Source organism: Pteropus medius, unplaced genomic scaffold, assembly GCF_902729225.1.
Source record: "Pteropus medius unplaced genomic scaffold, Ma_sr-lr_union100, whole genome shotgun sequence".
Classification (NCBI taxonomy): Eukaryota; Metazoa; Chordata; class Mammalia; order Chiroptera; family Pteropodidae; genus Pteropus; species Pteropus medius.
Window position 1 is genome coordinate 19,503 of NW_024356036.1, and position 65,508 is coordinate 85,010.

At 46.7% G+C, this 65,508-nt stretch overlaps 1 protein-coding gene and 1 long non-coding RNA gene across 5 annotated transcripts; one reads left to right on the top strand and one right to left on the bottom strand.

The window, feature by feature from the left end:
- Nucleotides 1–12,332: 12,332 nt before the first annotated feature.
- On the bottom strand, nucleotides 12,333–59,694 carry LOC120600542 (acyl-coenzyme A synthetase ACSM4, mitochondrial-like). 4 transcript variants are annotated; one of them, XM_039859956.1, is made up of 15 exons: nucleotides 35,415–35,544; nucleotides 33,161–33,504; nucleotides 29,679–29,930; nucleotides 27,655–27,865; nucleotides 24,590–24,797; nucleotides 21,666–21,809; nucleotides 20,820–20,976; nucleotides 18,918–18,997; nucleotides 17,345–17,468; nucleotides 16,600–16,680; nucleotides 16,362–16,463; nucleotides 15,791–15,918; nucleotides 15,598–15,697; nucleotides 13,885–14,004; nucleotides 12,333–12,747 (listed from the first exon to the last, which is right to left on the bottom strand). In XM_039859956.1, exons 3-15 carry the CDS (start codon nucleotides 29,877–29,879, stop codon nucleotides 12,661–12,663), a joined length of 1,743 nt encoding a protein of 580 aa, XP_039715890.1. In that variant the 5' UTR covers nucleotides 29,880–29,930; nucleotides 33,161–33,504; nucleotides 35,415–35,544; the 3' UTR covers nucleotides 12,333–12,660. The 4 variants fall into 4 exon arrangements, with proteins under 4 accessions (XP_039715890.1, XP_039715889.1, XP_039715888.1 ...); XM_039859955.1 differs by lacking the exon at nucleotides 33,161–33,504 and having other exon boundaries at nucleotides 15,839–15,918; nucleotides 35,415–35,592; XM_039859954.1 differs by lacking the exon at nucleotides 33,161–33,504 and having other exon boundaries at nucleotides 35,415–35,587.
- LOC120600545 (uncharacterized) lies at nucleotides 50,582–55,954 on the top strand. The gene is made up of 4 exons (XR_005652217.1): nucleotides 50,582–50,975; nucleotides 53,650–54,220; nucleotides 55,488–55,635; nucleotides 55,720–55,954. It is a non-coding gene; the product is annotated as an uncharacterized LOC120600545 (long non-coding RNA).
- Nucleotides 59,695–65,508: the final 5,814 nt, after the last annotated feature.

Here is a 65,508-nt window from a genome sequence, read left to right on the forward strand (position 1 = left end):
TGCCTTTGCAACGGCACATGTACATGGAGCCCTGTACAAGGAAAGAGGACTAATGACATCAGGGGGAAAGGAAATTAAGAACAAGGAGCAGATTTTGGCTCTTTTGGAGGCTATCTGGCTACCTAAGAAAGTGGCTATTATCCATTGCCCCGGCCATCAAAAAGGGGAAGGAGCGGTAGAAAAAGGAAACCGCTTGGCAGATAAAACAGCAAAGGAAGTAGCCAGAAAACCAGTGGGGACTAACGTCATAATTGGTCCCCTTCTTGTGCCCCCCTTGGTACAGGCTCCAAACTATAGCCCCCAAGATATAGAGTTGGGGAAGCAACTGCACGGGAAGTTTGAACATGGGTGGCTTTGGATTCCAGATGGAAGGCCGGTCCTCCCTGCTGCGCTCGGTAACACCTTAATTAGCCAGATGCATAATGCTACCCATCTTGGAGGAACTAAGTTAATTGAACTGCTAAAAGAGACTATTATATTCCTGGACTAACCTCAAAGGCTCGGGATGTGAGTGCACGATGCCCAATATGTGCACAGGTCAACTCTCGCCCCATCCCAAAGGAAAATATTGGCACTCGATTAAGAGGACAAGCTCCTGGAAAGCATTGGGAAGTGGACTTTACAGAAGTTGCTCCTGGCACTTTTGGATTTAAATATCTTCTGGTATTCATTGACACCTATTCTGGATGGACTGAGGCCTTCCCCACAAAGAAGGAAACTGCACAAGTAGTAGCTAAGAAATTAATTACAGAAATAGTGCCTCGATTTGGCTTGCCCTTATCATTGGGGTCCGACAATGGCCCGGCATTCATTGCCCAAACAAGTCAAATGTTAGCTAAGGTATTAGGGATTAATTGGAAATTACATTGTATTTACAGACCTCAGAGTTCAGGACAAGTAGAAAGGATGAATAGAACACTTAAGGAAACTTTAACTAAATTTAAGCTGGAAACTGGGGAGAATTGGGTGAGCCTTCTTCCTTTTGCTTTGTTATGGGCCCAGTGTACTCCATATATTATGGGAATTTCCCCTTATGAAATAATGTTTGGGAGACATCCCCCTTTACTCCCTAAAATTAGAATTGAAAAGGTTACAATGAGTAATAATACAAGTCTCCTTAAGTCTCTACAGGCCTTGCAACAAACCCAAAATCAAGTCAAGGGCTTAATTAAAGCTGCTAGACCGACTCCGGGGACATCACAGCCTCACCCACATCATCCAGGTGATTGGGTGTGGATAAAGAAGATCCAGCCTGCTAGCTTAGAGCCCCGGTGGGATGGTCCGTTTCCAGTAACTCTAACCACACCAACAGCTGTCGAGGTTGCAGGAAAAAGACATTGGATTCACCATACCCGCCTTAAGACAGCTCAACCTCCCCCGGAGACAGAGAAATGGAAGGCAACACTCACAGAGGATCCACTCAAGATAAGACTCTCACGGGGTTAATTATAATTGGGTTAATTGTTATCAATAATGTTTATAAGTTTGCTAATGACAGTAACTCAAATGCTACAAAGGATTGTTGGTTTTGTCTGAACCCTGCCCCACCTTATTATGTAGGACTTGGTGTCATTGCTAACCTTGGCACAGATCAAACTGCTATTAGGAATGTAACATCCCCGAATGTTACTATTTGCCCTTGGGGAACCAAAAACCCATCTGTAACATTGGGAGATTTACAAGGAAAGGGAACTTGTGTGAATACTAACACTTATAGAGTTGATAAATCTAGGTATAAAAAAATTGTAAATCATCTATTTTAGTAAATAGCACCTCTTCTACTTATTTAGCAGCCCCTAGTGGCACTTGGTTTGCTTGTAATACTGGTTTAACTCCCTGTATTAATCTTAACTATTGGAAAAATAATACTGGATTTTGTGTGCTGGTTCATGTTATACCTCAGGTGTATATGATGAGCGGACAAGAAGGGAGACCAGCAATGGATTTGGGGGGAGGATATAACTATCCTCGGCGTAAGCGAGCAGTTCCACTACGTGTGCCGCTCCTAGTTGGCCTAGGAGTGGCAGGATCAGCTGCAATTGGGACTGCTGCTTTGGTTACAGGGAACCAAGGTATAGCCTGGCTCACAAAGCAGATTAATGACGATTTAAACACTCTAGAGAAATCAATTAATCATCTTGAAACATCTCTTAATTCTTTAGCTGAAGTAGTACTGCAGAATAGAAGAGGTTTAGACCTCTTATTTCTTAAGCAAGGAGGTTTGTGTGTAGCACTAGGAGAAACTTGCTGCTTTTATGTTAATCATTCTGGAATTATTAGGGATAGTTTAGCATTAATTAGACAAAGAGTAAAAGACAGAAATGAGAAGTTAAAACAAGGAAACAACTGGTATGAATCTTGGTTTAATGGAAACTCTTGGTTAACCACGTTATTGTCGGCTATAGCAGGACCATTGATAATTCTGCTGTTATTACTGACCTTTGGGCCATGCTTGATCAAATGGGTTAAGAGTTTAATCCAATCCAATATAACTGGGGCAAAGATTTTAATTTTAGGAGCGTCAGCCCCGACCCATTGGCCAGAAATCCCGACTTCTGACTCGAAGATTGAGTCATTCTAAAGAAAACCAGTGGGGAATGTAATGGCCTGCTGAAATGTGAAAGGGTTAAAGAATAATTAAAACCTGAAACTGGACAAAGGAAGTCCATAACTTAGGCCTAGTTTCTGGAACCCCCTAACCACACTCTGTTAATCATGAAACTTGTAATAATGAACTCATACGCTAACTGCCAATTTTAGCCTGTGTAACCCTGCTTGCTTGCGTGGCATGAAAAATAATCAATTGTATATAAGCTGAAAATTACTATTTGGCCATCGCCCATGGGAACACCGACTATTGTCCATGGGAACATAGGCGGTCACCCATAGGAACATAACATTCTGACACAAGCTTTCTGCTTCTGTACTTCCCGCTTGCACACCTGACCAGTGGGTTGACAGGTAGTGAATAGGAGAAAGATGGACCTTTGTGTTTAAGACAGAATGAAGAATAGGATTTAGGGCTTAAAAACCTTGTATCTTGGCATTTCGTGGCTGCTCCTTTGCAAGGACAGCCGCCGGCTAATAAACTGTCTCCTGGTTAAGAGCACTCAAGTTGGGTCTGGTTATTCTGGACACAACACTCGCCACTGAAAGTAGGGGTTTTCCCTGGAGATGTGGTCTGCGGGAGGAGCCGGCCTGCAAACTTAGATGCCGGTCGCCAACTGGACGTAGCCTGTGTTTGCAATAGATCATTTCACTTATCCACGTTCATTGATTCACCAGTTAATATTTATTAAGCACCCATGCGCTGGGGATTGTCCCAAGTATTGAGATGGTGACCGTTGGCAAAGCCAGACACACTGCAAACTCATGTTGCCTTTACCGGCCAATGTTGCTCCCAACCATCCCTCTTAGTTTTTGGTTCCTACGGGAATGTGCATAATCAGTGGACTTTCCTGTAGTACTCCTGTTGCAAGACTCCAGAGGTAACAAGTAGAACAGGACACAAGGACAAAGAACTCAACGAAGTCAGAAATCTGATGATCAGAACGAGAAATACAAACTACAAGGAAACTTAGCCAGACTTCTTAACTTTAAGTTGTCTCTATGGGAACGTTTTTATTTGTAAAATATATTTCTATTACTATCAAAAATATTGTCTGTCTCCACTTCTTCACATTTGTTTCGGAGCGATGTCACAACAAGCGACAGTGACATTTCGGTGAATTATTGTTCCAAGGGCACTTGGTTTATACAGGCCGTCACATTCCTCCCTTTTGGTCCTAACCTCAGATCTGTCAAAAGAATGGGTGGCTGAGGCTGGGTGGAACAAGGTCATTGGCAGACAGGCGATCAAGGAATGAAACGCCAGGCTATTGAATGGATCATTCACATGGAGACCAAAGTCACCAGAAATGAAGGCAGAAATTATCACAGAGAAAGACCATAAAGTAACATAACAGAAGAAAGACTGTAGAATCGGCCATATTCTGTTCCAGGTAAGGTCTGATATAGAACTAACAACATCACAGTGTCGCTAACTGAAGTTAATTAATTTTACGAATAAAGCATTACATAAGCCCCTGGGCAGAATAAGGAAGGCAATACGATGCTGCATTTCAACACAGTCTGACACTGGGCTTAGCATCAGACCCCAGAGCGTTAAGGACACAGCCCCCTGCAAGACTGCAGATGCTAGCTGTGAGTTTGAGGGTTGCCGGGCCACCCACATCCCTGACCCACAGACTACAAAACCAGGGGGTCCCCCAAAACCCTGGTGTATGTTAATTCACTAGTACAACTCACAGAACTCAGAAAAGTGCTATGCTTAGGATTTCAGTTTTATTATAGAAGAGATGATTCAGGACCAGCCAGATGACGCCAGGATTCGACAAGTGCCACACGATAAATATCAAACGTCAGTACTCTGTATGGCAGGGGCTTTAACTGCTCGACCTGCGAGCAGCTACACAAGGCGTTGGATTGGAGCCGCTACCATCTTGGCGACGCATCTCATCCCTGCCACTTTTAACACCCTGTCCGTGTGCTCCAGGCTCTTGGGGCTGCACTGAGCCCCCATCGGTCTGACGCATTCTAGCCCTCATTTCCATCATTTCGATCTCTCTTGGTGCAGGCTTAATGATGAATTGTCAAGACTCTCAAGATCTGGGACACCTAGGACATTCTTGCTTCCGGAGGAGCACAGTGCAGACAACATAGCAGGTACTTTGAAATGTAAATCTCCATCTTCTCCAAAAACGACAATGTTTTTCTTGAATCGTTCTTACTTCCCATACCTCCATGGACAAACTTTCCATTTCTTAACAAATCATCAGATCAACATACCGACATATCCAAAACTAAGTTTCATAAACTGATCTGAGCTGAATATACATTCCAGCATTTCCAACAGGAAAAGAGGTCTTACAAACACAATCATTGGTAACAACATACAAATCAAGATATCACAGAGTAGGATCTTTCAGTGAAACTGAAAATGTTCCTGCCGGCAACTTTTCCTTCTGTCTCTCTCTGTGGCATGCATGGGTAAGGTCACACGACTCTGAGGAGCCGCCGGTGTGCCCTGACCCGCCGTTCCCCATCCCGGGATTCCGTGGGAAGTTCGGGCGATACCAGAGTCAAATCTCAGGGTTACGACATTACCTTTGTAGAAATCTCTCTATACGTGCGTTCAACAAAACATCCCCAAACCTGAGCCCCGATAGAGGGTGATTCCTGAAGTCTCGGTGACCCAGAGCTGACGTGGAGGGAAATCGCCACAGTGAAAAGAGGTTCGAGCGTTTGGCGCTCACCCCGTGTGAGATGGGGCCTGCGAGTGCTTTCTGCCCTGTTCTGCTTGAATGTCTTCTTCCTTCTGAATCACCCGCTTCCTGCCACGTTCTCCATCTCCTCTGCAGCCAGAAGCTGAGTTCTGTCGCGTACACCCTCCACGACACAGGTGATCAGAGAGAACAGAATGTGCAAAGTTGTGTTTTCTATAGCAGTCCAAGAACCTCTTACCAGCCTGTCCCTCAGCCGGTACCAGGTAAGATGGGGGTGAAGGGCCGGCAAGCGACAGCTTCTGCGTGTGTGTGTGCGTGTGTGTACATGTGCATGTGTGTGTTGGGGGCAGAAAAGTATGTACAGAGTTCCGAATTTAAAATCAGAAAGCCCAGTTTCAAGTCCTGGCAATGCCACTTAGAGGTTGGGTGACCTTGGGCAAGTCTCTTAACTTCTCTGAAACTTGATTTTCTTAACCGCCAAAATGATATTGAGTGAGGGGGATAAACGGGAATATATATATATATATGAATTGCTTAGCACAGTGACTGGCACCTAGTAGGTGGTCAGTTTTACGATCGCCATCTGTGCAGGGGGCGGGCTGTGGGAGGACCATGCAGAAGGGAGTAAACCAGAGCCCGAAGGTGAACACTTGAAAGAAAACTGTAGAATCAGGTTCGCATTATACAAGGGGAATGGCTTTCATTAAAAAAAAAAAAAAAATTTTTTTTTTCTTCGAAATCTCTAACTGGAGGATTGGTGTCCGAATTCTCTGGGTGTGAGAGGGCATCACAACATTTATTGAGTCCTACCCTTATGGGACACCGAGTTGGCAAAGTGATATATGAGGACGATGTCGCCAAATCTGGTGGGAAGCAAGATTGTTATTACTGGGCCTTCAAGGTCGGACACAAACCGTGGCCAAGACCACCTAGCTGGTAGGCGGCAGGGCCAACCCTGGCTCTGTACCTCTACATTTTTCTAGGACTTGATAAATGCGTTACCTCACAAAATAAATCGTTTTTTTTTTTAATATATTTTTCAGTCCCAAGGCTAGTGCAATCAGACATCTATTGCAGGAACTCTCCTCTAGCATAACTGCCTCTCAGAGCCGCCATGCCAAATCGTCTTCAAATGACACTTGAAAGCACTTGAGAAGACCGTTCTCAAAACGATTTCGTAGGATGTCTTCAGACTATACACCCCGAGAGGGCAGGAGCTCCCGCGGCCTAATTCACCTCGGATGGCATCTAAAACCGTACGTGGCACAGGATAGACCCACGATAAATATTTGAGGAGTGAAAAATATATTTATCTATTATTCGGATAATCTGTAGGCACGCTGGGTTTTCTCTCCCCAATTTTCATCTTCTGCTTTTCTGAATTATGTCCAAAAGGAAAGAATCTAACATTACTTGAGCACCTATGGGTGGAGTGTTGTGAGGAATATATATACATATAGCACTAGTTAGAGGTGCAGATGCAGTTAGATTGATGTTATAATTATCAGTGTCATTATATATGTTGATAGAAATATAGATATCGATCTAGTTATAACTACAGACATAGTATATAATATAGTTAGAGATCGTGATATTGATATAGTTATAATAATTGGCATTATTATAGATACAGAAATTGATTGTCATGAAGAGAGATACACATCCTGATAGAAACATCTGGATAGAGAGAGAGAAGACATATAAACACAGATGTCTCTGATTCTCGACCCTTTTAACACACGGTGAGATAAGTTTCTTTCTTATTAGGACAGAGGCTGGACCCTGCCGTGTCCCCATTTTTAAATGCAGTTGGCTAACTTAGAAATATCAGAAACACTGAGCAGCCCTGCACAGACTCGTATGCGATCAGGCGTACTGCATCATGGTCTTGTCAAATCGAGGCTCCCCAGGTGTGAGGTTAGGACTCCGTGCAGACTTGCCTAATGGAGCAAGTCAGTCTTTTTCAGTGACTTGCAGATTTTTGTCTTGTTTTTGTAAAAAGTGTAGACTCTTTAACGTTTCTTAATCTGATAGTTGCTATGATAGGAAAACAGTATGGTTTTGTCATTGGACGAATCAGACATCACAAAACTGGTAACTCCTGTGTCTTCAGGAACAGATGTTTCTAGTGAAAGCAGCAGGAACGCTGAAGAGCTAAAACGTTAGACGCAGTATTAAAACATAGTAGGCGTCGAAGAAACATTAATTGGAAAACATGGTTGGTTAGACTTACTTCAAACTCATCATGATCATTTCCTCTATTCTACTGTCAACTTATGTCACGGCCAGTGAAAATTCATTTTAGAGAGTTTGAAGAGTCTTTAAAAAATGTCTGAGAACTTATATTCTTATTTGTTTGTCGTGAGCTGTTTTTTTTGTCTTCTCCTCTTAGAACCGGAGAAATTGGTGCATCATATTCTCCAGGATATGTACAAAACCAAGAAGAAGAAGACTCGGGTTATTCTGCGAATGCTACCCGTCTCAGGCTCGTGCAAGGCTTTCTTAGAAGATATGAAAAAATATGCAGAAACCTTTTTGGAAGCCTGGTCTAAGGCACCAAAGAAAGGGCCATTTCAGATTGTGTACAAATCTCAAAATAACAGCCACGTGAGTAGAGGAGAAGTTATCAAAGAATAGGCAGCTATGTTTCTCTTCGCGATTTTACGTCGGTCTTCGATGAAAAATACTTGTTCTCTTTAAGAATTATTTTTAAAGCTGTAAGACTTACCTTTCTGAGCGTAGAGCATGTATATTGAGATGTCCTTAAGCTAATATTAAACATCACTGATTTCAAGATGCTGGATGGGGGGTTTTCTGATAGGTAGACATTAATAAGTCTTCCAAATCAAGATTGAAATTTCTGAGGGAAGGAAAAATGCTCTCGTTAAATGTCCCGGGATTTCATTTACTTTACGTTTTGAAAGAGTTCAGGGAATTCGACGAGGTCCGTGTGGAAGAATGGACTTGTGTGTGTTTAGCTTCAACGAGTCCCAAACGGAGGGAGATGAAAGATGGTTTTTGTATCCATCGAGCTTCCCGTGTCCTTCTCCGCCTAAGTGTCTCCCTGTCCTTTTCGTTACAGGAATAGTTGGAAGCCTCAATTCGGAAAACAGAGTGGATCTTACCAACCCGCAGTACACAGTGGTGGAGGAAATCCTTAAAGCCGTCCGTTGGCTGAGCGTCGTGAAGGATTACATGTTGTTCAGAAAATACAATCTCCAGGAGGTGCTGAAAGGTGCTGGGGACCCGGCCCAGCGTAACCCGAAGCCGGCAGCACACGCCGGAAACGGGAAAGCAGCTCACGTGCAGCCTGGGGACACGTCACATCCAAATGACGCAGCAGAAGGAGAAAACCAGCAGCAGCCCGTACCCGAGGATAGTGAGGAGCTGGGCCAGGAGCAGAGGAAACCCGGCTCTGAGACACAGGTGGTGAAGGAGGGAGGAGCTAAACCTGAACTTGCAAGTCAAGTCCCAGAAGGCTCTAAGTCAAATAAAAATGACCTCTCGTAGGAAAAAAAAATCATTCGGTGTTGGAGGTGAGTTTCTGTGAGGTGTTGCTGGGATTCCCTGTGAAATTGTGACTGCAAATAGTGTTTTTGAACTTCTGTGCTGCATAATACTGTGCTCAACGGTGGTGAGCAGTGACTGGGCAGCCCTGTGGGAGGCTGTTTAGTTAGCGATGTTTTCAGCCCGTGTGCAGTGCGCAGTAGCCCCACGGACATTGGGTTGAGCTAGGGGACGCCGTGGGTGATCGGTGAACACACACAGGGGAGTGTGCTAGCAGTGTGACGTTGGCCTCCTCCAGCCTCCCCTTCACTGCCAACTTGCTTATGAGGCGGACAAGCTCCGTAGAATAGAAACTTAGGGGGAAATTTCCATTCTAAGCAGGGGATTTTTATGTGTTGCAACTCAGTTGTCCCCTGCCACTTTGACGTAAATGTTGCAAAAACGTGCATCGTGTAGGTTAGAAGGAAATTGCTTTGTGACGGTTTTGTACTTTTTGGGATTTCTTGTTTAGCGATGATGCCCACTTTCACACTTTGTTAATGTTTGTTCCAAACAAATCTGACGGTCCAGTGCTGTGGTTTTGGAAGGCTGGTGTTAGCCAGAGGAGGACCGTGTTAGGCATCGAGTACAGAAGTTTCTGATAAGGCTAGTGATAGAGAATCAGTCTTCTGACTGACTTCAGTACGCCAGTGCAGCAAGGGACACACGTTCTTTCTTTACACCGAAAGCAGTTTCTCAGTGGTTTTACGTGGACTCGTAATCCAGGCCGTCCTAGTCCGTTGTACGTGGTGTATGGAATGCAATTTGCAAACTTAGCATTTGCTCCAGCAATTGTAACTATGAATCAGAGCCGTTTGATAAGTCAAGATGTCGATTATTTTAAACGGCTTTTGGAATATCAAAGTAGTAAAGCATTTTGTTCAAAAAGTCATATTTAGTGAAAGGTTTAGGAAACAAAACCTCTAGTAGCAGACCTCATTCCATAAAAGAAGATTTTTCATTGTTGATAAGTATCTAATAACACCAACATTAAAATGCTAGGGCATGAAGTACAGGATATCAAAAAGACTTTACTCCGATTTGATGAATTGACTTATTTCACACGAGGACATCATTCACCTTTAGTTTTTGTGTAATTAACTGAAAAGCGGCAGCTTTTCTATGTGGGTTGATGAGTGGACAGATCTCACGAATATTTGACCTGGCGTAGCATTTGCAAGATTTATAAATGACAGTGAAATCCAAGAAAACATTTCTGCTGCTAGGAGCCTCCCAAAACAAAGGCCAGTATAAATTTAATATCTGAAAACCGAAGGTCTGTCATCTATACTCCTGGTTGTCTTCACGACAAGTTTCGCTTCATTTTAATACAAAGACCCTGGCGTGGATATTACAGCACACTGCTTCTTCACAGAGAGGTGCTGATGGAAACAACCGCCTGGATGAAATGAAAGTTCTGGGTAATGCTACAATAATGGTTAACTTTAGGAAAGACTGGTTTATGAAAGAATGTCTTTTTTTAAACCCCAAACTAAATCCTGAGCAAAGCACATAGCTCTTCTACACACGGCAACTCAGTGGCCGGTCAGAGGACGAGTTCTCGACAAAATATTTGAGTTGAAAGGAGAATGGCCAGAGTAACTGTAAGAAACTCCGAGGCCAGATTTTGCTGAATGCTTTAAGGATGAGGCGTGGCTACAGAAACTAGTCTGCCTAGCACACATTTTTCATTGTGTGCGCAAGTGAAAACTTTCTGCAAGGTCCCGGAGAAAACGTGTTTTTCTTAACAGTGACAAGATTCTTCGATGAAAAAGAAATGGACTCTTTGGCACATTCACATTGTCAAAAGAGTTCTTAAATCGTTTCCACAGCCACGTGGATATGAAAAGGAAGAGAGAGTAACAAGTGCCAAGCCACGCGTACTCTCCTGGAAGAACTGCAAAATGAAGTTAAATAGCATTTGCCCTCCTTGTCCTAAGACGTGTTTCTGACCGGGAGAGGAACCCCTTCTGTCAGTCCTCAGCCTGACATTTTGTCTGAGAAGCCGGCAAACTCTGAATCCTAATCGGGAGGTACCTGGATTCTTGTGAAATAAGATTATCTTTCAACCTCAGTGCTCACCCTCACAAACCGTGAGAGGTCCCTTAACTTGAGGGTGTTTTCAAAGGGGCCTCCAGGGCAAAACTGAAAAAAGCCGGAAGAGAAAGAGGGTTGCAAAGTAACACGTCCAGATGGAGAATCTTAAGGGGGTGGGAAACGAGTTTTTGGGGATGGGTTTATTCGTAAAGGTTAAGAAGTTTGAGAGTGTTATAGATGTTAAGTCTTACTGTACCAATGGCTAACGGACGTGGAATGCATTTTCATCCTCGTAGCTAGAGGTCCTGCTTGGAAAATCAATCTGGAAGGGTTTAGATGGGACAAAGGGAAGATGGGTCCTTGCTAATTCCCATGAGCCTGGGACTTCCTTACGTAGCTTCCCACATTTAGAATGTTTACTCTCGATAGGTGGCAGTGATCTTGAAAGGACATGAGCATTGTGAGTGTCATTCGGGCGAACACGGAGGAGCGGATTCGGGTGACTTTATCAGACGTGCTTGCTCCTAGACAAACATGACATTTGTTTCCATAGTTTGGGACTCTGGGAATAAAATGGGCCATGTGCTTACAGAACACACGACTGTGCGGAACCAGGTTCCTTTTGCTTTATGAAAGCTGCTACTCTACAAAAAGATTTGGGTTTAGTAGTTTGTTTTAACCCCCTTTTGTATTTGTCTGTCTTTGTAAGACCTGAGTGTGACGAGCTGTTCTCCCCTGGCTGGAAAGTACTGTATTCTGTCGGACTGCATTTGTTCATTGAATGAGTTGTTTTCAGGTTTACAAATGTTTATGTTCACCGACATTTGAGCATGTTACTTACAGATGATGAGATTTCAGGGGTGGAATTCAGTGCTTTTTGTTGTTAAATTTTGTTTAAAAACATTGTGTCAGTTTCAAAAAAAAGTCCAGTTCAGTGTTATGGTTCAGTAAATTTGCTTCGCTTCATGGAAGAAAAGTGTTAAACTTGGTATTACAAAATATATTTCTCTAAAGTTAAACATACCTTCTAAATGTTATTTTTACTTGTATTTTGCTTTTGCTATGGCCAAATATTGAGCTTGTTTCTCAGAGTTTCTGATTTTTTTCATTAGAATCAAAATAAATTTGTTTCTTAAAGATTGGTGTTCTGTACTCTCTTCCTGCCTCTTGGTAATACAATCTCTTGCTTGATAGTGAATACATGTATCCTAAAAATGTTTAAATATCAAGTGATGCATGAAAGTCATGACATTATCCTAAAAAGTAAATACACAAAAATTTAACTGCTCTCGAATAATTACTCAAAGTGGCCCAAGCTTTAGATATTTTACAGTGAATTTGCTTCAAAATGAGTGAAAGGACTTAATTAAATTCACTTAATGGCTTTTGAGTTGTTTCTCATTTTAACATTAATATTTGATCCCACCTTAAAGAATTAGTAATATATAAAAATGTTCAGCAGAATTCTCTCTTGAACATTTCTCAGTTTCAATCTTTATTTTGAGTTAATCACACACAAGAGAAATGTGTTGTCCACTGTGCATTTCCAAACTTATTTGACCCCTGCAATTTTAAACGCTACAAGTCACAATCATTTCCTTTGTCGGTTTGGACATTGACAATTCTCTTCTCAAAGATTTTAGATTTCTGTTTACTTGTGGCTAAGTACAGAACACAAACTTAGTTTTCAGCCAGGAATCATCTTAAGCCTTTTAAAGAGTCGTTGCCGAATTACGAGAAAGCAAGGACTAAGAGCAAGTGCAGCGACTTGATGCCTCAGGTTCCCATCACGCTAAATTCTTCCCCATTCACGGTCCCTTAAAACGTTGCGTTTGATCTTCCCAGTGACTGTCTTTGGGAGCTGCTCAACAAATTCCACCTAAGCAACAAAAACATATGACGAGACAGTCAATTCTGTTTCGATTACCCCAACTGTCAGTACAATAGGAGAGCGCTTTCCTGAGACTCAGGCGTTGAGTTTCGGTCCGGGGTTACCTTAGCCTAAGCTCACTGAATGTTTTTGGACAGCAGAGACTTGCGTTTGTACAGATGACAGCGGGGCTTCCTCATCCTGCTTTTTAGTGCCGATCCACCTGTATGCTTTCTTAGAAGACGAATCCATTGCTTCCCCCCATTTCAAACTAGACCTTGGCCTCTAATCCCCCCAGGGAAATAGCCACATGTAAATGCCCAGAGAATGGTAATTCTTGGGTTTTGAGCTTCTAAGAGCTGGGTCCTGGAGGTTCTGTGGAGGATTTTTTGGAGGTGATTTTGAGTATACGTAATTTTCTCCTTATGCTTTGACTTGATGGTAAAAGACCGTTTCCTCAAGATGAGACTTAACTGTATTTTAAAACATCCTCCACCCTTTTTGAAAGTCACCTGGTCACTGATTCAGAGAATTTAAGGGAGAAAATTTAACTAGTTAGGTTGAAATTAACCATCTTTTAGCCGATGATACCACTTGAAATGGAATTCTTATTTCACCAACCAGCAGGATTCCTGGGTAGAAGGACATGCAGTACTGTTCGTGTCTTATAAAGAGTTTTTCTTAAATCCTCCCTTGAAGTTCGCAAGAAAGATTCCACAGTTTGCATAAATTATCAAGTGACCAAATTTAAGTCACTCGATAATTTGGTTACTTGATAATTAAAGGCATGTGCTTTGAATGAATAAGGGCCCAAGAGTGCTATGGTAGATGAATCAGGTACGGTCTTTTTACTAGAAACGGTCTGCCACCATTTTTTTTTTTCACAGAATGGGACTGATTAGTCCTATAAGGATCTTTAGTTATTCAGTTTTGCAGAGCTAATCAAAACTTGTGGTTTATCAAGCAATCGTACTGTCCCGATATAAAATATTTTAACGCAGAATTCTTAGGGCTAAACAAGTTGAAATAGGTGTCTTCTACTTATATAATAAGCTACCCTGAAGTCACAAGCTAATGACACTTATACGCTTCCTAGCTTAGACCCTTCTCGGTAACATACACTTAACTTTTGGGCGAAATACTTGCCTTTCTTGGGTACTTGTAAGGTGCAGTTGATTCTTTCACATGAGCCTGAAGTTCAGGAATTAATTTCTCTGGGTTGGATGATTTAAAAGACGCAGATAAGACAACAAAAGCTTTCACCACCTGCAGGAGGAAAGTCAGTTCACATGGAGGTTTGTTTTTCAGACCCAGCAGGAGTTTGGAAGGAAATGCTGAACCCGGGTACTTATTTCTTAACAGCAGCTTGAGTGATGAATGCAAATGCCACAGATCACCTCTGAACAACGCTTGGATCCAGCAAATGAGGTTTTGAGACCTAACTCCAGGTCAGTTGCTTGTGGTGTGAAGGGTGCAGGTGGCCACTTCCTCCAACAAACCCAGACTCTTAGAAGCTTACAGTAAGGGTACAAACAGAGGTTGTAGAGAGTGCTGGTTTGGAAGGGGCTTGGGGAGCACTAAGGAGGGCTCGTGTGCCCCGGGAGATGGAATCTCGGGAAGGATCGATCTAAGTCGGAAAGGTCTTTCTTGCCTGATAGTTTTTGCTTGTCTTCGTAATTGTATTTAAAACCCACCACTGAGATAATTACTGAGTTTGTAAGTGTAGATTTAAGTAGTAATCACTCATACATTGATTCTAATTGGTGTTCCCTTCTGCTGATCGGCCGAAATCAATTATATTGAGAGAAGGAGAATATGGTGTCAGGGGCAAAATACTTTGGAGGCTGGGATCGTTGAGTGTGGCATTGGAACGGGAAGGATGAGTACGGGACCCAGAGTGTCACTGCAGAGGGTCCCTGGTGTGTGAGCACGGGGCAGAGACAGAGATGTGGGACGCCGCCGTCAGGTGAAGTGTTTTGAAATTTCGCCTCTTCGTGAGTCTGCAGGAAACGTCCACGGGGAAAGGAGTCTCCTCCCCGCAAATGACACGGCTTCCCCCGGAGCTCCTGCTCCTGCTGCCGTTCCCCTTCCACTGTGTCCTGAGTAGGCTTGGGGCTTGTTTGGGACCCCGGACGCAGTCTCCTGTTTGCCTCGTGTCTGTGAGGACATTGACTGAGTTCCGTGCCAATCGTGCACAGAGTGCAGTCTGCAGCTCTTTGCTTGGGCGGAATCGATTGCCCCTTTCGAGTCACAGCACCGCGATTTTCCTGTGGGGAGGACCCTAACTTCTCTCTGGTGGGGTGACCGCTAACTCCTACCTCCCGTGACCGGCATGGGCCCCAGGGCTGGCCCGTCGGCCTGCACCGGACCATCGTGGTTAAGGTGTGGTCCGTGATCAGCACAGGCCATTGTGGGAGTGGCTGGAAGCTGCTGGAAAGCTTGCCGTGTCCTTCCCTGGGGCCCGTAAGCTCTGCAGGTCCACAGTTGGTGCCTGTCAAGTAGGAAGAACCTGCCCACGTGGAGGTGACATAAGGAACGACTGCGCCCAGAAATGGAGAGAGACTTTGCCGACTTCACGCGAACCCGTGGACGGAGCTGTACCCAAAGTCCTCACTTACGTGTGAGCCAATATGGTCATTTGTGTTTGACCCTAAGTCACTTTGGGTTGAATTTTTGTCACTTGTGACCCCTAGGACCCTAACATCCCCTCTGGGACACGATGCCTTTGTGAAGTCGAAGCCTCGTGCACATCTCGGCCACACGTGTGCCTCACGGGAATTGCAGGACGCTTTAGAGTGGTCGAGGGGACAGAACGTGAACACGCGAAGTCGCCACGTTAGTCGGGGGCATGGGCCGTACCTCTCCTCTGACCGGGTCTGGGCTGCTGACGACGGCCGTTTCGACGACCGCCGGGTGCTCCATGAGCGCGTTCTCCACCTCGAACGGCCCGATGCGGTACCTGGAGGGCGACAGCGGGCCTCGGGTCACGACGCCGCCTGAGGACCTCTCCCCCCGGCCAAGGGTCACCTCCCAGCAGGGCAAACGTGCGGACCCGGAGGTTATGATGACGTCATCCGCGCGGCCGACAAACCAGAAGTACCCGTCGCTGTCCATCCTGCCTCTGTCCCCGGTGAGATAAAAGTTTCCTCTCATCGTGGCGGCAGTTTTCTCCGGATTGTCCTAGGGATCGAAGATGGCGTGGGGGATTAATTTGGTCGAAACGGCAACGGGGGTTGTGGCACCCAGGGACGGACTGGTACACTGCACATTCTATTTCTAACTGAATTTTTATAGCAGGTAGTTCCTGGGACAGAATACAAAAGGCCTGGGAGGATAATAAAAAGCAGGACCTATACAACTCCCTCTCCCTGGTGGCTTGTCCAGTCGTGCTCCCTGGGGACGAGCCCTGCAATCGCTTTCATGCACATAGAAATTTATCGTCACAAGGTGTAAGGGACAGATGATCTCGCCCCTTTACTGTTGAGGAACCAGAGTGAAATTTTGTGACTTGTCCCAGGGCACGTCGCCAAACATGGCGCATGTGAGATTCACCCCGAGCCCGTGTGACTCCCTGCACCCCCTTTTCTGTGAGATTGTGAATAGCGTGTTCTCCACTCCCGTACCTCGTATTTAGAGAAGAGGTAGAAGGGCCGTGGAGACGTCAGTCTGATGGCAATCTCTCCCTCTTTGCCAGGTGGCAAGGTGTCGCCATTCTCATCTATAATCTAGAATGAAAGAAACAATCCGGTTCTTCAAGTTTTCTTTTCACAAAACGAACGTGGGTCGGGAAGGGTTGTATCATGAACAGCAGAAAAGCCCCAAACTCTGTCTTCTTCAGTGAGGCGATCAGACGTAACCCACCTGGACGTCGTGGGGTGGAAGTCTCTTCCCCATCGAGCCAGGTTTAATCTTTTGTCCTCTGCGGTTGGCACAAATTATTCCCTATTGGGAAGACATGTTTTCTGTGAGTGTGTAAAAATTCATTTTCAGTAGCTATGTATATCATGACAGTGAAACTTAGGACGCAGTTTTGACTGATTTTCCCAGTCTGCAAGCTCATACTCTGAAATCTATTATTTTAGACCAGTGATTCTCACACTTGAGGGTTCTCAGAATCACCTGGAGCGTTGTTAAACCCACATGCTGGGCCCCAGCCCGGAATTTCTAATTCAGTAGGTCTCGGGGAGTTGGGGAGGGGTGAGGGTCTGAGAATTGGTATTTCTACCGAATTCCCAGGTGCTGCCGATACTGCTGGTTCCAGGACACGCTTTGAAACCCACCCCTTTAGACTAAGGGGTCCATTAAGAGCAGCTTGGAGTGAGTGTAATACAGGGGCCTCTCAATCCCGAGCACCTCCGAAATGTCCCCCGTGTGGGGAGAAGACAGGAAGACTACGGAATGACCATCGTTCCCCTTTGGCCACACCTAACGGTGACTCAGAGGTTTTGGTAACTGCTGGCAAGGTGAGGTGCCCTGGGACGCTCCCTAAAGCTTCAGAGCACAACAGGGACTCTCCTGGGGTGCAGTTGACAGTCCCAGTGTCGTGTGACAGTCCGGGGTTGAGGGCTGCCGGCCTGATCAACTTCAACGCCGCCGTTAAACCCACCGACTCGGTCTGTCCGTAGCCCTCGTACAGCTCCAGGCCCGTCTGCGTCTTCCACTTTTCGCGCACCTCGGGGTTCAGGCCCTCCGATCCTGCCGTGCAGTGCTGCAGCTTCTTGAATTTGTATCTGGAGAGACAGATGTGTGGGGGTTTTGGGGGGAAAAGTCTGAGAAGATAATCAGGGTGCCCTGGCAACAAGCGGACGAGCGGGAGAGCCAGGTCTCGGGTTTATCCAGGGAGTGTTTGTCACGCACCCCCCGTCCTGTCAGACGGTGTTCTAGGCATGTGGACGCGTTGGCGATTAAAACCAAGCGTCCTGACCAATCCGACATTTTATCAGATTTTTAAGGAGGAGAAAGGTAGGGGAAAGGCTAGTGATGAAATCAGGCACTTCTGCGAGCCAAGTGATGTCACGGTGGCATTCGATGAGCATTGACTGTGTCGTGAGGGCTTCTGGGGTGTTGTACAGTCCTCGCAGCCCCTAATTTACAGATGAGGAGACGGAGGCTGAGGGAAGTTCAAGAACTTGCCCAGGGCCTCGCAGAGGACACAGGGCCGCGTTCGGCAGCCCGCGCTCTGCACCCACCGGCCGTCAGGTTCCCAGCACTGTTTATGCTGCGTTCCCACCGCAGCCCCACGAGGCGGCCCTCCATCCTCTCTCGTGCTGGGACTTCAGAGGACTTGTCGGGGTCACCTGAGTGCCTGAGGTCACACTGTCAGTAAGGAGCAGGCCCCACCCGTTCGACTCTGAAGCTTGAGCTTTCAGCCACTGGCCTTCCCACTCAGCCGCCCCCAGGACTGGGGCGAGAGAGTCTGCGACAGCCCGACTCTGACACCGCGAGGTCCTAAATGGGCGGGAGGGCACGGTGGGACAGGAGTCGTGCCCACTCAAGTGACCTTTGAATGGTCCTTGAATTACTCCTGAAAGGTGAGCAAGACACTCACGCTGGAGGGCCACCAAGGATCTGGCACTAACGAGGAAGAGGGAAGATTCGCGTCCACTTATCGCGTCTCTCGAGGTACCGTCCCTCCCGGGCGTCCACACCTGGCGGGGCCAGGCCGGGCCAGCCCGCACTACCTCAGTGTTTCTCTCTTCCTTTGTCTCTCCTCAGGGATCAAATTCCTATTACTTAAATAAAGATGCATTGCAACTCCACTGGATGTTCAGGTGATTCGGCCAAATTCAATATTATCCTCAAGTCATAGACTTCATTAGGTCCTCTTCAAGGCAGTGTGAATGTAGTTGTGGTGGGGTTTTCAGGAGGGGGCATGGATGTTCTGAGACAGTGGGCTCTGGTTATTCCTGCAAATTGCTCCGTTGCCCCTGGAGGGTCCCCCTGTTGATCTCAATCTGGGGGGCAATTTTTCTCCCCCAAGGGACTTTTGATAATATCCAGAGACATTCTCGCCCCTCACAACTGGTGGAGAGAGAGGTTCTATTGACACGTAGTAGAAAGAGGCCAGAGTGGAATGCTGGCCGACATCCTACGACGCACAGGACAGGCCCCGAGGGTAGATTCTCTGGTCCCATTATTGCTTTTGTTTGGCATTCAAAGGGAGGGTTCCGCCCAGGTACCTCTTGAGATCTTTCTGCACGAGCATCCGGTACACAGTGGGAGCACAGCACAGGGTCGTGATGGGGTACGTGCTAAGCGTCTGGATGATGGAGAAAGACACGGATGTCAGAAGCGGTTCATTACAGGCCACGGTGAGAGCTGATGTCTGCGACCCCTCACTGTCTCATTTTCACGTGAGCCCATCTCATAGGAATAAGAAAGCAAATATTTATTAGTTGTCGCCAGTGACTGTAAGTCCATTGGGAATTTTCAATTATTGGGAAGAATAAGTGTATGTGATAGTCATAGACATGCACAGTCAAATTCAACAAAAAGCGAATTTCAATTTGAGAACCACTCCAAAGTATGAACCGGTTCATTCTACCCTGAGGCGGCAGAATACCTTTCGTGATGGAGTTTTAAGTAGTGACTACTGGGTAGTTAGTACCAGCTCTGCACCTGTAAGACAGCCCACCAAAGCCTTTCCATCACCGTTTCTGTAAAAGATATCAGTCCTTTTGAGGGAATTGATGACGTGCATCAGAAAAGCATTTTTTCCAGGCCTTTTCTTAATTGTTTAAGATTTACCAGGCTCATTACACTTCTAGTTCCTTAAAGTCGAAGGTGTCTGAAATCTGGAGAAATGCTGATGTTTTACAGATCCTCTTTCTGAGAGGTCCCACTGTGTCACGTAATGAACTGACAATTTGTGTTAAATTTAAGCATTTGAGAGAACACACTCCAGATGTGTGTCTAGGCGTCTGGATCATCATAAAGCAAGAGTGACTTTTGATCCTTAAGTGCGCATTGCTGCTGTGTGTGCTTCTGACCGTTTTTATTAAGTGTAGTGCTTGTCACTAAGATTAGTGTAAATCCAGAAATGTTTTTACAGCCCTGAAAATACACACATTGTCTCTGTAAAATAAGGATGTTCCTAATTAATATTACAGTTAGTAAGATATATATCATTGTATTAATATATCAATCATATTAATGATTACTATATTATTAGCATTAATGTATCTTAATATAGTATTAAATAAGAATTCTTGATATTAATAATCTTGATATAACATTAAGTAAGAATATTAAAATAAGGATATATGTTAAATGTTTTATTTAACTATTATAAGGTATTTAATATTTTATAAAAAAGGATAATTTTCTGTTACAGATGTAAGTTTTGAAACTGCCAAGTCATCTTATCTACCGCAGGCCACTTTGTAACCCGTTGTAGAGATTCCAGTTCTTATGTCACCCTACATTTCTGTTCAGATCTCAAGCCATCTCGTCAGACCTGTTCGCACAATCACAGGGTGTGTATAGCTTTTCCCCCCACACAGGTGTGCTGTGTATTTAATAATGTGCGCTTCTGTAAACTTCATAGATTTTTCATGCTTGAAAGATAATTACCCAAGCACGCTTTTCTAAATGCTAAAGCAATACGATACCTCCGTCTAGCTGTCTCTGGCAGAGATGGAGGGACATGCCTGGTTTCGAGAAGAGTGTTGGGTTCTGAGAATTAATGGTGAGAAGCTTGGGGTTGGGGGCAAAGGGGGACCCCGCGTTCGGTCCCCACACAGGGGTTCAGATCTGACAGTGATTGTCTTTGTTTCACTAATCAGAAACCATAGCTTTGTCTAGACTTGAGACTTCTAATTCGTTTTTGAGAATCGGAATTTTAAATGGCCACAGAGTTAGTGACATTAGCAAATCTTGAACAACAGAGGATGTCGCGCTGGAGTGTGACAGGTGTTCCCTCTCCACTCAGTCAAATAAACGGAAAAACCAAGTCCCCAGAGGCTTTGCCTCTTGAAAAGGAGTGATTTCTGTAAGGCCAAGAAGCCCTGTATTCTAAGGAGTCCTTTTTCTGTGGTTTTGGGGGTGACGAGTTAGAGATGTAGTTAGACATCACAACTTACGTCTAGGAAGGTGTCAGCGTCAAACTGGGCCATCTCATGCACAAAGATACAGGCTCCATAAAGCCAGGGAGCGAACAAGCTGCCGATGGCGGCCTTGATCCAGCCAGTGTCGGACAGGTTCCATACGATGTCTGAGGACTTCAGGTCTAGCCAATACCTGAATGATGCGGAGAAGTGACAAGACAGACCAAAACAGAACGGGAAAGCGAACAAGCTGGTATCTTTGAGGACTGGCCCGGGAGCCCAATGGCTACAGGGAGGGGCCAAAAGAAACCGCAAGGCAGGATAAGGGGTTCTCCCTTCCACTTTCGTAGAGGACTTTTTTCTAATTTCTAGGTAGTCTGGGAGTAGAGTGGGAGGCTGGGTTTGGCATAGTTTCCGGAATTTTTCCATCGATGCGACAAATATTTATTGAGCAAATGTTATATGCTAGGCACGGTGAGCAAAAGAACAGAGTTCTGCTCTTTTTAGGGAGCTAAATGGCGCATAAGCTCACATTAAAATGAGGAAATGCACAAATCAGTGTCGTAATTTCAAATAGCCGTACGTGCTCTAAGGACAATGAAACAGTGATGCGCTCGTTTTCGGATGTCTAGGAGGGCCTTTCCGGGTGGGTGAGTCTCCCTGGCGGTGAGGACAAGGAGTCAGATGTGCTCCTGTGGGGATCGAATGAAGTTCTTGCTGCATCAGTCAGCGAGACGGTGCCGTCTCCTGAGCGGGGGTTGGGCAGGGGCGTCAGAGCTCTGTTCTGGAGATGTCACATGGGCGATACCCAACAGCCATCCGTGTAGAGGCGTTGACTAGGCACAGAGAGGCATTTAGCAAAGACAGGGTTCTTCTCCCTACCTTCCAGAGATGGTATACCCAATCCCGAGGCTGCTCTGTGAGTGCAAGGCCATCTTGGGAGAGCCGGTGGTCCCGCTGGTGAAATAAATGGCCATCGGTTCTTGACTTGTGGTCTCCACACAGCTGTGCTCTTCAGAGGCGGCTCTGGAAAACAGGACCCCCGAGGTGGTGGCCGCAGATGGCAGACAAGTTTAACTCTGATATTCCTCCCTTAGCTCTGCATGTCCACACTCTTCATACTAGAAGGTCATTAATAGTGAACCTAATCCAGAGCCTGCCTGAGAGGCATTTTTCACGAGCTCCTAAAGGAACTGGCAGGGCATTGCTAAGATTTAAGGGTTCGTCTGTCTGCCTGCCTGTCTGTCTGTCTGTCTGTCTCTTTAAAGTCCATCTCTCTGTAGGCCAAATGGCACAATCTCTTTCAATAATAGATGGATGTGTATTTTATTTAATCTATGAATTTTTAAAAATTAGTATTGAATTTTTATAAGTGGTTATGAACATCTCAGGAGCTTTTTATGATTTAAAGAAAGGTCTTTTGGCATTTGAATCAAACTTTGGAATACTCTTTATTCAGTATCTTCACTATCGCTGGCAGACACAGTCCCTTAGCAGAGAGCATCCCTTTCGTCCTCCTTGCACTGATAAAACTGATTTTGTTCAGGTGTCAGGCAGCGACGTGCGTCATAGTAGACCATTCCCTGTATAGCTCGGGAGGTCGGGGGGCGGGGGGTGGAAAAGTGAAGGGAAGACAAGGGAAGGGTTCATTTTACCAGGATAAAAAAGAGAAACATCAGTCTGGTCCATGATTTTGACCTTTCCTCCATCCTGTTACGAGTATTCTGGAGTGTGTTCATGGACTTCTATCCTTGGGAGGCAGAAGGAGGGTGAGAAGCCTTAAAATGAACTCCCTGGATAGAGACAGACTCTAACGATGTGACGCGAGCCCTCATTCCTCCTGCGTGTGGTTTTCTCAAAGACTGGCCATCTGTTGGCAGCGATCGCTCTGCTTGCCTTCGTTTTCAGAGGAGCGCTCCGTGCGTTTGTGGAGTCAGACACTCCAAAGTTGATCGTTTGAAGTAGGGACTCCCCTTATCTTGAAAAATACACCCCCCTCCCCAACAAATGTTTAAATTTCATTTTGAAATTCACGTTGAGTTCAAGGTCCATCCTGTCACTTTTGTGGTACCTTTAAGGTTTCTTGGGGACTCAGCAGAATGTGGTAGTTGTTTATGACAGGGGGCCTCTGAAGTGGGGGTGCGTATTGCCCAGGGGGTTTGCAAGACAACTTGGAAGAGGAAGAAAATAGAACCTCAAGTTACATGTATGCTTTTATTCATCCTTCAAAATGCCTATTTCTTATATTTGCGTAATGTTCAAAAGTACATGTATGTAATTTATAAAGAAATATATGTATCTGAGGAGTGTGTTAAAAAATATTTTACCGATGGAGGAGCTTATTCAAATAACCTGGGAATCACCGCACTGCTGAATGACTGTATCTACTTGATAATAATAATGGCCATAATTATCATTACTGAAATATATATGGAGCAATTACTCTGCCAGGCATTATACTAAACATTTCACATTTGATTCTTCTCCAACTACACTATCCTTATCCCCATTTGAAGGAGAAGATACAGAGTTTCAGAGATGTCACTTGACCTACCCAAAGTTGCACAGTCTATAAAAGGCAAGATGCACATGGGCCTTGGGAGAGAATTTGGGGATTGATCGACAGGATTTGGTTTACACTAATTAGTCGGATAAAATTTCATTCCAACAAAAAGAGAAAAACTGGTCTATTATTCAACAGGCTTTTCGTGTCCCCTTTCTATAAGCTTCTCTGGAAGAAGTTTTTCTTAAGACATAAGCTATTTAACAGCTGTATGAACAATAAAACCATTCATTACCATTTTTCTTCCCCTTTTATTTAGACTGCGGAAAGTACTTTCTCCCATATTAGCTTATTTTGTCATTAAATAACACTTGAGATATGCACAGTATAATGATCCCCATTTCACATATGAGGAAAGCTGAGGCTAACCGATCTGTTTTGTTCGTTCGTTCATTCGGTAAATATTTCTTAAACACCAGCTATATGGTAGCAACTGCAGATGGAGTGATCAGCTACACAAACAGTGCCTCTGCCTTCTTGGAGCTTACCTGTTGGCAATCTTTTTCTGTAAAAGGCCAGATAATAAATATCTGAGGCTTTGTGTGCCTTCAGGTGTCTGCTGCATCTACTCAACTCTGCTCTTATAAGAGGAAAGCAGCCATAGACAGTATGTAAACAAAGGGGTGTGGCTGTGTTCCACTAAAACTTGATTTACAAAAACAGATGTCTAGCCAGAACTGGCCCATGGACCCTAATATGCCAATGACAGGTACGGGAGAGAAAGAGACGGTAAATGACTGGTCGTGACATTCAGCTAGCGTCAGGGACTGTGAAGAACACAAGAGCTGACCGAGTAGCTTGAAATTCTACTCTACGTAGGGTGGTCAGGGACAGCCTCGCTGACGATGAAACATCCGAGCTGAAATCTGACAGGAAGGACCCAACTGTGAAAGGGACCAGGGAAGAGCATGCCAGGCAGGAGGAGCAGGTGCAAAGGCCCTGAGGGAAGGCATGCTTCAGGAACTAAAATAGTGGCCACAGGGGCTCAAGGCAGGGAGGGCGGTGGGAGATGCGTCCACGAGCTAGGCGAGGGCCAAGCTATGCAGGACATTCATGGCAGGCCAGGTGGGAACGGGAAGTGGAGGCAGAGCTGCCTTCCCCCTGCCATCGGGTGATTCCTTTCTGGGCAGGAGCCCGGGTCAACCCGTGGCATTACTGAGTCCTCGGAGGCAAGGCGACTCTGAGATGCAGCTGTGAGTGGTACTGGTTCTGGAACCGCAGATGAGGATGGGGAGATACTCACTGAAGTAATTCCTGCAAGCTGAGCCACCCCTGCCGGCTGCGTGGAGACACCTGGAGTTTGGTCTTCAAGTGAGGACACTCTGACACGATGGACTCCACGGCTGGGATCACCTCCTCGCTGGCCACGACGCACTTGGCCTTGGATGCTTGCAGCCGGTAGAGTATGTCTTTTGCCGTCAGCAGGGTTGTTCCCGGCATGAAGACAAGCCCTGGGGAGGAGAGGGGGCCCCGAGCTGAGTGGAGCTGTTCTCCATTCCGTGACACCGTGGACTGTGGACACCTGGGCTTGTGCCTGGGTGGAGCGGGGCTGCGGGATCCGGCCTTCTGCCCCCCTGCCTGTCCTCCAGGGACCTGCCACAGATCCCTGATCACTGCGAGAGCCTTAGAGCCCTGGCCTCAGAGTCTCTCAGGCCCTGGGTCTAACCCTGTCCTTGCAACTCTCTAGCTTTGTGACCTTGGCTTGGTGCTCGCTCTCTCTCTGCCTTCCTTTCCTTACCTGTAAAGTGGGGATAATTAATAACAGTAAGTGTCTGGCACACAGTAGACATTGTAATGGCGGGCTATTACTATGCAACATTTTCTCGAATATTTAAATCATTATTACATAATGTGAATAACACTTTAAACTTCATAACACATTTTCATGAACACGTTTGAACCAATGGTCTCCGAAGTGAGTTTTGCGAGATAATTCACAAAGGATGAGAAAAGAAATTGAAAATAAAAACAATGCATGGAAATCCTTTTATCTCTTTTTTGTATATATTTTATAGCATGCATACTCTATTAGCGCAGAACAATATAAACCACCATAACCAATGGGGGGGATGTCGTCTCACATATTCTTATGCAAAGCCTGTGCAGCCAGAAAGCCTGGAGTCCGCTGATTTAAGGGACATGTAGGTCTGTGCCGTCATTGCCATTTGATGGCATCTGAGCCTGGGTCACGGCAGGTGAGTGGCAGAGCCGGCCCTCAAGCCTCCCCACGGTCTGGCCTCCTCGAGATGTGCCCTCACTGTTCGGGCCATGCTTCGTTTATCCCACCTCCCTACTGCGTTCTAAGCGCCGGCCTGATTCTGTGCTACTAGCTCCTTGCGAGAAGAACGGCTGTGAGAGAATTAGAGGGGCGTCAGAGGCACGGCGGTGGGCACTGGCTAAAGCGAATCACTGGAAGAAAGCGGAGTGTGCGCAAAGCGTTACCGAGCACTTATTATGTGCCTGGTGTCTCACTTAAGATTAATCCCAGTGTAGAGATGACAGCCAGCCCTGGGGTCGCAAAGGCAGCAAGTGGCATAACCAGGATTCAAAGACACATCTGAGATGCCTAAGATCGGTACCACAAATCAAGCTGTTTATTTCTTGGCGAGGTCCCTGAAGTCAGCTCAACAGGGAGAGGTAGAGTTGGATTCCTAGGAAGGAGACTTTATTTATCGAATGTATTTTAAGAGCGCTTACGTGTCATCCCCTCTTGAAGAAATGAATAAGTAAGTGATGACAAGGAAGTTAACTAGAACGCCTTAGCTCCGATGATCTCGGATCCTTCCGCAATCCAAAAATATAAGATTATTTTCCAAGGCAGTTATTCGTTCGGGCTCAGTAATAGTAGTCCTGGTGTATTTAAACCATGAACGTGTTCGATGGCTGGATATCTAGCTTGGGAGTTAAGGGGGAGGTTTCCTTCTAGCAGATTTTAGACTGTACATACTTTACGGCGTAGTACACGCCTCTCAACGTTCGCTCAGAAGAGTTAACAATTTTGAGTCAGTAACATAATCCCCAGCTGCTTGATGAGCATCTAAAAGTTAATTAAATATGTTTGACCATTCAATCTGTGGGTTCATTTTTAATCTCTGCATTTCACAAATTACGTAACACATGTTACATAATACTAAATGCATTTTTATGACAAATAAACCACCTTTAATCTTCTAATGCACAACTGGTTTCACATTTGCAAGTTCCTTTTTATAGTGAATGCAAAATAAATTTCATGTATTAGCGTTTTGATTTCATATTGGGAGCCAGAGCATCTTTCAACACCATTAAGAAATCCTTATAATTGGCCTTTTAATGATATCCCATCATTAAAGGCATTGTCAGTTTCAATTAGCAATAAACACACCTCCACCAGACTTTAGACTCAGCTAAGTTATAAAATATTTAATTATCTCTATATAGCTTTCAATTTTTCTATTATCGATCATATTGCAACAAGTATCTTTGTGTTCAACACAGTAGTACAGAGAATGCTTTGATATTCTTATTTAGGTTTAATGGAGTTATACATGTCTGGTCGTGGCAAACGTTTTCTGTAATGGGACAGATAGTAAATATTTTCGGCCTTGTGGGTTGTACCATCTCTGTGTCAGTCAGCAGTCCTGATACAGAGCAAAAAGAGGCCACAGACACGTAAATGAGGGAGCATGGCTGAGTCCATGAAAATCTTAAAGCTTTATGATGAAACCAGAGCCACCCCATGGGCCATGGTTTTCTCTGACCTCTGCCCTAGAGGTGGAAGCAACACCGCAGAATTTTATTTGCGGTACATTATAAATTACTACTTCGGGAGAAAAACGTGTCATTCAATACATTCGTCTGTTTGCCTGGGAAGAGGTAGAGCTTTTCCAGCTGGGATCTACAGACATATTCTAACAAGTCCTTGCATGCTCAAATGCTCTTTCTTAAAAATATTATTATTATTATTATTATTATTTTATCTTTTGTATTTTCATGTCAGGGAGAATCCAAATGCATTCGGTGAAGTAAATTCTGGATCATCTGGGTGAATACATCATAATCCAGCACTTCCAATTGCATAGCTTGCTAGCTGTGTGACTTTGGGTGAGCATCTTAACCTCTCTGAGCCTCAGTTTCCTCTCCATGTGAAATGGGCATCACAATAATACCTGCCTTTTAAGGTAGTTGCTATTATCACAGCATGATTGCTCTTCGTGTTAACTCTTATTCTGCCGTCCTGTGTAAGCCTGGCTTCGGTCAGAAGTAACAAGTGAGCTCTCAGTCTCTCTGTCTCTGCATGGTCTAGCAAAGTTCATCACTGGCACTGACCTGTTCGCATACAAGCCACGTTTACAAGCCACCACTCTGGGACTCGGGGCAGAATGACGGCCACGCGGTCACCTCTCTCTAGGCCGCAGGACTTGGTGAGTACATTGGCCGCCTTGCGGGACAAGGAGCCCAGTTCTCCGAAGCTCCACTTCACCTCGTCCCCTTTGCCATTCACCCACCACAGGGCTGGGTTGGCCGGTCTCTCTCCTGTCTGGTTACGGGCACACGGGAAAGAGAGGAGAAGGCTTAGATGAATGGTCACCAGGTAGATGGGACATCTACTGTTATGTCCCCTCAGCATCCATGTCTGTGGAATCAGGTGAGAGCACCCCGGTTCGTCTCTGGGGGACGACCCTTCTGCGGAATACAGCCTTGGCGAGACAACCTCGGGGTGCTCACCCTTCCCTGACCAGCAGGTGGGCATGGGACTCAATATGGGCCACTTAGAGCTTCTCTCCCAGACACTCCAAGCTTCCAGCCCCATTTTTTGAGTTCTCCCATATCCCTCCAATCAATTTCTTTCTTGCTTAAGTTAAATTCTGTTCCATCCACATAACCCTAGTGGATGTGCCACCGTTGATAGAAGCATGACATTTGTTTCTGCCCAGAAGGCTGGGGTGGATCTCACAGGAAATGAAGAGCAGGGTGGTGGGCCGTGCAGGTGGGGACAATGCCAGCCCGACTGATTGATTCGATGCTACACGGTGAGTCCTGTGGACTGCAAACCTTTCTTTTATGTATCCCCCTGGGGAAAAAATGACTCCCCGTCCCTTCCCCTATGTGCGATTCTCATTTTACTGTCCCTCGTTGGAAAACACTTCCAAGCCCGCCTTCCATCTCACCCTCTGCGAGGATTTTCTTAGCCAGCGCTTCTCCTGGCTGACTTGTCTGAGCTCTGGTGGCACTGTGCTCACAGTCCCGGTGACGCCGTGACACCGTCCTGTGTTACAGATGCGTCCCTACCTACATACGTGAGCACCATTAGGTCAGGGCCCGGTTCAGGTGCCTTTGGCATTGGTGACTTTGGAGAAGGAGCTTAACTTCTGCGAGATTAAGTTGCTTGTCTTCAGTCCCCAGGTGGTGGTGGGGATTTGACGAAATAATATAGGTCAGTATTTCTTAATCTTTAGTCATTCGAGTATCGCGAAATTTTGCAAGATCTGTCTACACCCGTGCTATTGTTCTCTGTATTTTTCTTTATATCAGCTCACTTGTGTACATTTACTTAAGAAGGAAAATGTGTTTAATCACCACCATAACTGGAAAATCAGTACTGCTTGCCAAAAGGAGTTTACTGAAAAATAAGCACATTGCAAACAAAATATGCTCTTAATTTGCATCTAGAGATCATCAACATCTACCTGATCTGTATGTTCTAAAGGGAGTTTAGCAAGTGTCAGGAGGTATTAAAACAGAATGGGCTTAAAGAAAGACTTTCCTCTCTCACAGGAAGGACTGATTCAACGTCACTTAATACAGCGGATATTCGGAAGCACAGGTCTTGCAGTGCATTTTGTAAGCGCTGAGAAGTAGAGAGTTTAGCTCAGTGCCTGTCATGCGGTGGGGGTCAGTGAGCAGAAGCCTTGACCCCAGGCTATACTGCAGACACTCTGTAAGGCTCGTTGCTTTATTCTTCTCAACTTCTGATTCTCACCTAACTGCTCCCACGATGACTGCTCGTCAAAGCAGAGCACCGATCACTCACTGTGTCTTGGATAAGCCCGTGAGCAGCCCCAGTAAGGGTGCGGAGAGCCAGAGCTACAGTGTAGCACGAGAGAAAGATGAAGGAAAGGAAGCGTGACTCTGAGTGCCCATGGTGAAGGGGACAGAGGAGGCTCCGGAGAAAGGCAGCCATGCGTAGCTGAGGCCCAGAGAGTGTCCCTGGAGAGAGAGGGGAGAGCAGCTGGAAAGCAAACTAAGGGAGCCAAGACGGATGAAAGAATCGAATCAAAGTGCAGAGCAGACCCCGCAACAAGGAAACGGAAGGGGCATCGAGCATCTAACGGGAGCTCTTCATCGTCTACCTTCTCCTTTTGGGACCACTGGTCCAGCACGTCCCCAGCAAAGTTAAACTTCTTGGGCACTGGCTTCTCACAGAGAGTTATGGCTTCGAAGTCAGCAAGAGTCAGAGGTGCACATAGCCCATGGACTTTGTGAAAGAACCGGCCAGGTGGCCTGGTGAGCCAGATGGATCTGAACACCTGGTAGCAAGAGAAAATCTTCATGATTCCCAAAGGGGCCTGGCGTCGGGTGCAGGTGTGGAAGTAGCACAGGGCCTGTGGGGAGAGGCGGGTGGAGAGCGTTAGTGTCTCCCTGATGCTCTGTGGTAGGATTGGAAAGTGGGCTTGCGTCTCTGAGCCCCTGGGAAGTTGGGGAACCCCTGGAGAACACCCCATCCTTCTTCAGAGCTGCAGCGGCCAGCCACTGACCAATCTCCCCACCAGTGGAATCTTCCTCCTCATTCGGTCTCTGACCACATTAGCCTGAAAACTAAAAAGCCCCGCCACTAAGGAATTATCAAGCCCCTGTCTTCTGTCTCTACCTTCTCCCGAACCAAACAAGAGATAGTATTTGCTGCCCGGATTGACATTCAAGGGCCCCTTCTTCCTGCCTTGTCCTCTGTCCTAACTGTGTTTGCAAATTCCTCTACTTCTAGTAAAAGCAGCCCATTCACTTTTCATGAATGTCCATTTCCACCACAAACAATCTAAAGTCACCCCCTTGCTTCTGGCTACCCCTCCGGCCTCTCTCCTCCAGCCCTCCGTTACAGGTGGTTGCAACCCTTGTTGATCTAGGTCCTGGCTCACCCTTTTTCAGGCCATAGGACTTTGGAAAAATTGCTTATCCCTCCTGCACCTCAATTTCTGATCCCTTAAAATGGGGGAGAGTATAATAACTCTGTCCCAGGGTTATTGTGAGGATTGAATAAGATAATGTATGTGAAACGCCTAGCATGTAAAAAGTACCTTCACAACGTTAACTAATGTTTTCATTAAGATTATTTTCATTAGTAATGTTACAATATAGTTTCATGGGATGAATCATGAGACCTGGGCTTTACTCCCAACTCTTTCAAAACCAGCTTGGTGATGTTGGTAAACTCACTTTCTTTTACTGGACAGCCATCTGTAAGCTAACATTTTTTTTTTTTCTAATTCTGTGATGATTTCTTCCTTTGAATTTCCATAACATGCATCTATACTACTCGGGTGACTGCTGTCTATTTGTATCATTAATGATCGTTTGGAACACCTGTGCCCTGTCTCTCTCCCCTCCCGAGACGGCGTGGGGAGGGGCGATGTCTTGCATCCTCCACACTTCCCATGATGCAGCCCTTCCTCACTCATGCAAACCAATGTTTACTAAGTGCTTCTGTAGACCAGGCACCTTACATTCCTGGTATCATTCCCCATTGCGACAAGTTTGTGAGTCTGGTACTGCGATTATCTCCATTTCAGGGGTGGGGAAACCGAGCCCCGTGTAGCTTAAGTAACGTGCCCAAGTCATACATCTTATGATCGCATTGGCGAGCCTTGAACCTGCTGGGTCTGACTTCAGAGCTCGCCCGCTCAGCTGCCCTGCTTTTCAGATGCTTTGTGCTGCCTTTTCCAGTGAAGGCTCCTTGCCGAAGGTGAACTCGCTCGCCCCGGTGCCCTGCAGCTGCCTCGCACGGAGTGGAAACATCTGCTGGCACAAAGGGTGCCTGCGGCTTCGGGGTGGTGAGAACATAGAAGCGAGAGAACAAAGGCACAGGGCATGGCGCCCCGTCTCTGTGGCTCCAGGCCCGCTTTGCTGCTCAGAGTGGCGTCTGGATGACGGAGCAAATGCAATTGACTGCGACCCAGAAAGGGCTGTTTATGGCAGCACTTCTGGGATCGAACTCTACAGTGTCAACGAAGAAGGGGGAGAATGCCTTACGGGGCGGTTTTCTGGAAGTGTGATGGAGGCATCATGGGTAAAGAAGGGGTGCGGGAGGTGGCAGAAAATGAGGGGCCGTGGGCATGATTTAGCATATCGCGAAAGCGAGACCCCGTCTGAAACACACACGCTCACAGGCACGCACACGCGTGCTCACACACACATGCCACACACTTGCATCGCTCTGAAGACCTTTGCCAAGCTGCTTAACATCTGCAGGTGTCCGTTCACCTGTGCAATCGGAGTAATTGTAAAACTTTCTTCACTGGCTGCTCGTGGGCCGTAAGTGGGCACCTCGGCACCGGCCAGGTATGTGACCAGGATTCAACAAGTGCCGCACGGTAAAAATCAAACGTCAGTACTCTGTATGGCAGGGGCTTTAGCTGCTCGACCTACGAGCAGCTAGACGAGCCGATAGATTGGAGCCGCTACCGTCATGGCGACGCATCTCATCCCTGCCTCTTTTAACACCCTGTCCCTGTGCTCCAGGCTCTTGGGGCTGCACTGAGCCCCCATCGGTCTGACGCATTCTAGCCCTCACTTCCATCATTTCGATCTCTCTTGGTCCGGCTTAATGATGAATTGTCAAGACTCTCAAGATCTGGGACACCTAGGACATTCTTGCTTCCGGAGGAGCACAGTGCAGACAACATAGCAGGTACTTTGAAATGTAAATCTCCATCTTCTCCAAAAACGACAATGTTTTTTTGAATCGTTCTTTCTTCCCATACCTCCATGGACAAACTTTCCATTTCTTAACAAATCATCAGATCAACATACCGACATATCCAAAACTAAGTTTCATAAACAGATCTGAGCTGAATATACATTCCAGCATTTCCAACAGGAAAATAGGTCTTACAAACACAATCATTGGTAACAACATACAAATCAAGATATCACAGAGTAGGATTTTTCAGTGAAACTGAAAATGTTCCTGCCAGCAACTTTTCCTTCTGTCTCTCTCTGTGGCACGCATGGGTAAAGTCACACGACTCTGAGGAGCCGCCGGTGTGCCCTGACCCGCCGTTCCCCATCCCGGGATTCCATGGTAAGTTCGTGCGATTCCAGGGTCACATCTCAGGGTTAGAACATTACCTTTGTAGGAATATCTATACGTGCGTTCAACAAAACATCCCCCGACCTCAGCCCCGATCGAGGGTGATTTCTGAAGTCTCAGTGACCCCAGACCTGACATGGAGGAAAATAATCACAGTGAAGAGAGGTTCGAGCGTTTGGCGCTCGCCCCGTGTGAGGTGTTTCTGCACACCGTCCCGCTTAGTTCTCAACGTGTCAGGGCCCGAGACCCTGAGAGGTGAGTCACGTACCAAAGGACATTCACCTGGCAAGCAGCGCAGCTTCCAGCCCTCCAAAGCCAATGCGAGGAAATGCTGTCACAGATTTCGCCATATTTCTACCGACCTTCGTACAGGTCCATTTTCCCGTCTAAAGGGCACTTCCCCAGCATTGGGTCTGAAGCGACCCAGCTATGGCAGGACAATGGGACTCTTCTCTCACTGCTGCTCTGCAGATTTAAATACACTTTACTAGTCACTTTCACGTTACCACATGTATTTTTTTTCCTTACCAGAGAAAGATGTTATTGATCCCGAAAGGCCCCTGGCTCTTCTCAAGGACTCAGCTCTGTATCGGCCAGAAAACTGTTTTCTTTCTTGTCTTCCTTCGGTGGCACCTATGCCATCGGAGCCCCAGTCTCTGGTGTGCAGCTGGGAGGATGCTAATTCCCCAGGAGGAGGTTCGTGTCTCTGGACACCTTGTGGTTAAAGGGATAGTACAACTGGGAGGAGAGGGAGGAAATGCAGGGTCAGCCTCCTCGCGGGGTTCAGTGCCGAACAATGGCTAAGCTCCAGCCTATTAGCGGAATATTCTCGTCCATGAGGATGATATCGTGATTCATTCTGCTCACGTGGCCTGTCGATGAAGAGCAAGTTCCCTCTCATTGGCCGACATTTCTAATCAGCACTTTTCTCCTCCTGTAAAAATGCCTGTTGCGTGTTTACAGGCCGCAAAACAAATGACCTGTAAGACCAGTGGCCTGGAAATTCCTCCCCACTGCATCCCCCTCCTGAAGCTTCCACTCTCTATCCTGAGAAAGGAGGCACCTGTGAAACCTCAGACATAGGAATCAAGTGCCCCTTGCATGGACACTGCAGAGGTATATAAACAGTAATCGATCTAACCAGAGCGAGCTTGTGCATGGAGTTAGTTATTAACCCCACGCGCTCCGCCGGCCTAATAAATTCTCCTTCCTCTAACAAAGTGGTCTGAGTGTCTGAAATCTCCATCGGAATTCGCTACCTGGCCGTCATTTAAATAGAAACTGCGGTGGTCCAGGGCTGGGGCAAGGCAGCGGGTCGCCGCAGAGAACCTGCGAACGTGTTCCTCTAGGCTTTATTTGTTCGCTTACACTGAGTGTCAGCCTCCAGGTAGAGGCTGGAGGTGACCTGGCAGAGTTTGTTTTTCTCACCGTAGACTGCAGGGGCTGCGAGTACTTTCTGCCCTGTTCTGCTTGAATGTCTTCTTTCTTCCAATTACCTGCTTCCTGCTACGTTCTCCATCTCCTCTGCAGCCAGAAGCTGAGTTCTGTCGCGTACACCCTCCACGACACAGGTGATAAGAGAACGGAATGTGCAAAGTTGTGTTTTCTATAGCAGTCTAAGAACCCCTTACCCAGCTGTCACCCGGCAGGTACCAGGGGTGAATGGCTGGCAAGCGACAGCTTCTGCGTGTGTGTGTGCGTGTGTGCACGTGTGCATGTGTGTGTGTTGGGGGCAGGAAAGTATGCACAGAGTTCCGAATTTAAAATCTGAAAGCCCAGTTTCAAGTCCTGGCAATGCCACTTATAGGTTGGGTGACCTTGGGCAAGTCTCTTATCTTCTCTGAAACTTGATTTTCTTAACCCCCAAAATAAGGACAGTGATTAAAAAAAACAAAAAAAAATGGAAATGGAAATTATAAAAGGGAACCAGTCGGAAATGAAGAACACATCACCCAGGATGAGAAGTATATTCAATGAAATAAACAAAAGAATAAACAACATGAAGAAAAAAGGATTAAATGCTCTATCTAGAGGATGGGAAAGCTAAGGACACTCAATCAGAACGGCAAGAAAAAAGATGCCAAGACTATTAACACAATTTATGGAGCGTATGGGACACTCTTGAAGGTCAAAATATCTGTCTGATTGGCGTACCCGAAGGAAACCAAGATGTGGAACTGCCGTTTGAAGAAATGATGATGGAAAACTTCCCTAACCTGGTGAAGGAAATGGACATAAAACCCCAGGAAGCTCAGGGAATTCCAAAATTCAGGGATCCAAACAGGCCACGCCAAGACACATCGTAATTAGAATGCCAAAGGTTAAATACCACAGGACCATCTCAAATTGGCCCGTTCCTGTTTCTTGGAAGATATAGAGTTGTTTTTCAGGGACAACAGACCGAAGCTGTAAGCACGCATTTTGGGGAAAATATTGCAAATTGCTCTTCAGAGGAATCTTCTCGGCTCAGTCCTCCCGTCTCTCTCTCCTTCTGTGTGTGGGCAGAACTGGCTCTCTCAGGGGACCGAAGCTTTAGTAAAAGGTAACAAATTAAAGAAAAGGTTATTCCCAGTCGGAGTTCAATCTTTGGGCCTCACCTCTGCCGCTCGCGCCCCCCACTTATTCATCTCCTCCGGGGTTACCTGAGCCATTCCCACAGGCACGATCTCGTGGAGCTGTACTCCATCCTCGCGACGATGCTGGTTCACGCCCACTCCCCAAGTGAAGGACCCGGGGCCCAGCGAGCAGGGTTCCCCTCTGCAGGAGCAGAACTAGAACTCACACGCGTGGCCTTGAACTCCAAACGTGAGCCACTGGTCTCTGCAACCCTCGGAGACTTCCTTGTGGGTAAAATGACGTGACTCCTGTGTTTGTTCGTTTGTAAGAACGACTTTTTACTTGTAGTCTTATTTACACAGATGTTTTCCTTCGCGTTCATTTCTTTAAAATTTAAATAAAAATATAGGAGTCATTCAAATGAAATTCTGTACCACTACTAGAATTAAGAAATTAATTTTAATTGCCAGAACCTGAAGAAACTGAAAAGCGAATACCACAAAAGCACACATTATTGCTGTTTTAAAATCCCATTTGGATATAGTCGCCTGCCAAGGATTTGAGACTAAGCTTGGTCTCTTTTCGTTGAAAAGGGCACTTAAGCTTTTGTCACTTACTTAATACTATGAAGATGTCGTGTACTAAACAATTCTCACTTCTCCACGGCTCGCAGCAACACACATTTCTCCGGGAGGCTGAGCTTCAGGGTGTGGGTTGGGGTCACGTCTGCCCCGTGAGGCTTTCCGGCCTGGGACCAGTGTCCCTGCACAGCATGCTCCTCTCATGGTGAATGGAAGAAGCACCAGAAATCTAGTCGAACCCCATAAGTGCATTAAAATCCTCTGCTTGCACCATTCCTGCTGAAATTCTGTTGGCCATAGCAAGTTACAGGGCCAAGCTCGACCCCATGGAGCAGAGGACTATATTCCCGCCTCGTGCAGGGCTTGAGGGTGGGTGGGTTGGTGGGTAGAGAGGGAAAATTTGCTGACTAAAAATATACTCCGCCACGAAGTGATAGAGAAGCGGTAAACTGAAACTTTCTAGTTGACTTAGTTGAAGAGAACCGGGAAAGCATAGGCTTAACCCACTCACGATTCATCCTGGTGGTGACCTCACTCTGGCTGTGAACAAAAACAGGGTTCTTTTATCAAGGAATAAGGTGGTAGGTGCTGGGGTGGTAGGTGCTGGGGAATAGTCATCAGGTAGGTGTATCTGTCCGCTAAGGCTGCTGTAACAAAATGCCACACACTGAGGGGCTCAAACAACGAAAGTCTATATTCTCACATTTCTGGAGACTGAAGTCCAAGATGGAGATGCTGGTAGGCTTAGTTTTCTTCCTTCCTTCCTTCCTTCCTTCCTTCCTTCCTTCCTTCCTTCCTTCCTTCTTCCTTCCTTCCTTTTCCTTTCTTTTTTTAAGCGAGGCAACCCTTGGTTGACCTCACAGATGGCAAGGGCCTTGTCAGCTTACAATTCCTTATTTTTTATTTTTTACGCCTATAACACCTGGTCTTCCTAGGTGGTCTCCCATCCAAGGACCGACCAGGCCTGACCCTGCTTAGCTTCCGAGATCAGACATCAGGCTTGTCCAGGGTGGCATGGCCGTAGACTGGTTTTCTCCTGGTGTGCAGATGGCCATCTTCTCGCTCCCTTTTCCCGTGGTTGTCCCTCTGGGCATGCTCCCTTTGTGTGTCTCTGTGTCCCAGTGTCTTCTAGTAAAGACACACCAGTCAGATTGGATCAAGGCCTGCCTTAATAGCCTTGTTTTAACTTAATCACCTCTTTTAAAGGTCCTGTCTCCAAACACAGTCACAGTCTGAAGTACTGGGGGTTAGGGCGTCAACGTGCAAAATTTGGGGGACACGATCTTGCAACGGTCAGAGAAAAGCAATATTTGCCGCACGTGTTCAAGTCCTGCCCTCCTTCAAAAGTCGTGGCTTTGATGCTACATCTTTCCCTTTATCCTGCTCCTTTCAATGAATGTTTATGAAAAAAGAGTCATCTGCACTAGCTAGTTTTATCTCCCTTAATCCCTCGCTGATGGCCTGTAACTATCGGTCTTCTACCCTTTACGACTCTACTGAAACTTTTCTTTCGGAAGCACGTTTTCTAATGTTCTTGCTGCCCGGATGGAAGGGGTCCTTTTCAGCTCCGACCCCTGGCCGTTCTCGGCAGTGTTAATGAATTCTTGTGTCGCTCTCGTCCATCTCTCTGTCCTCACACCCTACCCTTTCTGATCCTTCTTTCTCAATATTGTCCATGGGATCCTCTTCCTTTCTTCTCTCTTTAAATATTACCATTCACCGAGGACTCATCCTCAGCTGACAGTTCCTCTCATCCCATAGACACTCTGTCCATCTCATTTATTCATTCATACCCTCCCTCTCCCTCTCTCTTGATAATTTTCCTGAGCCACCTTGAAGATCCTGACCTCTCCCCTGAGTTCCAATTTAAATGTGTAACTGCTGATTAAACATATACTAATCTCGGTGTTCCTTAGATTAACAAAGACAAACTGACATGACCATGGCTGAATTCAGTGTTGCCACCTCCACACCTGCCTTAGAAAGCACTGTAGCTGTCTACCCCAGTTTTCCTAACCAAAAACCCAGATGCCAACCCTCTGCGCCTCCCCTCCTTTAACCCCATGGGCCTTGCTTAATCACTAAGTCACCAAGTTCTCAAAAGAAGGAACTTGTCATTGGAGCATTTTTTTTTCAATCTCTCCTTTACTACACTCAGCTAGTGTTGAGTGTAATGGGGTGATCGTGTCGAAATACACCTTTGACTGAGGTCGTTAGTCCCTGGATAAAATCTGAGCTCTATCATGTGATCTCGCGACCACGCCTTCTGTTGTTGGCAACTGAAACCCGATGTTGAAATCATCCTGGGTGTGAGCGAGGTGACTTCTCTCCTCCGGGCTAAGTACTGCCTTCTATTTACGAATCATAGCAGGCCAAAGGTAGTACTTAGCCCGGAGAAGAGCAGTCACCTCGCTCACACCCAGGATGATTTCAACATTGGGTTTCAGTTGCCAACGACAACATGCGTGCGTGTGCCATCAACACACACACACGCTGGTTTGCACAATCCATATTGTGTCACCCAGACTTGGCAATCATTACTTCTTGGTGCTAGGGTTCCTGGGAGTTAACTGGGGTGTCAAAGGGTTTTACTAGACACGGACAGGAAGGAGGAGGTGGTCGGCGGAGACCGCATCACAGTGCAACCTGGTACCCTTCTGTCCGATCCTGTCCCTTCCCATCCCTTCTCCTTCCTTCTCCAAGTGTTGAGCCCCAAGCACTCATCATAAACCTCTTGCATGTCACTCTCCTTGCCAGAGTCTGCTTCTCAGAAAACCCAGCTGTGACAATTATTAGCCTGTGCCAACAAATTATCGGTGAGCATCTGGGTTACATAAGAGTCTGAGGGGCTTTATGCCTAATGTGGTTGCTCTCACCTTCTACCCCAGACTCAAAAAAGAAAAAAAAATTTTTTCCCCTGGGGCAAACTCCTATCTTGTACCCAGCTTTTAAAACTGGGTGCCTTCCATGTCAATCTCTACCCTTGGTTCCCTGCCCCAGAGTGAAAATAGCTGAAAACTGGTGGAGTGGATTTTCTGCTTTTTGCCTTTCCAGTAAGAGCATTTCCTTTTCCTGTGGGGAGCCACCCCTCCCTCCAGCAGTCCAGGTCATGGGCTTAGGGCAGCCCTCTCCCCCATCTTTCTGTACTGCTTCAGGGGTGATCACATGACCCAGACCTGGCCAATCAGAGGGTTCTATTCCCTGGTTATGGGCTTGGTTTAACGACAGACACATCACCTGCATGCGTCCAGTGTGGATCAACTTGAAGATTTGCTGGTGCCTTTGGGGGAAAAGATGTTCTTTTTCTATTGAGATTTGCTAAGCTGCTAAAGATATGTGTTTGGACCTGCTGGGGGCTGACACTAAGGGAGAGCATCTCAAGAAATGAAGCCAATACAGAAGGGAGAATCATCTTTGGCCACATAATTTGCAGCCTTGTTACCAGCCATGACCGAAGCTCCACCCAGCCCCAGACTTGCCAGTTGTGTGAGCGATAAACTTCCAGTTGGACTTCTGTCTCTTGCGATGGAGAGAATTCTGAGTAATGTGGCCAGACCTCGGCGCAGAGTGGGAATACGGGCCAGGTGCTGGCTAGAACATTCCTATGGGAGCATCTGACTTTCAACTCAAAGTGAGCTAAAGACTGAGGCCAATTTTCAGACAGTGATGGGACTGTCTTTGGAGGCTGGCTTTCTTGGTCAGAGGCAGGCCGAACGTTGCAATTAGAGGTTTCATCCACAGCTGGATAAAGGGAAACGTGAGAAAAGATCATCCGGGCTTCCTCAAGTCTGGGGGACGTGGGAGCCCAGAGGCCTCACCTTCCTCGGGTATGCGTACGGGGCTGTCACTGACTTCACATGCTCCCGGAGCTCCTTGGTGAGCTGGTCCGAGTCATGGCACAGTAACTGTGGAGCCAGGACCACAGATGCCTTCGGCCCCTGTAGTGAGGATGAAGACCAAGAGAGAAGGGAGTAGAGTGTGCCGTCGTCTCCCGGGGTAATGTGAAGCCACAGCCACCACCTTTATATCCTCCCAACTGTACCTCCAGATATCCGGGGCCAGCGAAAGGGAGGAAGGGGCTAAGAAAGGCCAAGATCCCAATTCTCTCTCAAGTGCCTTACGATTGGGCAGGGAGACCGAGACCAGGCTCAGCTTGTATCCTGAGACAATAGAGAGTGATGGGGAGAAACTAGATATAAGAGAAGAAAATAAAAGACCATAAACCTGGATGATTTGTTGTACTTCTCCAAACTACAGTTTGCACATCGGTAAAATGGAGATCCAATTGTCATACTTAATTAATGGCAAATACAGTGACCTCAGTGCCCGGCACATATGGTTTTCTCAGTCGGGGATCCCCTGGTGCTCCCCAAATAGTATTGATAAGTGGCTCGGTACAGAGCAAGGTGAATCTGCATCGTGCTCCAGGAGCCCCAAGGTTCCGTGGGGTTTCAGTAGATTCTTGTCCTCATCTCTCACTTCCATCTGAGCATCTCGGCACCAAGCCTGACATGTTCGATAAACTCAGGTCTCTGCTAAAATGTGACTCCGTCACAGAGGACTTTCCTGACCACCATTTCTGAGAAATCAGCCCTTCACGCCACTTCACCCCATCTCACTCATCTTCACTTTTCTCCATAGAACTTCTCACTATCTGCCATGTCATATATTTATTCGTTTGTCTCTTTCCCCCACTCCTGCTAGGATGCGATCCCCGTGAGAGCAAAAGCTTTGCCTGTTTTATTCTTTGCTGAATTTTCAATACCTATCCCATAGGAGGCGCGCAATCAACGTCTATCGAATAAGTGCTTGATAAATGGTGGCTCACATTTTTATTATCAAAGAGCCTTCTGAAGCCCACCAGGTTGACCAGCTCATGATATCCCCTAGGAGCAGGTACCATTTCTGCCTGGCCATAGAACTCTTGGATGCCCAGTCCTCTCTGGGCTCTTCAGTTCTCCAGTGTCTCTCCACCCACCACTGTGGTAGCTCTGTAGACATGGGAACTTGCAACTGAACCAAACTGTGCCTAGGCCTAGAAGCTAGATGCTGAGTATTTTGATAATGAGGATGACTTCATGGGGCAACCATGATCAGAGGGTCAGAAAAATGAGCATGTATGTGTATGTGGGAGAGGCAGGAGGATGGGCCAATAGATCCAGAGATTCTTACTGATCCCCAGGTCCCCATCGCTTGGAAAGATCCTGTTGTAGCAACGTTTGGTAAATGATGATGCTCTGACCATGTTGTTGGTGGGGCACCCGAACAGCACCTGGAGGCAGAGAGCCAGCTGAGACATCAATCACCAGGTCAGATGCCAAACTTACCAGTCTGCACAGTGGTTACGAGCGTGGGCTATAGCGTCGTAGGGACTGGATTCAAACCCTAGCTTCTTTGCTGGGTCTATTTCAGGCCAAACGAGCCCCAATTTTCATGTACCCTCAAGCCAAAAGCGACAGAACTTATCGTTACAGAGAAAAGGTCCGGGATGGATTTGGGACATTTTTGTCAAATCGAGCTGCTTATTCCTGCTAATTTAACAACTTATCTTCATACACACACTTCTGGGATCAGTCACCAAGGGAAGGAGATCGGCCCCTGTCGCAAATCAACTGTGCAGTGTCGCTTAATTCTCTTAACTTCCTGGGACCAGCTTTATAATAGTTTAATTTCAGCCCTGTTTTCCTAAAAAATATCTTGTTGGGCCATAATTCAGGTAGAAAAGGGCTCTGAAAGGTTAAAAGCATCTCTAAACATTTCAGAAGAGGTGCTACTAAAATTTAGCTAGTACCGAATAGTTGCCAGACCCTGTGAAGTCTCATTTAATTCTCACGGCAACCTCGCAGAGTTCATATTCTTATCCCCATTTTACCGAGAGGACAACTGTGACTCAGAGGGTTAAGTAACTTGCCCAAGGTCACACAATCAACCAGTAGTGGAGCCCATGTTTGCAGCCTGCATGCTTAACTGTTATGCGACACCACTTTCATCCTATGCTTTGCTTTGTACAGAATTTATTAGAAAGAATGACAGGGGAAAATGTCTAGAAAAAAATATTAACATTAGTGAATTGTGCAATTACGTCCTCCAAGTGCTCTTGATGAAGTAGCATAGCCTATGAAAACCATCTCATTTCCCTTATTGTCTTGCCTTACAGGAAGCTCAGTATGCAAGGACCTACTTATTTGCTATACTTCTCCTTACTCTCTCCCACCACAAGTCCATCCTGTATTTTCCTAATAAGCTTTCTGACTTTACATCTGTTTCCATGTTGCTTTTTTTTTTTCTATTTGTGATATTTCGCAAAAGCCACTTCAAATCCTTTTTGGAATGAGACAGAGTAAGGGTATATTTAAAACAGAGGGTGACAGAATCATTGACGAGAATCTCCTGAGAGAATCCAGACCATGCCTAACCTTTTGACCTTGAGGGTGTCACCCATGGCTCATTTTGCTTCTAGAGTCTCTGTTGCCAGCCAAACAGACATCTGGGTGGGTCCTCAACTCTTACAGAGACCTGCTGGCCCCAGGCGGCAATGGCCCAACTTCCCATCACAGAGTTCAATAGACGGTGTGCCTTGGCAAGCAAAATGAGCTCATTTCCATTGCTTTGTCATTCCAGGGTCAAGCCACAATGCCCATCAACAGGATAGAAAAAGAAATTACAATAGATTCGCAGAATGGAATATTGCACAGCAATTGAGAAGCACGAACTTCTCATACTGCCCATGACATCTGTCTTCAAAATATATTCCTTTTACCTGTACATGGGTCTGTTGCCTTCTCTGAACCGTCAGCTCTCTGAGGACAGGGACGATTCCATCTTGCTTATTACTAAACACTGTCCATCTATGGGTTAGTCAAAATTAGATGAACCAAAAGAAACTGCAATAAACTGGAGTGTGTAAACTTTGGACTCACTCTGACTGTCCAGTACAAACTGGATCCTCTCTTACCTTCAGAATGGCCAGCGGGTCAAACTCTGGCCAGAGATGGATAAATACACACGTTCCAGGAACGAGGCCATGATGCTCAGTATCCAAGCTGTGTCTGATGTGGCCCAGAGTAAGTCCGAGGCTTCCACGCCTGCCCGTAAGCTGAGGAAAGAGGAGAAACATAGGCACATATACATGAGTGTACACTGGGGTGAATGAAGCATGAGTGTGCACGTGTGGGCAGGTGTTTGTGTACCTGAGTGTGTTCGCCTACCTTTGCAAGAATGTGGAAGTATAAGTAGGCGGGAAAAGAAAATTCTATGCACATCCTGTTTCAAGAAGCGGGGAGTGTGCAGAAGGTGTCACTCAGCTGACATAACTTACGAGATAATTGGGTCTTATTCTCATTTTATCCCCAGAATGTAGTCCAGTTTTTGGCATGTGGCAACCACTCAGAAAAATGTTTACTTACAATAGACATCTAAGTTATTATTCTAACAAGCAGCCTTGCTAAGTTCAAGTTCGCCTGAGTAGACCTTTTGTTCTTTATCTCGAAGCATCATAAATTGCCTAAGTTTTTTTCCTTCCTCTCTTTGGCCGGAAGAAAAAGTATTAGGTCTGCCTTAAAGCACAAATAATTTAAGCTAGATGTGAAGAATTTCCTTGTGGCTGGGAATCACTACAGTATGTGTCCTAAAGATGATTAATACTTTCAGCTCTGTAGGAAAATTAGGTCATAGTCTATTAGGAACAAATTTGGGGGGTCAGAGGGGGTGGGAATTTAATAGGCTGGGGTAGGCTGGATCCTTGGGAAGTACTAGTAACGAGAGGCAGGGAGCAGAGTGGTTTGGACACAGAAGCCCCTGGGTTGTCAGAGCTATAAGGGATCTACTGAGAATAAGGAGAAAAGTTGAGTTGGTTGATGTCACACCACTGAGTCTAAGGCCAACACCTCCCCCCACCACACACACACATAAAATGCCCTACAGGCATTTCCTGTACCCAAACGCTCTTATGTAATCATTAAAATAATAAGGAAGGGCCCTCTTCATGGTCCTGCAATAGCACAGCCACCTCGATCTGGGCTCTTTCTCCCAAATCGGGGATACCGGATACATTTTTGTTTTTGTTTTCTAGCCAGATGAGACTCTTGCAGATTCGTTTTATTCTTCCTCAGAATAACAACATTTATGTTCCACCTTTGACGAAGCTGATTTCACATGCTCTTCCTGATGCACAGCTTTTCCCCCGGGCTCACTTTCTGCAGGATGTGCACGGCAGACCTGTTCACCACCGCAGACCTATCTCTATTATTATGATCCTACTGACTCCGAGTTCTCCTTCCCTTTGGACAGCATTCCCTCCACATGTCACCTTTCTCTCATGGCCCGTTCGCTCTTTCCATGGGGCTCCAAGATCCCGCAATTGTGGTCAACTTCCTGTGATCACTCCTCCTGATTGATGAGAATACCTGTGTGCATGAGGAAGAAAGGCCAGGGTGGGTAGGTCGTGAACGAGGGGAGGTTGGGTTAGCGTGTCTTGAGTCTCCCTACATGTTTTTGTAGGGATATAACTGACATGTAACATTATGCCAGTTTCGGGTATGCCCCATAATCATTCGCTATATGTGAATACTGCGAAACGATTATTGCAAGTTAGCAGCCATCATCACACGCAGGTGCAAAATTTGTTTTTGTGTGATGAGAACTTTCCTGATCTACTCTCCTAGCGACGTTCACATATACCATTATGGTATGGGTAAGTGCAGTCACCACGCTGTACATTAACTCCCATGACATATTTTTTCGTGGTGTTCACTGGAACTTCGCGTCCTTTCTTGAACACCGCTCGACAGTCACCAAATCGAACTCCTCGTGTCTCCTCGACACCCCCATACCTGCGTCTCCCTGTGTTCCTCACTTCGGTGAAGGACAGTGGCGTCACACAGTCACCCAAGGGTCTGTGACTTCTCCGTCCCCCTGGCTTTCTTCCTCTGCTGTATCTCATTCATCAAGAAAACCCTGCTACAAGCTTCGCCTTAACTGTCTCTTAGACCCACCCACTTCTCTCCATCTCTGTCACCCCACCCAAGTTGAAGCCATCACCATCCCTACCTCTTCCCTGAGTTTCCCGCCCCTATTCTTTCTTCGCATTCTCTACACACGAGAGTGGCCTCTACAAACAGCATGTGATCACGTCGCTTTGTCCCTTTATGGCTGCCCACCCCTCACTGGATAAGGGTCCAGGACCCTTGCCGCAGCCCCACGGTTCTGTTAGTTTAGTACTCGCTACCTTGTCTTCTAAATCGCTGATTCGACCCTCTGCTTCATTTCATCTACTGTCGATTCCCTCTAATGTGTTTTTCATTTCAGTTGTTGTATTTTATGTCTTCTGTCTCTTAGTTAAAGTTCTCACTGAGTTCGTCTACTCTTCCCCTAAGGTCATTGAGCATCCTTGCCACCAGTGTTTTGAACTCTGCGCCTGGTAGATGGCTCGTCTCCATTTTGTTGAGTTCTTCTTCTGAAGTTTGGTTCTGTTCTTTCATTTGGGACATGTTTCTTTGTCTCCCCACTTTGCCTGCCTCCTTTCGTTTGCTTCTATGTATAAGAGAGGACTGCTATGTCTCCTGGTCTTAGAGTGGCCTTATGTAGTAGATATGCTGTGAGACCTACTGGCACAGTCTTTCCTGGTCACCTGAGCTGGTTGCTCCAGGTGTGTCCCTTGTGTGGGTTGTGTGTCCCCTCCTGTCGTGGTTGAGCTTTGGTTGCTCTTTCCATGTCTGGGGAAAGGATTGACTCTCAGGCTAATTGGTTTTGAGGACTGGCTGGTGAGGGGCTGACTCTGTGGAGTGGGATTCACCTTAGCAGAACTCTGGTGCCTTCCCAGTCTGCCCTTGGGGTGTGTTGTCCTCAGATGCAGCCATGGGTGGTGCTCTAGTTTGGTCTGAAGCTGACTGGGTGTGCCAGCCCTGGAGCCTCCTGGGAGGGACCCCACTGCAGGCCAGGTTTGGTTGCAGCCTGTGCCCCTCCCAAGGTCACCTGGCATGAACCACCAAGCAATCTTCATATGGCCACCACCTGCTCTGGGCTTAGAGGTGCCTAGAGAGGCCAAACTGTGAACCGAGGCCAGCTGTCGCTAGTGCCAGGCTTGGGGTACCGAGCAGGGGTACAAGGCACGCCAAGGCCATGTGCTATTTGTTTGAGTTTTATGAACCTTTGAGAGATTTTAAGAAAGTCTGCTGCATGAGCCAAGACAGGCTGTTTGTATGGAAAATCCTCCGATAGTGGCTTGGGTGGGCCCAAAAGTTGGATGGGACGGAGTCTCAGGAATCACTGGGCGGGGTGACTGGCGTCAGCCAGGTTGATGGAGACTCAGACATGGCGGCCACCTGCGTCTGCACGCTAAGCGAGGGGAGGGCCCAATGAAGGAACAGTGGCTTCAGCCAGCACTTCTGTCTGGGAGAAAGCCACCTCTCCAGCCCTCATCCCAAAGCCAGATAACTCAGTTCCTCCCCGTGTGTCCCTGGAGCTTTTTGAGGAGCGGCCGCAGCACTGGAGCTCAGAGCGAGCGAGTCCATCAGTGAGTAAGTCCGTGTGCGGGCCCTTTGAAAGGAAGTCCAGCTGCTCTACATCTCACTCGGCCACCATCTCTGCTGGTTTTCACAGCCAGAGGTTGTAAGGACTTCTCTTCCCAGCATTGGATCCCTGGGCTGTGGAATTGGGACCCCTCGCTCCCCCAGGGGGACCGCTGCAGCCGAGATATCCCTCCCGATTCTCCACCACCACATGCGGGTGTGGCGCTAGCCTGATTCCTGTCTCTGCTCCTCCTACCTGTCTTGAGGTGGCCTCTTCCGTGTGTCTCCAGTTGTAAGACTTCTGTTCAGCTAGACTTCAGGTGATTCTCAGTGATGGTTGTTCTGTAGCTTAGTTGTAATTTTGATGCGGTCGTGAGAGGAGGCCAGCACAGCATTTGTGTGCTCTGCCATCTTGACCGGAAGTGCGATAGAGTGGGGTTTTTTTTTTTCTTTATGTTTATGTAGCAAATTTATTAAGTAGCTTCTTTTATAGGTTCAGAATTCTTTTTTTAAACATGTAATTGCCACTTTATTTGAAATAATATACCCTAAAATTATTTAATTAAGATAAATCAACTTCGTACGTTGCTACTGACAACTGGAAAAACTCAAATTCTGTTCATAGCCTATTTTTTTAACAGTAAGGCATATATATATTTACACTGTGAGTTCACCTCCTATAGTTAGATTTCTTTCTGTCACCACATATTTGACCCTCTTTACCCTGTCTACCTCCCCCCTCCCCCCTACACTCCGGTAACCATTAGTCTACTGTCCATGTCCATGAGTTTCTGTTTATTTCTCCTGTTCATTTGTTGCTTTTAGGTTTATATCCCACATGTAAGTGATATCATGTGATTTTCGACTTTTTCTGTCTGGCTTATTTTGCTTAGTATGATTATCTCGAGGTCCATCCGTGTTGTTGCAAATGGCAGTATTTCATCTCCTCTTATGGCTGAGCAATATTTCAATGTATATATGTACCACAGCTTCTTTAGCCAATTATCTATTGTAGAACACTTCAGTTGCTTTCATGTCCTGGCCACTGTGAATAATGCTGCTATGAACATCGGTGTGCAAATATCTTTTCTGATATGGGTTTTCAAGTCTTTGGGGTAAATACCCAGTAGAGGGATTGCTGGATCATATGGTAGCTCAATTCTTAGTTTTTTGAGGAACCTCCATACTGTTTTCCATACTGACTGTACCAATTTTCAGCCCCACCAACAACATATGAGGGTTCCTTTTTCTCCGCATCCTCTCCAACATTTGTTATTACTTGTCTTGTTGATTATAGCTACTCTAACAGGTATGAGATGGTATCTCGTTGTGGTTCTGATTTGCATTTCTGGGTTCAGAATTCTGAGTCATGGTAGTAGAGACCTTCCTCATTATTCTAAGGAGGTCTAACTTTTAAAGAATAGCCAGAAATCTAAATTTTTATCCGAAAATGTTCAATTTTAAAGTGCTGACCAAATTTGATTTTAAGCCTGCCCTGCACCATGGGCCACCTCAGCCTAGAAGCCCAGCATTTGCAATCTCTGCACTAAGGTTGGGTCACGATGTCGGAACCTCACGATAACATCGTGGTATGACTCCCTTTGAGCACCGTTCTTTTAAGCCCGTGCTGACGGACCCACCTCATCGTGCCCTATGCCCAGCCAGGAAGAACCCTTCCATCCTCTAGAAAGCTGCCCAGAGCCTCAGGTGGAAGGCAATGACGAGGTCAGTGATCAGTGGGGTAGAGTTCTAGAAGTCCACGGTGGGAAAGGAAACAAATTTCCTCGTCGCTTTTTCTCTGCTGTCTTATGTCAGATTTCTTTTGACAATCTGTGCCTAGTGAACATCCTGCTTACTCACCCCTAATGATAGGGACACAATAACTTTCTGACAAGATGGGCACAGTTTTTGCTTGGTGCTGATTTTCTCTTGTTAAACCCAATCCACCACCTCTATGAGCCCAGCCCACGAGTCCTTATTTCACTATGGGAGGTCATGACAGAGCATTCAGCTGCCAAGTTTGGTTACCAGATTGCTCCACTCTGCCCCAGCCTCCGGGCCCTTTTTTTCTGCCAAGTCATTCTCTCTTGTGCTCACCCCGTGCTGCCTTCATGAAAGATGTACCTAGCACAATGTTCGATAAATATTAAATGAACAGAGGACTTAATAACTCAGCCAGATTGTCCAACTCTGTGCCTCTTCTCCACCCCATTAACCTCTCCATGCCAGCCCAGTGATCCATCACGAGCAAAGTTAAACTTGGCAGGAACTTCCTGGTGGCCCCACGGCAGGGATGCCAGTGGCTTGGTATGAATGTGGGCAGTACGACTAGACATCTGAGTCCCCCATAGGATGCAAACCTTCTGGAGATTCTGCAGCCAATGCATGGTCAGACCCGTGAAGGAAAGACAACACAGAGGTGAATCTTTCCTGTGTAAACTGTTCTATTAGTCATCAGCTGCTTATGGAGATCCATCCTAACCTGACAGCGTTCTTCCAGAAATGACTTTCTCGTGGTTCTGAGTGAACTGGCACTCAGCATCCATTTCAGTTTCTTTCTGGCACGCCATTCTCCAAAAGCACAGCAGCCAGTCTGGATCCAACCATCCCGGCACTTCTGACAGTTGTGCAAACACCGAACTTCATGTAATAAACCCTTCTGTTCTCAAAATACGGTGGCATGGTAGACCGAATTGTTGTTCCCAACACTGTACCCCCTCCCTGCAGTAGGATTCCATATCATTATTTATTTTCATGTGCTCTACCCAGTGCATCCAGCTCTGGGTAGAGCACATATCCAACTCTCAATGACTTTGGCTTGCCTGGGAGACATGAGAGGATATGACTGAGTGGTTGGTCAGGAACCCTTACTTTTCTGCCCTCTGTCGTGAATGCAGCATATCTCAGATGGGTGCTCTGCTTTCAGCCTGGGTCCCAGATAGATAACACAAGTAGAGGTGAGCTGAGAGCAGCACAGCCAACCCACAGACCCGTGGGGGAAAATACATGTGGTTTTGAGCCCTTGAGAAGTTCGAATGTTTGTTCATACAGTGACAAATATACCGACCGACACACACAGCATCTATGTCCTTCGACTGAACCTTGACTGAGCTGTCGTGAATACTATGAGCCTAGCACACAGGACCTAACACCCAGAATCACTTGAGAATTTAAAATTGTCATAATTATTGTTTCCATCTATGCAATGGCTCCAGAGAAACTGGTCCCAAGGCTGTGTAGACTGGTCTCTGAGTTCCGACACGTGCACCTCGTTGAGGGTGGCAGAATTTAAGTCTAATGCCTTTCGATTCAAGGAATGCAGTGATGAATCCCCCAAGCTGGCTGGCTCCCATTCCCCATGGTCAAGGCCAGAATGCTCAAGGTCTCTGACACTCGCGTCTCCTCTCTTATATTCCTAAAAGAGCAGACGTGGAGATTGTCTCACCAGCTTCTAGGCAGGACTATTTATTGCTTTTGCTCCTGCTGGTCCCTTTCTCTTTCCATGGCTGGCTCTTTCTCATTCTTCAGGTCTCACATTCTCAGAAGGGCCTTCTTCCCTAACCACCACTCGAGTCCCATCCGCCTTTGACTGCCTTTCTTCCAGCCACTCCGGTCCCTCCCTTTCGCTGTCCTAACAATACCTACTCCGTTGCCCAGTGCTGCCTCCTCACTAAGACCTGGCAGATACTCCCTTTAGAGGCCCCTAAGGATTGCAGACTATTTTTCCCTGGAGATTTTCACTCTCTTGGATCACTCTGGCTTCTAAAGATTGGTTAGTGCAATTATGAGGCATCTGCCCATTCCTGGAAACAGCGCTCACCAGCCAGGAAGTTTTCCTGAGAATCTATCAGTCCACTTTCCTCCCGAGCAAACAGCTCCAGAATTCATGGAAACTCCGGAGCTAACCCTTAACTGTAGAATACCCCAGAGACTCTCTTGTGGTAAAGTCGGTTCTAACTGTGGTCATGGATTATAGGGTTCATGGACTGAGGTCAGCAGAGGCTTTTTTTTTTTTTTTTTTTTCCAATCAGAAGGGTCAAGGAGATTATGTGCTCGGTTTGGCAAGTTATCATGTGAGGCTGAGGAACAGCCTCTGGGGGGGGGGAAGCGATGTACGTCCTCTCCCCTCCTTTAACCCTTTTTTCATCAGACTTAGTCTCTTTTTCACGATTCCTCCTCATCTCCTTTATCTACACTCACTCCAGATGTAATCTCATCCAGCACCGTGGCTTGGACCCCAGCTGCCTTGCCAATGACCCCATACACATGTCTGCAGCTTGGACCTCTCTCCTGCATCCTATTCTGCTTGACTTCTACTCTTGGATGTCCCTTGGGCATGTCAAACATACTTTGTCCAAAGCTGAGCCCCCAATATCCTTGCTTTCTGCAAATCATCTCACTCCATCTTCCATCCTGTCTATTTTAGTAACTGTTAGTTTTCAGGTAGCTCTGTTTGAGTCACGGGGTCAGAAAAACAGATCTTTCCAGATTCATCGAGTGGATAATATGAAATCTCGTAGCAGAACGATAAATCGCTTCAGGTCCCAGAGCAAGTCAGTCCCACATCTGGACCTGGAGCCCTAACCTCCCAGAAGCGTGGGTCACGCCTAAGTGGCTAACTAGACTAGCGCTGGACATCACAGGGCTCTGAGCTGCTGTTTTTCAGAAATACACCAAAGAGAAGAATCTAACAGCCAGGTAAGTGACATTACAGGCCACCTCGAATCCTGTACCCTCCCAGATGGAGCTTTCCCATCCGCTCCCACCCCAGTCAGCCTGCTCCCTAAGTGCCCCTTGTTGGAGAGTCATTCCTTGGAGGTGCTGGGACCAGGGTTTCATCTGCTAAAAGGGCCCCATGACAGGTAGGGATGGGGGGGCGGAGGTTCCTAAATGAAGAGTCTCTGTTGAAGACACCAGCTTTGGCAATGGAGACCCACAGGCCAGGGAAAAGATTAGGATGCCAGTTACCTGGCAATGACTAATCGCCGGGGGTACAAAGTTGGGACAGAGACCCACATCAGGGGATATCTGGGGGAGCCTGAGGAGCTTCAAGACCCTACAAGCCACAGTCCAAGGTGGCGATCTAGGGAGAGAAGAGAGGATACACTTGGAGAAGACACCAGAAGCAGTGTGGGTCCCTTTCTCTGGGCAACCCAAGAAATGATAGGGCTTGAAAAACCTGTTTACATAGAGCAGCTGCCAGTCCTGGAGGGGATTCTTCCCCTGCTCTGGGAAAAGCTCAGAGTCCTACCTCCTAAGGGTGTCTGCCCCATCTTAAATACCCCTGCAACAGGTGTTCCTGAATGCCTCAGAGTCACACAGTCACAAGCCCCCTAACTGTCTTCCAGGAAGTTCTCTCTAGAGTCTGCCTGAAATCCCTCATGCAGCTCTGTACTTTCTCACCCCTTACCTGCAATGAAGCTCCCGAGCACCGAGGCCAGGAGGCCAGGTGGACAACCCCTTCCCTTCTTTCCAGTCTCTCCTTTTATTTTGACCCATTTGCCACAGAGGGGAGAGGAGCAAGACCCTAACGCCTAGAGTAGAGACCTAACTCTCGTGGAGGCGGCCACATGGCTGTCCCCTTCTAAGGACCTGTTCAAGGACTTTAAGAAATAGTCGTATCTGCTTGGGAAAGGGAGATGATTTTTTCTGAAGGAACTTGGTAGCAAGCAATATGGACATACCTGCTGGTCAGCGCTAGGGTCTCCTGAGATGCTCAGGCTCTTTCTCTGGGTCTACCAAGAGTCCCGAACTGATCAGCTATTCTTCCTGACGCCTTCTTTCCTTTTAAAGTCTTCCCGACCCCATCCTGGGCATCTATCGGAGACATCAAAGCCGTTCACCTCGTTTGCTTCCTCTGACTGAGGACAGAATCGATTTCACCCTGTGCTACCCATGCCTGCTCACTGCTACTCTCGATGTCTCACACGCCCCTCTTCCTAAGACGGGATCTGTGCTTCCTCCCGTTCCAGTTACCTACTCCTTCTGCACGGACACCCTCTGGCCCTTCACCCCAGGGGTTCGCAATCTCTTTATCCGTGGCTACTACACAGCAGAAGCTCGTGGCTCAGGACCAAGGACCTGATGACGGTCTAGATTTGAGTTTGGGTTCCCCTGCTACTGGGCTGTGTGCGCTCTTGAAAAAGTTATGTGACCCACACCGTGAGTCTCAGTCTTCTCATCTGAAAATGGGGGATAATCCTAGAAGACCCCTTAGACATGCGGGGATCCTTGACAATGCACAGCCAGCACCCCGCGCGTGAAGATATTTAGAATACCGCTAGGATGGTACCCTTGAAACCCCAATTGCTTCTGGAGAGGGAAGCTACTTTGACTTTGAAACAGGTCAGAATGAACTCTTGTATTAGCTTATGCAAATTCAGATTTTATTTACTTATTTAACAAGTAAATAAGTAAAAGTTTTCTAAAGCGTGGCACAGAGTAAGCGCCCAGTAAATCCTGGTGACTGCAGTTTAGAACAGAAGGCTCAACACACTCATGTGGAATGAGGGTCTGGGTCATTGGCTGTTCCTGCCAAACACATGGGTGCAGCCGATTTGGGGAATGAAGGTCATGGTCTTGCGAACAGTGACTAGGGGCCCATGAATAGAAGGGAACTCAGGAAAAGTCATTTGCTCTCTGAGAAATGGTGGCATAAAGACTCACAGACACATGTGGTTGGGAAGTTCTGAAGCCAAGTTCCCCAGGATAAGCCATGGAACACTGTCCCGCCTGGAAATATCTGTCTCTGTCAATTAATCGACAAATATTCATTGACTGCTGTTCTCAGATGGACACAGAGGTGACTAAGACAGTGTCTTACCCAGTTTGGATGTGAGACAGCTAATAACATGTCAGATGAATAAGGTCATTTCAGATACTGGTTAAGACTAGGTCAGAGGTCAGATTATGTCACATCTCTGCTCAGCACCCAGCAGTGAGTCCCAGCTCCATGCGAAGAAATGTCAAACTGGTGAGCACATTATCCAAGGCTACGTGGTCTTCACACACCCTCCTCTTGTCCTCTCTGGCTTGATGTCCTGTCCCTTTACAGCTCACTGACTGCCCAGCAGCCCCACTGGCCTCTTTGCTGTCCCTTGCAGGCATGGCCTGCCTCAGGGCCTTTGCCCTTGCCCATTCTTCTTCTAAGACCACTTTCCCCAGGTACTATGGATAGCCCCCTCTCCTCTAAATCTTTGCCAAAGATTTGTCACCCTCTTAGTGAAGCTAACCTTGACCATGTACTTCAAATTGTGACCCACCTCCTAACCGGTTCTCCTCACCCCGTACTAGTTTTTCCTTAATATTTATCACTTTCTTACATATTATAGAATGTACTTATTATTTTTTTGTTTCTGTCTCCTTCCTTTAGAATCTAAGCTATATGAAGACAGAGCTCTTGGCCCGTTTTGACCACACAGTACTTCGACCAAAGCAATCGTGACAGTAGCCGAGTTCATACGGAAGCAGAGATTAGGAACCAATTCTATTCAGACACTTGAAAAACCACTGGAGTCTCTACAGAATTCGGGCTGTAAACACTCCCTTGAGACCAGCACTCTCATTTCAAAGAGGAGAAGAATGAGTATTCCTAAATGAATCGGTCACCCTGCCGTGGCTCAAGGAGGAAGGCAGAAGGCAGAGGAAGGGGCCACCCCCAACAGCACGGGGGCCAAACTGAGTCCCCGTTGCCCTTTGCTCTATCTCTTAGACCCTTACAGGAGTTAAACCCCAGCCGGGACACTTTGGGGGCTGAATGGTGTGGCTCTTCACCCCATCTCTCTGTTTTAGCTGTCTCCAGCAAAAGTCTGTTCCACCTGGCGTTACGTACGGTGCTCTGGGGGCCAAGCGGATGGTGGACAGCCGGAGCTCTGAGCAAGAGAAAAGTGTCTAGTCCCATAGACCGGAAGCAAGGTGACGAGTGCGTGTCTGGATGTGGGAAGGTGAGAATGTACGAATATCCAGCCTGGGCATCCTCTGAAACCTTGGAGAGGATGTTGGACCTGACTTGGCAATGTGGGACGTGGCCTTGAATTATTTTATTTGGACATCAAAGGTTTGGGTGAACCCATATAATTGGGGGAAATGGAAAAAAATCTTTGGGCAAGAGAAAAAATAATGGTAACGATACTCCAAAGGGAAGCTTTTATCATGCAAAGTGCCTAACGCAGTAGTACGTAGTAGGTCCTCAAGGAAAGTACAGGGACTCTCTTACCTTGGCCATCAGTTAAATGGACCTTATATATCATGGAAAAATATGGAGAAGTCTCCAAACCTGTGCGCCCGTTTCTTTTCTTGAGAACTGAGTGCACTAGAGTAGTGCCCGCTTTTCTAATTTGTGCAAAAATATGTTAAAATGAAACTTCTGATATTACTGCCTTTTGGGGGAGGGGAGGGGAGACAATCTACTCACCAAATGGTTGAATTAAACTTGTTCACCCAGAAAGGTTAATTCTCTGGTGCGAGTTCGTACCCTCCGTTGTGCAAACATTATTATTGGCAAAAACATCTATATTCTGGGTAGAGTGTTCTGTGGACATAATTGGAAGGGGTGGACAGCATTCTATATGCTGAAAAGTGTCCGGGGACTAGAGAAATCAGCTCTTCCCCGAAAGCTATTGTCTTGCCTTTTTTTGTAAAACGTCCCGAAAACAGTGATTTCTCCAGCCCTTTCAACGAGTGTGTAGGGCAGGGCCAGCAGAGGCCCTCCTGGCACTCGAGGCTGTGCCCTTTGCCCCCTCCGAGCCTCCCCTGGAAAAACCACCATAGAAGGGCCCCTGTACACCATCAGCTCCGTGATTTGAGCAAAGGGAAAGTAAACGGAACTGCACGCCGAGTTCAGTTTGCTCATCTCCCAAGGCTTGTGGACACTACAAAGCTATGGCAGTGGCCCTGCTCACTGACCTGTCCGCATGCAAGCTATGTTGACCAGCCACCATTCTGGGATTCTCGGGAGCACGAGCATCATCCTGTCGCCGGGCTGCAGGCCGCACACACCCACTAGCACGTTAGCCGCCTTCCTGGACTGCTTCCCCAGCTCCTCAAAGCTCCACTTGACCTCTGCTCCCTTGCCATTGACCCACCAGAAGGCAGGGATCGGGGGCCGGTGCCCAGCCTAGACAGAAGTGCAGGCAGAGAAGAAATAGGAACAATTTGTTGATGGTTTTTGTTTACTCGTCATTTTTAGCTTGATTTTATCTTTTATAATAGTGATTACGGACACGGAGTTCAAAAATCCAAACCATATGAAAAGATTTGCATGGAGAAATCTCGTTTTCCTCCTTGTGCCCACCCTTCTCAACGAGGAACCAATAATATTGGTTTCCTCCACATTTTCCAGTGTTTCTTTAGGCAGACAGTAAGTGTATTCTTTCTCCCGTACTATTTTTAATGCAAAAGGTAGCCTATGATTCACACTGTTCTCTTTCCTCCCCTCTGTAAGATATGATTCTCATGCTATAAAATTCGCCATTTCAAAGCACACGGTTTCATGTTCACAAGCCGCGTGCAGCCATCGCCACTGTCTAATTCCAGAACACGTGTATCATCCGAAAAAGCAGTGCTGTGCAGATTAGCAGCCACTCCCTAGTCTCTCCTCACCCAGCTCCTGGCAGCCACTAATCTGCTCTCTGTCCCTACGGATCTGCCCAGTCTGCACCTTTCACACGAGTGGAATTATACACTAACGGGGCCTTCCGTGTCTGGTTTCTTTCACCCAACATGACGTTTTCAAGATTTATCTATTTGGCAGCACGGATCAGGGCTACGTTCTTTTTCACAACTGCATAATATTCCATCGCCTGGATATATCACCTTCCGTCTGTCCATTCGTCAGTTGATGGACATTTGGGTCGTTTCCACATTTTGCTTTTTATGAATCTCGTTGCCGCGAACGCTTGCGTACACGTTTTTGCGTGGACAAATGTTTTCTGTTCTCTCGGACGTACACGTAGAAGTGGAACGCCAGGGTCGTATGATAACTGTACGTCTAAATTTTTGAGGAATTGCTGAACTATTTTCCAGGCGCCTGCATCATTGTATATTCCCACCAGCATTGTATCAGGTTCTAATTTCCCTACATCTTTGCTTTACATCTTTACACTTGTTATTGTACTTTTCCGTCTGTTTTTGTTTTGAGCCATACTGCTCTGTGTGAAGTGGTACCTCACTGTGGTTAGGACCGCCTTTCCCTAATGAATAAAGATGTCAAACACCTTCCCGTGCACTAACTGGCCATTTGTTTAGATTCTTTAGAGGAACGTTTATTCAAATCCTTAACCCGCATTCTAATTTGGGGTATTTGTCTTTTTATGGTTGAGTTTGAGTTCTTTATAAATCTGTGGGTTTACATAGCAGATATGTGATTTGCAAATATTTTTCTTCCGTTCAGTGGGCTATCTTCTATTCTGATATACGAATGCTATTCATTTTCATGAAGTTCAATTTCTCTATTTTTTTAAATTTCCTTGTTCGTGCGTTAGAAGCTGTTGCCTAAACCAGGATATACGCCTATGTTTTCTCCCAAGAATTTTATGATTTTCGTTCCTTCGTTTTGGTCTTTGATCCATTTTTGAGTTAGTTTTTGTATGCGGTGTGAGGCAGGGACCAGCTCTTGCACGTGATACTCCAGTGCACCAGCACCATTAGTTGGAAAGACAATTCTTGCCCCATAGAATTTTCTTAAAACATTTGTCGAAAATCGATTGACCGTATAGTTATGTTTTTGTTTTTTTTTCTGGACTCAATTCTATCCCACTCATTCATGTCTATCCTCATGTCAGTGCTATGCTGTTCTTTTTTGTTTGTTTTTTCTTTTTTTTAAACACGGTCTTGGTTACTGTAACTCGGTAGTAGTTCGTAATAGGAAAGTGTGATTCCTCCAGTCTGGGGGTTCTTTTTCAAAAGTGTTTTGGTTATTATGGGTCCCTTGCATTTCCATATGAATTTTGGGCCTCTCTATTTCTGCAAAGACGTGTACTGGGATTTTGATAAAGATTACATTGAGTATGTAGATCGATTTGAGACATAGTGTCATTTTTTCTTTTTTGGCAATCTTATCATTTCTGCTTTAATGGGAATCAAGTTTGAAAAAAATGTACAGTTCAACTTATCCATACTATTCCTTTATAAAAGGCAGGTGTAATGTAGAAGCTAATATTTTCTGGTAGCCCTTGGCTCCTGAAGGCAACAAATATGTTTTAAATTTTTGTCAAAATAGTCATACAAATATGATTTTTTTTTGCATACTGAGGCAATATATCAGATTTCCTTTTTTATTCTTTAAAAAATGTTTTAAAAATTTTAGTTAGTTTCAAGTATGCAGAACATTGATTAGATATTTATATAGTTTATAAAAAGATCTCCCTAATTGCTCTTTCTCTCCTCTGGCTCTCCACCTAGTCGATATATTAATGCTGACTGCATTCCCTATGCCGTGCTCCCCAACCCCGTGACCATCTATCAACTGCTAATTTGTACTTCTTTAACCCTTCACCCCATCCTCTCAGCCCCCTAAACCCCTTCCCCTCTGTCCGTCACCAAATTCTCCACTGTATCTGTGAGCGTGTTTTTGATTAGTTTGTTCTTTTTTTTTCCTTAGATTTCGCATATAAGCGAAATCATATGGTATTTGTCTTTCTCCGACTTATTTCACTCGGCATAATAACTTCTCAGTCCATCCATGTCATTACAAATGGTAGGATTTCATTTTCTCTTTAGCGGCTGAGTCATATTCTTTATCCAATCGTCTGTTGATTTAGTTTGCTTGATCGAGAGGTTTTCTTAAAGATGAATCCAAATCCCTAACGAGTGTTTTTTTTTTAATAAATACTCCCTATGTTACTCCAGGCTCTGATTAATTTCTGGAGTCCTGCCAAAGTTGATACTAACAATTTTTCTACCTTTTTGGTGGTGGCGTTGCTTTTCTGAAGGAGATCATTTTTGAAAGCCCCTATTCCACAGTTTTTGCCGCTGACTTCACCCTGTTTGTGTTCATCATGAGAAGGCTTCTAAGGATGCTGCCGGTGTAGGAAAAAGAGCTTAGACTTTGTAGACGGGAAGGGAGCATGCTGGCTCCAGCTCTTACAGACACGTCTCATTTAATCCTCAACAACTCAGGGTGGCAGAGGGTCTGACTCCCAGTTCCCAGTGAGAAAACCGAGCTCCGAAGAGCTTCGTCACACCTCGAGCGGAGGAACAAGGCCCACCTGACTGCCACGCCTGCTCACTGCAGCCATTCTCACGGCGCCTACGTAAATTTTACCACGTCTGCTAACGATATCACTTACCTCAGAATTCTTCTTTAAACAAGTGCTTTTTAAAATTAACGTAAACGATTTTTTTAAACATTAAAGTTTATGTTCCCCTACTATAAGTAAAAAGGTAGCATTCTCGACATAAATTATCAACAGAACTTATCAACATAAATAAAAGACGACTATAAAACACACAGAGAAAGAGAGAGATGCACGAAGGATACATAAGGGAGGGGACAATAAAGAAAATAAGGAAGAATACGCACAGAGACACACAAAGAAATCGAGCTCATCTTATTCTGTACCTGCTGTGACCGGCGCGAAGCTTTGAGCTTGAGCCCTGTTCTTCCCTTATTTAAGAGGGAAGTACATGACAAAGACAGGGGTGGCAGAGGCAGGGTGTCTAAGGCTCACACGCTCAGTCACGAGGCTTACATAGCAGCAGCTGACATTTTAGGACTCACAAAATTCCTGAGTCCAAGCATCCACATGTAGTGACCTCACCTTCAGAAACAATAGGTCAAGGATAAGACATGGTACGTGCTAACCGCCATGTCTCACTTCTAGTTAGTTATCTGCTAAAAATTTATTAACTAAAGGGATTTACTGGCCGGATCACTGCCTATAGGTACAAAATATTTTAACAATGACGCATTCTGCTTCTGTACCCCTGCTTGCTTACCCACCTCTTAGTTATCAGTTAATGAATGGAGGAGACATAGTCTTTTGTGTAAAGATTAAGGATGTGGGGGATGGGATCGAGGGCTTAAAACCTTTGTGCCCCTGCGTCTCGGGGCTGCTCCTTTGCAAGGACAGCCGCCGGCTAATAAACTGTCTCTTGGACTAGAGCACTCGAGTTGGGCCTGGTTATTTCGGTCACAACACACACGGACACGTCTTGTCGACTGAGTGTCGCTGGGGTACCCAAGGGCAGCGTCCGACGCCCGAATGTACTTCACCTTTTCCAGCTGACTCCACACATCCAGCACGTCGTGGGCAAAGTCGAAGTACTCAGGCACAGGCTTTTTCCCCAGGCCGATGGCTTCCCAGTTGGCCACAAACTCCTGAGGGGGAGGTAGGGGCAGTGGCTGCCCGTGAAGCCTGCTGCATCCTCGGGCGCACCGCAGCACGGGGAGGACCAGGCGTCTCAGCCACAGCCTCATCCTACCGCCTCCTCCTGTCACCAACGAGAGGAGAGAGAGCATTGTCCTGAATTCTGAGATTTAGGGAGAAGCGGAGGCCGGCCCCGAGGCTGCCAGGAGTCCATGTCGACTTGTCCCAGGCCTTGGCCTTAGTTCCACTCCAGGGTTTTGGTCATTCCTCCCCTGAGCCCGTGGTCCAGCCTTCCACCTCTCACTCACCGCCTATGGATCTCTGGGTCCAAGTTCGGTGCCTCAGGACCCACGTCCCACGGCCCAGTCTTTCAGAGGGAATCTCTCGAGAAGCCTTTGGTGAGTCTCAAACTGGCCTGACAAAACTGAAGAAAACTCCAGGGCCAAGCTATCCAATAAAAATATAAATGGGCGCCCTGTGCAGTATACGATTTTCTAGTGGCTTCATTCAAAAAAGTAAAAAGAAACGGATGAAATTAGTGATAATAAAACTTTTTATGTAGCCAGCTATATCCTATAATTTCAACATGTAATCGATATAAAAATAAATTATTATGGAGATGTTTTTTATCCTTTTTTTTCTTTTCTTTTTTTTGGTACTAAGTCCTCGAAAACCAAGATGTATTTTCTACTTCCCAGCGCGTCTCAGTTTGGAGGAGAGACATTTCAAGTGCTTAACAGCTACAAGTGGCCTGCGGAACAGCTACGTCAGCAGCACCCCAGGCCCCATGCTGGGATTAGACTCCGCACTGAACAGGAACCACAGATGGGTGGCTCAGTAACCTTTGAGAAGTGTGGTCATGTAGAGAGGAGGCAAGGGAATTGTAATGTTCATCCAACTGCAGTCAGAGACTGCCATGGGCTGATCAGCCCAGCCAGGCCCAGAGGACACCTGCAGAGCAGAGGGCGAGGTCTGCTGGGATTGCTAAGGACTCATCCCCTACACCTGTGAGGGGGAAACAGGCACCAAGAGTCACTCCCTCTGGCTAAAACCGCGGGGAACCTGCGGACTAAAGGCTGGGAACTGCCCGCAGGCCTTTCGCTCTACAAGTTCTTACCTTTTCAGGCTACACACCCTTCCCCTTCCTCACGGTATGTCCATGTCACAGGAAATGGGAACTAAAGAATGACACATAAACTGAGTTCCCCGAACGCTCGGCGTCCCGCTCAGTGCCTTCGCTCTGTCTCTCTCACTGTCCTCGTCTCTCTCTCCTGTCACCGTTCCTCTCGGTGGCCCTCTCTCTGCCTCCGAGAGGAGCCCCCACTCTGTCTGCGGGTGTCACCCCTTTTCCAATAAACTTGCCTTTGACTCCAACTTGGGCGTGTGTGCTGAATTCTTTCCACACTCTCCACCAAGGGTGCAGCGTTCAGTCTCCCTGCCCCACCCCCCACCCCCAACTGGGACATTGGTTCCTGTTCCACTGATCAGACACCAAATCTGCTCACGGCGCCCAATCTTGGGTTTCCCAACCTCTAGAACAGTGAAAAATAATGTTGAAACCACCTGGATATGGTTTTTGTTTTGTTTTGTTTTGTTTTTGGCATAGCAGCCTGTCGGGAGCCTTAAGCCTGCACCCAAAGATAAGAATCACATCCTGAATAAACTCTGCTATCTGTGACCATTTGGACAGCCAGGGCACTGGGAAGCGCCGGCCTTATCTCGTGTCTTTGATCCCCATTCCCCTGCCTGCAGAGCGAGAGCCTGCAACTTCTCACACAGCCCATCTGTTTCTGACCAGCCAGGCAGAAATCACCTTCTCTGGTGGTCGCCAATAAGCTTGTAACGAAATACTCTCTGATCAGTCCCGCCCCTGCCCTCTCCACCTGAGTGTATAAATATAACCACTTGAAAATAAAATTTTGAGGCTTGATCAGAACACTGTCTTGCCTCCACTCTTTTCTCCCGCCCATGTTCTCTTCAAGGTGCGGTCCTCCTCGGGTTCTACGCAATAACTAAGTCCTGCGGGTCGGGACAAGTGGCGCCCAACGTGGGGCTCGAGGCACGGACCTTCACCGGACAGCGCAACAAGTAAAAGGCGTGCACGCAACTAGGAGTGCCTTCCCGGCGACTGCGACCCCCAGACGTCGGAACGGCGGGTAAGTCATTGCTGTCCCATTTTTAAACATGGGCCATTCAATCTCCAGAGAGGAGACCTTTATCAAAGAGATAAAGAAGTCGTTAAGGGAGAGAGGAGTTAGGGTTAAGAAAAAGGATTTGGTTAGTTTTTTCTGTTTTGTTGATGAAAAATGTCCGTGGTTCATTCTTAGCGGCCCAGATATTCATCCCTTGAGTTGGCAAAAAGTAGGAAAAGATTTAAATGGATTACTAGAAAAAGAGGGACCAAATGCTGTCCCCGTTAGTTGTCTCAGTTATTGGGGACTCATTCGAGATATCATTGAAGGGGCCGAAACTGATAGTAATAAGAGACAGCTACTATCGGTAGCCACTGAAATGCTCAAACAGCTCTCTCGCCCCCCATCCGTTAAAGGTGGAGCTACCTCTTCCCCCTGTCCTTCTGTAGTCGTGGACATAGAGCCCTCGTCTCCGTCTGGAGGCCCTTATTCTCAAATATACCCCATAATACCAAAACCCGGCCCTGAACCCCTTGATCCCGGAGATGCAACTGTTCTGGAGGACGAGGCCGCCAAAAATCATGAGCCTGTTTGGCCTTCATCTCATACCCTTTTTGCTGCAGGGAAGCCTGCCACGTGCCCCCCTCCTTACAACCCCCTTCATATCCCTCAGGCGGTTCTTGACCCCTTTTTGGAGACAAAGAAACAACTGCAACAACAAATTCAAAGCCTCAAAGGCATCTTTACTTTACAGAGTGAATTGGCTAATTTACAACTAGAAGTCTCCGCTCTACAAAATTCTATTTTTTCGGGGCCTCAATCTAAGCCCCATAAGGCACCCCGAGCCAAACCCTTTGTTTTCCCCATCATGACTCGATCCGGTACCAAACCCTCACAGGACCCGGATACAACTCAGGAGGCGTCTACTGACGCCCAAGAGGCCTCTAGAGCCAGCACACCTGATGACCCAGCTTGTGAGGATGTGGCACAATCTGAGGAAGAAGGGAAAAGCCCACATAACGATTCTGAAAATGAGGGAGACTATCAGAACCTTTTGCCTACTGTAGAACGGATAAAATTTAAAACTGTCAAAGATTTACACAGTGCTATAAAGAGCTATGGCCTCACAGCTCCCTTTACCCTGTCCATACTTGAAAGTTTGCCTGGCGATGGCTTTCTGTTGCCGGGAGAATGGATAAAAGTGGCCCAATCTGTGCTGAGTAGGGGAGAATTTTTAACTTGGAAAGCAGAATTTCTTGACAGGGGGGAAACTCAGTCAATGCGCAACCAGAAAAATCCCCGGTCTCCCATGGCCACCTGGACTGCTGATAAGATATGTGGGAGGGGAGACTTTGCCTCTGAGCGTAAACAACGCAGTTTGTCCGCTGGGATCCTTAGTCAAACAGCGGCCACTGCTATCGGGGCCTGGAGAGCCATTCCTCCAAAAGGTTCGGTCACCACGCCCTTGAGCAAAATAGTTCAGGGGCCCCATGAACCTTTCTCCCAGTTCGTTGCACGTTTATAGGAAACTGCGGAGCGCGTCCTAGGGCCAGAAGACGGGGAAGGGAAACTTGTAAAACAGCTTGCTTATGAAAATGCTAATGATGCCTGTAAAGCGGCTTTAAAGGGGCACATCCGAAATCTCGATATTCATGGGATGATCCGCTTATGCAATGATGTCGATTCCACCGCCCATCAAATAAAGTTGACCATCGGGGCTGTAATGCAACATGCTAATAGTAACACTCCTGTTCCCCAAAATACCCCCATTGCCGCTCGGTGTTGCTTCCGCTGCGGACAACCTGGACATGTTGCCCGACAATGCTCACTTCCCTGTACCGGGCAGATCTTAGCTCCCCCTACAGTTCCTGTTCCCGTACTCCACGCTCCGGGATTTTGCCCGCGCTGTAAGAGAGGGAAGCATTGGGCTAGTGAGTGCCGCTCTAAAACTGATGTCGCAGGCAACCCACTTCTTCCCTTGTCGGGAAACGGGAAGAGGGCCCAGCCCCGGGGCCCAATGCCCATCCAATTCCTCCCGGCTACGGGGCCCCGACAGCCAAACAACCAGGCACCCTCCAACGAGCCACCCCAGGCAGCGCAGGATTGGACCTCTGTGCCACCTCCGGTACAATATTAATACCTGAGGATGGGCCCCAAGTCATTAATACTGGGGTCTTCGGTCCTCCCCCTTCTGGAACATACTTCCTAATTCTGGGACGGGCCTCAGCCACTTTATCTGGTATTACCATCTTTCCCTCGGTAGTAGATGCTGACTCTGAGGGGGAAATAAAGGTCCTGGCGGCGGCCACGAAAGGGCCTTTAAATATTTCTCCCGGCCAAAGAATTGCTCAAGCACTCCCTGTGCCTTTTACAAAGGGGCTCCCTCATAAGGGGGGTCACCGCGGTGCTTCAAATCCTGGGTCCTCGGATGCATACTGGGTCCAACCCCTTACCAAGGAGCGACCCCTTCTCATGCTGTCTATAGATGGAAAGTCTTTTGAGGGCTTACTTGATTCGGGTGCAGATTCCACTGTTCTTTCCCAAGAACATTGGCCCTCCTCTTGGCCGTTACAGCCCTCCTCCACCCACCTTCAAGGTATTGGCCAATCTCATAATACCCTACAGAGTAGCAAGATTCTCACGTGGTCAGATGGAGAAGGAAACTCTGGTCAAATCCAACCCTTTGTGGTCCCAGGTCTACCTGTTAACTTGTGGGGGAGAGATATTTTGGCACAAATGGGGGCAATATTATGCAGCCCTAACGAGGTGGTCACCAAACAAATGTTACAATCTGGGTTCATACCTGGTAAAGGACTTGGAAAATCTAATCGGGGAATTAACTCACCCATTGAGACCACCCCAAAAACAAACCGTCATGGTCTAGGGTATAAGGAGCATTTTTCATAAGGGTTACTGATCCTCCTGCACCCCAGGCGGATAAGATCCATTGGAAATCAGGGGATCCTGTCTGGGTTGATCAGTGGCCCCTCCCTTCTTATAAGATTTCGGCCGCCCTCCGTTTAGTGCAGGAACAATTAAAGGCTGGCCATTTAGAGCCCTCTACCTCTCCTTGGAATACCCCCATTTTCGTTATTCAAAAAAAGAATGGTACCTGGAGGCTTTTACAGGACCTAAGAGAAGTTAATAAAACAATGCAAATCATGGGGCCCTTACAGCCTGGGCTGCCTTCCCCCGTTGCTATTCCCAACAAGTTCTTTAAAATTGTCATTGATCTCAAGGATTGCTTTTTCTCTATACCTTTGCACCCTGTGGAAGGACCCACTTACCGCTCAATGGCATGGGCCCCACCCAGTATTAATCTGGGGAAAAGGACATGCTTGTATTTATGATTCAGCTGCACAGAACGCGCGCTGGTTACCCGACAGGCTAATTAAGCCATTTAACCCTACCCAGGGTGGCCCCTGACAAGCTTTCTCTGCTTAATTTCAGAATGATGTTCCTTCTGCTCATGTTTCTGCTGCCCTCCTGCATCGCTCATAGAATATTCAACTTTACTTGGACTGTCGTCAATGAAGCGGGTGACATTGCTTATACTACCTCAACTTTGGCAAGTACCACCCCATGGCTTACACTCACTCCAGACCTATGCGGCCTAGCTGCCGGAGCCGCACCAGCCTGGGGACTCCCGGATACTTTTCTCCCCCTTTCCAAGGCACCTAGTAGCCCCCACCAGAGAGATCAATTTTTTGCCCCTGCAGGGTGTAATACACCCTGTAGGAGGACCTTTCTTAGAGAATCTGATTTTTATGTCTGCCCAGGCGGGCACAGAAG

What these genes read in the sequence shown, in the direction of transcription:
- LOC120600542 (XM_039859954.1), bottom strand. Translation starts at nt 35,570, where the DNA reads ATGAACGCGAAGGAAAACATCTGTGTAAATAAGACTACAAGTAAAAAG. An exon ending in TGGAGTTCAAGGCCACGCGT is followed by an intron (nt 29,931 to 35,414) that starts GTGAGTTCTAGT and finishes CTCTCCCCACAG; the next exon opens with GCCCTGTGCTACTTCCACAC. An exon ending in CTTACAAGTACCCAAGAAAG is followed by an intron (nt 12,748 to 13,884) that starts GCAAGTATTTCG and finishes TTTGTTGCTTAG; the next exon opens with GTGGAATTTGTTGAGCAGCT.